Here is a 72,089-nt window from a genome sequence, read left to right on the forward strand (position 1 = left end):
AGTCCTTGTTAACTGAGAAACACAATTTGAAGTGTTTCAGTACCAAATTAAACTGTCTCTATCGATGGTGTTTGGTAAATAATGCACTGAACTCAATTATTCACTTAATCACCTAATATACCGGCCCTCGTTGCGTTTTAGGTAAATTAGGTTTTAGTGTCGTTAATATGTCACATTCGATAGGGTTTTAGGTTTGGTACGTTTTACCAAAGTCATTTCCTTGTTTAGTGCATTTTAATGCAAATTGCTGGATTCCGGGACACTGGTTTGACCTAGCCGGACGATCTAGTTCCCTCGGTTTTCGGGTCTCGGTCGAAACTACAAACTTGTAGATCTAGGTCTTATTGCACGCGGTGCAAAATTTCAGGTCAATCCGAGTTAAGTAGACCAAGTTATGGTCATTATACTATTGCTGGTCAAATGGTACCATTTTAGGTCAATTTTAGGTCAAATTGGTCAATTCTGGTTCGGCCAGTTTCTGGACCCGAACTTGTGCAAGTTGTTTGACTTGGTTATGGTCATTTTTGGGCTTTGGTGTCTTCATAAGACTTGTAGGTATGGGTCTTAACTATTCTTGGTCAAAATTTCAGGTCAATTGGACCTGGTTTGAGTGAGTTATGGCCTAAATACTCACTGCTGCCCAAATGGTCAGTTTTTAGGTCTCAAGTGTACCTAATCCGAATTGGTCATTTTTCACATCACCTTGCAAGCAGAATTTTGGTATGGTTTCTCAATGAAAGTTGGCACATTTTGTGCCTAGTTTCACCTCAAATTGGTCTCATACCAATTGAGGTTACACATTCAAGGTTATAGGCTAAAATGTACACTGCCCTCAATATGCATTTCACACCCCACTTCAAACACACATATACCTTGCAATTTGGTTCACTTCCCTACCAATCTGTTTTGGTACATTAACCACAGTATAATCTACTTTACATTAACATTATTTTGGGCAGATTACCATTACCCTCAACACACCAAATATAATTCACATTTACAATATCTCAATACCATTACATACACACCTAAACACCACTAATTCTCACATACACTTTACACAATAATTTCATACACATATCCTTCATTCCTTAATGCCACAATTCTGCCAACACTCCCATGAATATACACATTTATTCAAGTGTCCCCAAGGCTGCCAAAATTTGTCCTTCAACATCAAAGTGCCCTACAATTTACCAATTCCCATCCAAGTGCATAAATCACCACATAAACATGAAATAATTCACTAGGTTACTAATTCATCATGATCAACACCATTTCTCATCAATTATATGCACAAATATCTCATCAAAAACGTGACTCATGGCTGTCCAAAATGAAAACAACAATAACCCTTCAAACTCAAAATTTTCTTTCACCAAACTAACACCCATAACATGAACATAAACTTTAACAAAGAAATTCTCAAAAATGCAAACTTACCTTTAATTGTAACTTGCTAAACCTTCATCAAACTTCTCAAAATTAGTATCAATATCTTCCTTGTGATGTGTAGACAAAGTTTAATGAAGAACACTAAGAGGTTGGAGTTGAAAATGGAGAGTTAAGAAAGCTTGCATGAAAAATGGCTATGGAGTTTCCTTCACTCTTCAATTCGGCAATTTGAATGCAAATGAGGAAGATGACTTATTCAGCTGCATTTTAAGTGTACACATGTCCCACTATGTATTTAATTAATCCCTTAGTGGTCCACTTAGTCACTTAATCATATAATAAAGTAATTATTTATTTATTCCACATTTAACCCATAATTTCCACTATTTATTTTAGGTACCACCAATTTAATTTTTCATTTTATTTTCTAAGTGTAATACTATTTATTTTTAATGGACATTTAGGTCAAAAGACACTTCGGGATGTCAAATGACCATAATGCCCTGTTCGGGTGGAATTCCTGATTTTTCGGTATTCTGGGTTTTGTCTGTTTTCGATTTCTCACTTTTCTTTGTACTAATTATTTAATTTTTCTTTGATATTTCTAATGATATTTATTCTTCAACAAGGATCTATTTATGTCCCAAAAATGTTTTCGGGGTTCCCAGTAGTCGAGGGCAGTCAACGGTCCCAGTGACTTCCAGTCTGATCACCATCGTTAGGTTTCACTCGTTTAACTTGATCACATTTCTTTGCAATCATTTTTCCTTTGTTTTTCTTGTACTTTCTTTTCTTTTATTTCATTATTTTATGTCTCCTCACTCTCATTGAAGTGTGGTTCTAGGCATCCTAATTTGTCAGGACAACACCGGTCACTGGAGCGGCGAGCACTCTAGAACTTAGGGTGTTCTGAATACGGTTCATAAGGTCCATGAATGCTGCTAGTGCATTCGTTAGGCCAAAGGGCATCACTAGGAACTCATAATGCCCATATCGGGTCCTGAATGCAGTCTTTGGCACATCTGCATCCTTCACCCTCAACTGATGATACCCTGATCTGAGATCAATTTTAGAAAATACTCCTGCTCCCTTCAACTGATCAAACAGATCATCAATTCTAGGTAACGGATATTTATTCTTCACAGTCACTTTATTCAACTGCCGGTAATCAATGCAAAGCCAGAAAGTCCCATCCTTCTTCTTTACAAACAGCACTGGAGCTCCCCATGGTGACACACTGGGGCATATGAATCCCTTATCAAGCAACTCTTGCAACTGAGTTTTCAACTCCCTCAATTCAGTGGGTGCCATCCTATAAGGAGCAATGGAAATGGGTCTTTGTGCGGCGTGTCTCAATAGCAAATTCAACTTCCCTTTCTGGTGGCAAACCAGGCAACTCTTCAGGAAATACGTCTGGGAAGTCTCTTACTATGGGTATATCACTCAGGTTTGGCTTAGCCTGCCTAGTATCCACCACATGTGCTAGGTAGGCTTCACAGCCTTTTCTCATCATTCTTCTTGCAGCTGTGGCTGAGATAACATTGGATAGAAAATCTGTCCTTTCACCCACAACAGTGATTTCATTACCCTCAGAAGTTTTTAGAGAAATTCTCTTTAATTTGCAATCAACTATTGCCTGATGACGTGACAACCAATCCATTTCCAAAATCACGTCAAACTCGTGGAAGGGCAACTCAATTAGATCTGCCGAGAATTCATACCCCTGAATCCTTAATGGGCAACCCTTGTACACTTTATTCACTACCACACTGTGGCCCAATGGATTAGTGACCAGAATGTCTTGGTCACTCTCCCCTACTAGTATCCCCCTTTCTATGGGTAGGTTGATGCAGATGTATGAATGAGTGGATCCTGGATCCACTAATGCATGCACAGATGTAGTGTAGAGGGAGAACGTAACCCTGATGACGTCCGGGGCATCTTGCTCCTCCTGAGCTCTAATGGCATAAGCTCTTGCAGGTGGTCTACTCTGAGGCCTCTCTGCTAGCTCAGATGCAGGCCTCTGTGATGGTCCCACTGCCTCCGATTTGCCAAATTTCCTTCCCTTTTGTGGTGCAAGAGCAGGTCTATTTGTTTATGTTGGAGCAGCTGTAGTAGTTCTGCGTGGACAGTTCCTCAGCTGATGCTCTGTCGACCCACACCTTAAGCAGGCACCAGTCACTCTCCAACACTCCCCCTTATGCCACTTCAGGCAATGTAGACATGCAGAAGATGCTGGGGCTGGTCCCCTGAACCCCATCCCTGGAGAGCTGCCCACTTATGGTGTGGACTGACCTCTCCTAGGGGTAGCGTGGCTGGGCCCCTGGCCCGACCACGACCTTGTGATTGACCTGAACTCTGTGCAGGTGGACCTTTAAACTTCTTCCCAGGTGCAGGAGATGAACTAGACTGACCCGGGCCCCTCTTCTGTTGTCTCTCTCTTCTAGTCTGCTCGATTATTCTAACCTTTTCAACCTTTATTGCAGCTTCTACTAACTTGGTGAAGTCGGTGATTCCCAAGGCAGTGATCATGATCTTTATGTTGTCATTTAATCCCTCTTCAAATCTTTTGCACCTTTCGGCCTCATTAGGGACTATCTCCCTTCCATAGCGGCTTAATCTGATAAATTCCTTTTCATACTTGGCCACTGTCAGCTGTCTCTGCCTCAGGTTAATGAACTCTCTTCTTCTCTCTTCCAGGTATACACTACCCACATATTTCTTCTTGAATTCGGAGAGGAAGAAGTCCCAAGTTATTACTTCTGGCTGTACTTTACTAGACAACGTATCCCACTATTCATATGCATCATCTTGCAACAGAGATACAACAGCTTCTAGATTTTGCTCTGGAGTGCAGTGGAGTTGTTTTAAAACTCTGCCCGTTCTGTTCAATCAATTTTCGGCTGCAACAGAATCATCTTCTCTCTTGCCAAAGAAGTCCACTGCTCCAAATTTTCTCAATCTTTCCAGGTGTGATTTCGATTGTGGAGGTGGTAGTGGTGGCATTACCCCAGCCATTTGTTTGAAGAATTCGGCCATTTGTTGGAATATGGCCTGTGGAGGCTGAGCAGGCTCTGCTTGAGCTGGCGGAGTAGGTTCTCCCCTACCCCCAGTCTCAGCTGCTGCAGGTGGAGCATGACTCTCCACTTCTTCCTCAACTACTCTCTGAGATGTAGGGTCCATATCCTATTCAAAATAACAAAGATAAACAGATCTGCATTAGTGTCACCTCGACTCTTACAAATGCAATGCATGGTATGGACTCAATCTAGGCCCAGAAATGCCTAAACCATGCTCTGATACTACTAAATGTGACACCCCTTACCCGTCTACAGTATATCCGAGTAAGATATGTCACACGGTGTACCGGAACACTATTTTATCTCAATCATTTTCATTTTTCCTTAATTTACTTTTATCATAGTTTTGAATATAATTTATGAAATATAATTCATTTAAGTCATTTATTGAAATTATAATTTATTTGAGGTTCCGAAAATTTTATAGAAAATCCGGCAGAGTACTGGCTAAAAATGGAGAAAACATTTCTTTGGAACCTGTGAAAAACACTTCCAATAATCATATTCAATCATTCTCAAACTCCAATATCAAAATCTCAATATGTTTTTCAACAACATTTCCATTTATCAATCATTCATCTCATGTAATAATCATGTAAAAGTCATAAATAAATATTCACTTTTCCATTCACAAACACAATTTCCATTATTTACATGAATGTCAAAATACATTACATAAGTTTCAATTACACAAAAGAAAATAAAAGTAGTTACAAAATACCAAAATGAAACCTAGTGTCCTACCAATGCACTGAAGATGGTGAGGTGACACGGACACTATGCAGAGCTGCAGGAGGTCTCACCCGATGCCGTGGTCTCTTGGGCTCTCGGTCGATATCTCGGAACCTCTGGCGTGGCAAAAGCAACGCGCTAAGCAATAATGCTTAGTGGTGCCAATAATAAAATAAAAAGAAATAACAGGAAGTAAATATGCAGTGAATGTATCGGTGTCTTATTGCAAATAAACTTTCGATGAGTATTTGTAGTCTTACTTATTTTGTACTTGTTATATTCATTATTTCATTAAATTTATCCACTTTCATTTTTAGTTGCCCAAGTAACCTATCTTGGATCGGATTTGGATAAGCGGGTAACCGCCTTTGGGCATCAAGTACCTCGGGCCGTCACACCATCGGTCACATATGTATCTCACGGTGTGCAACAGAACAGCTAACAAGCTGTAATAACATCAGGCACAAGGCCAAATCTCAACACAATGTCAGAATGGCTAAAGCCATGAAATCACAGAATGGTATAATGCCATGTGCAGTGCTGCTAACTGAACCCTATTGGCATGCCAAACTATCCAAACCAATCTTGTTAGGTATACTAAGGCATTTGACACTTTTGAATCTTTCAATTTTTGAATTTCTAGTTTTGGTGTTACTATTCCCTTCATTAGTTAACAAAAATGTTGACTTTTGCATAGAAAATAGGTACATTGGTTTTAACACTCCCAACATACCACATTTTGCATTCAAAATTTGTTGGTATTGGTTAACAATATCATTTCTAAGCTTAAAATTTATGGAGCAGAATTTTCAGTTTTTATACCCAAAATTTACTGTTCCATTAGTTGCTGTTGCAGTGGGAATTTGGGAAAATGATAAACATGAAAGTTGTTCCTTATTTTTTCTAGTTGAATTTCTTTTTTTGAATCACTCCATTTGGGGTTTTGTAGCTCAAGTTACAGTCCAAAAACCACAACTAGCCGGATTGAAAAATTTCAGAACTGACCATATCTACGGTCACGATGTGATAACTTCCACTCTCTTGTTGAATAGGTTCTGGTCATAATTTGGGGTAGGTTCCTTCACAAAAGTTGTTGGTCTATATCTCAGCTTGTTGCTGGTAAAATTTCAGGTCAATCAGGCATTCTACACTGAGTTATGGCCAAATGAACATTGGTCATTCTGCAGAAACTGGTTCCAGGGCATCCGGATTGAGGCAAGTTTTTGGTCCACTTGGTTTGGTCTTATGGGCATGGTTTCTTCACCAAAGTTGTGCCATTATGTGTGTAGTTTCATGCCCAATTGGCCAAACACCAATTGAACCTACACAGCCAAAGTTATGGCTGTCCAAACAGGCTGGACTCATAGCCACACCTGCTGCTCTCACTAGACAGCATACCAAATCAGTTTGTCATGCTATAATTCACTCCAAATTATGGTCAACTTACCTCAAATGGTCACTAATTGACCATTAGAATATTAATTCACCATTACATAAGCAAAGTCCAAGTTTCTCTCCAAAACCCTGATTTCCCATTTCAAATTCACACAACATACCTTAGTTAAACACACTAATTCATTATCCATATATATATACTTTAAACATCATCTCTAGTCCATTCTAAGCCCATCAAAATAGTCAACCTTATCCCTTCCTTAGGGCTGCCGAATTCCATGGTGTACATACACATAAGTTTTATTTCATTTAATTTACACTTTCATACTCATTTTAAGTCCCTAACATGGAATAAGAGAGATATATGCATAAATAAGCACTAACCTTTTTGAACAGAATTTTCCCAAGCTTGAACTTCACTTTCTTTCTTTTTCTAGGCTGCCAAACACTTTCCCAAGAGGTATAGACAAGTTTTAATGAAAGATATCTAGGGTTTAGTAGTGAGAATTCATGGGAAATGGAAGTGATGAAAGAAAATTTTTATGGAGGGAGATGGAAGAGAGGGTCACGGCTAGATGAAGAAGAAGAAACCAGAAATTGGTTTCTTAATTTGTCATTTTTTCCTTTTTAAAGAATTTTAGTTGTGTTGTTAAATGGTGATTAGTGGAGGGCATTTAAATGACATCATAGTGATGTCATAATTAGGGATTTAAGTCATTTTCTTTTTCTTTCTTTTCTATTCATTATTAATTTAATTTTTTAGCAATATTTATTCATATTTTATCTTATAATAATTATTTACTTAACTGGACAAGTCAGCCAAAAATCGTCTCTGAAGGCGAAATGACCAAAATGCCCTCTCTTTGGCTTAACGGGTCAAAATTGTCTGTACTGATTGAAAAATTTTTCTAAATATTTTCTTGGCATTCTAATGCCATAGGAACCTCAATGACCCTTCTCTGGAGTCCAAAAAATTATTTTATGAATTTTTTCCCAGGTCTAGGGCTCATTGTTGCGAGAACCGCAACTTCTCACTAGGTTACCCATCGCTAGGGCACCGGCTCATTTAACTTGGTTGTATTTTATTTCTAAAATTTTTCCTAAATTTTTCTTATTAATATTTGAGTTAATTATGGTTCCTCACTTTAGTTTAAATATTTTTCCAGACGTTCTAGCTGTCCGGATCGACATTGGTCACCGGGACAGTAGAATGTACGGAGTTAATACAGGGAGGGTGTTACAAGTCCCTTCCTTAAAAGTGATCCTCACACCATGGGTAGTAGATAGGTAGCAAGAAAGTTAAGTTTTGGTGAGCTTTTGAAGAACTTCAAAAGTGGTAAGTAAGTTTTTTCAATTCTTGTTTCATTAAAAGTGTAACCAAGGTTGTGGGTAATTGATTTACGGAAGAATTTTTGAAGTTTGATGAATTAATGGAGATGTACATTTTGGTAGCCATGGAACTTCACTATGAACAGCTTGTTCTTGCATGTAAATAGTGGTTTTAATGATGATTTAAATGTTTGATTGTATTGTAGTTGAATTCCATGTGTAAGGTTTGATTTGGAAGCTTGAAAAGTGGAAATGGAAATTGATGAGTATGTGTAAACTTGTGGAAGCCTCATGAAGAAGATTGAAGTGTTTGAGTTCATGAAATATTGTTGAATTATGTTTTCATTGATGGCAGCATGTGTATATAAATAGTTGTTTTAATTTGGTCACGTAAATGAGGTATGTCATGTGGTTAAATTGTTGTAAATAGACTTTGGAAAATTTTGTGTTATAGTGTGCATATTGAGAGTGGTTACAAGCTGCCAAAATGACCAAAAATATGAAGTAAAGTGTGTTAATATTAAGGTACAAACCAGAATTGGCATGAATGAAGTAGTTTGGTAAGTATAAAATGTGTAATTGGTATGTGATGAAGAAGTGTATAGTAAGGCAGTGTGTGTTTTGCCTTAGAACCTTAAGTATGTGACTCCAATTGGTATGAGACCAATTGAAGGTGAAACTAGGCATAAAATGTGCCAACTTTTATGAAGGAAGCTTACCTAAATTCTGCCTAGAAGGAAACTTAAAAAATGACCAAATACAAATTAGTGACTTGAAAGCCTGAAAATTGACCATTTGTGCAGTAGTTAGTGTTTTGACCATAACTTACTCAAAACAGGTCCAATTGACCTGAAATTTTTTTCATGAATAGTTTAGATATAGATCTACAATTCTTATGAAGACATCAAAGCCCAGAAATGACCAAAACCAAGCCAAATAGCTTGCACAAGTTTAGGTGCCAAAACTGGCCGAACCAAAAGTGACCTAAAAATGACCTAAAGTTACCATTTTGATGCATTCTGCCTAGCATTGGTAAATTGACCATGACTTGGTCTACACGACTCAGAATGACCTGAAAATTTTCTCCACGTGTAATAAGACATAAACCTACAAGTTTGTAGTTTGGACCGAAACCCGAAAACTGAGGGAACTAGGTCATCTGGCTAGGTCAAATTAGTATACCGAAATTTGGCAAATTGCAATAAAATGCAATATACTTGAAAATAAAATTGGTAACATATACCAACACTTAAGGGCTATAAAATATGACATATTGGTAACATTAAACCTAATTCACCTAGAATGCGTCGAGGGTCAACATCTTAGGTTGACTAAGGAAATAATAGAATTCAATAAATTAATTATTAAGCCTTATTGTTAGAGACGATTTAAATGAGTACTGAAACACTTCAAATTGTGTGTTTTAGTTAGCAAAGACTCAGGGAAGGGGAAGGAAACACTAAATCAGAGCCAAGAGGCATTTATCAGAGGTTTGTGCACAACTAGTTTTTAACTGATTTTGTTTTGAATATTTCATATGATTAAATGACATATTTTTCTTATGTATTATGTTTAACAAGTATTAGATTTAATTCAATAATTATTGAAATTATTATAATACGTATGAATTTAGCTTTGTGAAATGGTATTTCAACAAGTGTTAAGCATTATTACGAATTGAATAAATTATATTTTGAAAAATTGTGATGGAACATGTTTTGAATTGTGATGGGCAATTTGCATGGAAAAATGAAAATTTATGATTTGAATTGTGATTAGCATAAAAATTATTGGATATTGGATATTGGAATTGACTTTGAATCGAATTGTATTGTGATTTATGCTCACTAAAAGGATTGTGATATTGTTTTATATCTTACTATAGATGCTTGACTAGGTTATTACCTGTCTCTCTCATTTGTTGAGAAGACAATGGAGTTAGTTGTGTTTTGATTACCATGGTACGTGCACAGGCTTAGATTCTCCTCTTATTAGAGGTTAGATCTAAGTTTTTTATGTTATGGCCCTTTCGGAAGATTCATTATTGTGATGTGTACTGTGCATGATGATTCGACCTCCCCGACAATAGGGAGTTAGAATCTGATTCGACCTCCCCGACCATAGGGAGTTAGAATCACCCCGAAGATGGCCCTTTCGGATTAGTCTTGCATAGTTAGTGAGATAAAGAATGGTTTTCGAGATAAAGAATGGTTTTTTAATAGTAAAGAACTGTGATTTCAATTATGATTTATGTATAATTGATTTTATTGGAATTACCTTAAATGGTTAGTTATGATTTGATAAATTGAATTTCGTGATCAAAGTAATTCTATACAAATGATTTATATTATTGGCAATGAATATTTTGAGTTTTGTAATTTGATGAGTATCCAGATTTCCAAATTAATTGCTGTAATTTTTGTTAAGGTATATTTTACTATGTTTTAAATTATAGTTGTGCACCACTGAGTTCACCACTCAGCGATAGCTTTGCATGATACCATAGGTGAAAAGAGCATAGAGTAATTGAGTAAGCTTCTTTGAAGAGACATTCAGATCAGCTCTAGGTATACCCATGTACACAGGTTTTGATGTATGCAGGTAATAATATGTATGTCAATTATTTGAGCAGTTGTATAAAAACTCTTGTAAAATATTTTGGTATGTAATTAAATGTAAATTATTGTAAATGTAAATTTGAGGTTTCATTTATCTGAATAGTTTTGTAATATTAATTTTTGAGTCTTGTAATCAATGAAATGTTTCTTTTATGATGAGGTTGGTTTGAAAATGAAATGATGATTATTGAGATTGAATTGTGAGATGAAATGGAGTTGTATTTGAGAAAACATATTAGGAGTGTTTTTCCTTTTTAGGTTTGAAGAACTATTTTCTCAAAACATAGCCGGCACTTTGCTGAAATTTTGAAAAAATATTTATAACACCAGATTTTAATCGATGATTTAAATTTCATGAAAATTGTTTTAAAATCCCTTGTAGTATATCTAATGGGTTATCGGTAGGCGAAGTACGGTAATTCATTAGGTGTACTACGGGATCATGTTACATCTTACGGGGGAGTAGGGTATGACATGTTTTGTGGTATCAGAGCAATGATTTTAGAGTAAATTTCGAACTGTGAATTTAGAATCTTTTTATCGATAACTATAACTGCTGAAATGTTTGATACATAAAGTACATTTACATCATAAATATGAACTAATGGAGAGGAATCTCCTTGTGTTGGTTATGCAGGAATAGAAAATCCTGTGAAAAGATATGGAAGAGAAGAATGAGACAATAGAACAGTCTGTAATGGCTGAAGTACAAGTTGAGGCCCCAGCTCTACAAAGTGTCAAAGGCCCAACTGTACCAGTTTTATCGGTACAAATTACTGCACAAATGGCCCAGCAAATGGCCACTTTCTTTCAATAAATGGCTGATGCTCTGTCAGCTCAAGCTCAAGCACAAATCCAACCCCCACAAAGGCAGTGTGAAATGGAGAAAAGGGATAAACATATGGGTCAGAGCTCGAGCAGTAATTTAGGGAAGAGAAAAGAATTTGAGGAATCCCGAGCTCAAGGATATGACAAAAATGGATCATCAAGGCAGAGAACACCAAAATCTAGTCGCCGAACAACCAGAAGTTCCTATTCTGCTTGTTTCTGCCATGTTTGTGGTAAGCTACATGGAGGTATTTGTCGTAAGGCCTTTGGAGCCTGCTACAATTGTGGAAAGCTTGGACACTTTGTTAGAGATTGTACTAGAGCACCTTGATCTGCTCTCCGAAATTCACAGACAGTCAGTCAGAGTTGAGATAGAAATAGAGTTGGTATTCCTCACCACCATAACACAGTGAATCAACCCAAATATAGTAGCGCACCAGTTAGAGCGTTCACTGTGCGCCATGGGGAAAGAATAGAAACTTCGGATGTAGCTATTGGTAAGTTCTTAATTTTTGAAAGAAACAATTAGTTATTATTTTATCCCAGCACTACTTAGTTGTGTGCTAGTGTTAGAACTATATGTTCTGTTGCTATTCTTTTACATGGGAATGAATTTTGATGTATTAGTGACTAGTCCTTTAGGATAAAAACTATAATAACAAGTATGATTGACATTCATTTTGGAAGAATTGTTAGCTAAAAGTATTTTCAAACACACCATAAATTATAAAGCTAATTGGCGAGCCTACTTAATGTAAGGCAAGAGGACCTAAAAGTAAGTTACAGTAATAGAATTGCTCTAGATGAGGGCAAAAATGTTACTGTTAGTAATTATCAAGGGATATTGTAATCAGAATCGGTTTAGGATACTAGTGGATTCTAGAAAGATAAGATGTTAGAAAACCTAGTCCATGAGTTTATAACGTAGTGACTATGTAATGTTCTCGATGTTTGTATTATAAGCTGAAGATTATAGTACCGACACAGGATTATTGTGTAAAGCTACATGCTTCCTCGTGGTACAATAAAATAAGAATATTTGTAAGTAATCTATAAATTAATATAGTTACGCTCGAATAGAATGCTATTACTGGAAATAAATGTGAAAATTTTAGTAAGAAATTTAAAAATTCAGAACTAGCATGTCGAAAGACTACACTTGTAAGGTAGCAACCATCAGTAACTCGGTTACAATAATGTGAACTACCTGTACCACAATAATTGCTATAAGTTTAGAGATATCAGTACAACTTATGATCCTCAGACGGATAGACAGTCGAAACAAGTAATTCAGGTAAATTCTGAAAACTCATTGAGTTTCTGTAAATAATGAAATGAAATGATAAAAATAACCTGTAAAATGTAATAAGCCCTCGAGAATGTACTGAGAACTTGTGTCCTTGAATCCGAGGGGAGATGGGACAAATACCTCCCATTAACAAAATTTGTATACAATAATAAGTGTCAAGCAAGCATACAAATGACACCCTATGAAACATTGTAAGGGAACAGATAACTATGGATTTTGTGATGAGACTTTCGATGACACAAAATAGTCATGATGCAGTATGGGTCATAGTTGATAGACTAACCAAGTCTACTCACTTTTTGCCAGTTTGGATGGACTATAGTTGGAAAGATTGGCCAGATTGTACATAAATGAGATTGTAAAACTGCATGGAGTGCCAGTATCGATTGTATCAGACAGAGATCCTAGGTTCACTTCTAGATTCTGGAGTAGTCTTTAGAGAGCCCTAGGAACTAGATTGAACTTCAGCAAGGCATTCCACCCACAGACAGATGGCCAGTCTGAGAGGGTAATTCAGATATTGGAGTATATGCTATGGGCTTGTGCGATTGAGTTTGAAGGTAGTTGGGATATACACTTGCCTTTGATTGAGTTTGCTTATAACAACAGGTACCAATCAAGCATTGGGATGTCTCCATATGAAGCTTTTTATGGCAGAAAGTGTAGAATTCTCTTATGTTGGGATGAAGTAGGTGAAAGGAAGATGATTGGGCTAGAAATTGCTCAACAGATAGAGGAAAAGATCATATTGATCAGAGATAGACTCAAGGTTGCATCGGATCGTCAGAAGTCCTATGTTGATCTGAAGAGAAGAGATATGGAATATGCAGTGGGTAATAAGGTATTCCTTAAAGTTTCTCCTTAGAAGATGACATGAGGAGACAGCACCCACAGCCATTCAGAGACTGATGCAAAGTAAAATTTTGAGACCAAATTTATTTTAAGGGGGGAGGGGGGGGGGGAGAATTATAACACTCCTATGTTCGGTAGTGCGTTCTGCTGTTCCGGTGACCAGTGTCAGTCCGGACAGCTAGGATGCCTAGAACTACACTTAGATATGGGTGAGGAGACATAAAATAATGAAATACAAGAAAAGAAAATACAAGAAAAACAAAGAAAAAATAATAGCAATGAAATGTAACCAAGTTAAACGAGCCGAGAACCATAGCGATGGGTGACCGCACCGGGAAGTTACAGCGTGGACCGTTGACTAGCCCTGGACCATGGAGAGCCCTGAAAAATATTTTTAAGACTTAAATGAACATCTATTGAAGTATAAATGTCATTAGAAATATAAAAAAAAATTAACTAAATAGTACAAAGAAAAACGAGAAATCGAGAAAACGATAAAACTCAGTATTACCGAAAAATCGGGAATGCAACCCGAACAGGGGCATTCTGGTCATTTGACACCTCGAGTTGCCTTTTGACCTAAATATCCATTAAAAATAAGTAGTATTAAATTTTGAAAACCCCATGAAAAAGGAAATTAAATATGTAATGAAATTAAGAGAAATTAAGGGGTATGAGTTAGAATAATTAAAAGTTGATTAATTAAATAATTAACTTTGAGTTAGTGGAGATTAGTAAGACATATAAATAGCTGTAAGTGGACTGAATTTTCCACTAACCACTTTATCTCCTTCACTCATCCATTGATGGCCGAAATGAAGCTCCCAAAAACACCATAGCCAAATTGCATGCAAGCTCCCATTTCACCACCTTCAAGCCATAAATTCTTGTAAGTCCCTTCCTTAAAAGTGATCCTCACACCATGGGCAGTAGATAGGCAGCAAGAAAGTTAAGTTTTGGTGAGCTTTTGAAGAACTTCAAAAGTGGTAAGTGAGTGTTTTCAATTCTTGTTTCATTAAAAGTGTAACCAAGGTTGTGGGTAATTGATTTACGGAAAAATTTTTGAAGTTTGATGAATTAATGGAGATGTACATTTTGGAAGCCATGGAACTTCACTATGAATAGCTTGTTCTTGCATGTAAATAGTGGTTCGAATGATGATTTAAATGCTTGATTGTATTGTAGTTGAATTCCATGTGTAAGGTTTGATTTGGAAGCTTGAAAAGTGGAAATGAAAATTGATGAGTATGTGTAAACTTGTGGCAGCCTCATGAAGAAGATTGAAGTGTTTGAGTTTATGAAATATTGTTTAATTATGTTTTCATTGATGGCAGCATGTGTATATAAATAATTATTTGAATTTGGACATGTAAATGAGGTATGTCATGTGGTTAAATTGTTATAAATGGACTTTGGAAAATTCTATGTTATAGTGTGCATATTGAGAGCGGTTACAAGCTACCAAAATGACCAAAAATGTGAAGTAAAGTGTGTTAATATTAAGGTGCAAACCAGAATTGGCATGAAGGAAGTAGTTTGGTAAGTATAAAATGTGTAATTGGTATGTGATGAAGAAGTGTGTAGTAGGGCAGTGTGTGTTTTGGCTTAGAAACTTAAGTGTGTGACTCCAATTGGTATGAGACCAATTAGAGGTGAAACTAGGCACAAAATGTGCCAACTTTCATGAAGGAAGCTTACTTAAATTCTGCCTAGAAGGTGACTTGAAAAATGACCAAATCCGGATTAGTGACTTGAAAGCCTGAAAATTGACCATTTGGGCAATAGTTAGTATTTTGACCATAAATTACTCAAAACAGGTCCAATTGACCTGAAATTTTTACCATGAATATTTTAGACATAGATCTACAATTCTCATGAGGACACCAAAGCCCAGAAATGACCAGAACCAAGCCAAATAGCTTGCACAAGTTTAGGTACCAAAACTGACCGAACCAAAAGTGACCTAAAAATAACCTAAAGTTACCATTTTGATGCATTCTGTCCAGCATTGGTAAATTGACCATAACTTGGTCTACACAACTCAGAATGAACTGAAAATTTTCCCCACATGCAATAAGACATAGATCTACAAGTTTGTAGTTTGGACCAAAACCCGAAAACCAAGGGAACTAGGTCATCAGGCTAGGTCAAATTAGTATACCGAAATTCGGCAAATTACAATAAAATGCAATATACTTGAAAATGAAATTGGTAACATATACCAATACTAAAGGGCTATAAAATGTGACATATTGGTAACATTAAACCTAATTCACCTAGAATGCATCGAGGGTCAACATCTTAGGTTGATTAAGGAAATAATAGAATTCAATAAATTAATTATTAAGCCTACTTGTTAGAGACGGTTTAAATGAGTACTGAAACACTTCAAATTATGTGTTTCAGTTAGCAAAGACTCAGGGAAGGGGAAGGAAACACTGAGTCAAAGCCAAGAGGCATTTATCAGAGATTTGTGCACAGCTAGTTTTTAACTGATTTTGTTCTGAATATTTCATATAATTAAATGACATATTTTTCTTATGTATTTTATTTAACAAGCATTGGATTTAATTCAGTGATTATTGAAATTGTTATAGTATATATGAATTTAGCTTTGTGAAATAGCATTTCAACAAGTGTTAAGCATTGTTGCGAATTAAATAAATTATGTTTTGGAAAATTGTGATAGAACATGTTTTGAATTGTGATGGGCAATTTGCATGGAAAAATGAAAATTTATGATTTGAATTGTGATGAGCATAAAAATTATTGGATATTGGAATTGACTTTGAATCGAATTTTATTGTGATTTATGCTCACTAAAAGGATTGTGTTATTGTTTTATATCTCACTATAGATGCTTGACTAGGTTATTACCCGTCTCTCTCATTTGTTGAGAAGACAATGGAGTTAGTTGTATTTTGATTACCATGGTACGTGCACAGGCTTAAATTCTCCTCTTATTAGAGGTTAGTTTTAAGTTTTTTATGTTATGGCCCTTTCGAAATATTCATTATTGTGATGTGTACTGTGCACGATGATTTGACCTCCTCGACCATAGGAAGTTAGAATCACCCCGAAGATAGCCCTTTCGAATTAGTCTTGCATAGTTAGTAAGATAAATAATGACTTTTGAGATAAAGAATGGTTTTCGAGATAAAGAATGGTTTTTGAATAGTAAAGAATTATGATTTCAATTATGATTTATGTATAATTGATTTTGTTAGAATTACCTTAAATGGTTAGTTATGATTTGATAAATTGAATTTCGTGATCAAAGTCATTCTATACAAATGATTTATATTATTGGTAATAAATATTTTGAGTTTTGGAATTTGATGAGTATCCAGATTTCTAAATTAATTGCTGTAATTTTTGTTAAGGTATATTATACCATATTTTAAATTATAGTTGTGCTCCACTGAGTTCACTACTCAACGATAGCTTTGTATGCTGTCGCAGGTGAAAAGAGTATAGAGTAATTTAGTAAGCTTATTTGAAGAGACATTCAAATCAGCTCCAGGTATACCCATATACACAGGTTTTGATGTATGCATGTAATAATATGTATGTTAATTATTTGAGCATTTGTATAAAAACTCTTGTAAAATATTTTGGTATGTAATTAAATGTAAATTATTGTAAATGTAAATTTGAGTTTTCATTTACCTGAATAGTTTTGTAATATTAATTTTTGAATCTTGTAATCAATGAAATGTTTCTTTTATGATGAGGTTGGTTTGAAAATGAAATGATGATTATTGAGATTGAATTGTGAGATGAAATGGAGTTGTATTTGAGAAAACATATTGGGAGTGTTTTTCCTTTTCAGGTTTAAAGAGCTATTTTCTCAAAACACAGCCGGCACTTTGCTAAAATTTTGAAAAAAATTTTGTAACACCAGATTTTAATCGATGATTTAAATTTCGCGAAAATTGTTTCAAAATCCCTTGTAGTATATCTAATGGGTTATCAGTAGGCGAAGTACAGTAATTCATTAGGTGTACTACGGGATCATGTAACACCCCTATTTGTATAGCCTGGTATATTTCACTGTTCCGGTGACCGGTGTCGGTCCGGACAATTAAGGGGATTAGAACCATACTTAAGACAACTAGATAAGCTATGAACACAAATAATTAGTAATGTCCAATTAGTTAAGTATAAACAAGAAAAACAAAACATAAGAAGTTAAACGAGCCGAGAGTCACAGCGATGGGTGACCTTCTCGGGAAGGACTGCGAAGTCATTTTGAACTCAAATTTCGAACCGTAAAATGTGACGCTGCGGTCCTTAGGACCATTATGAACATAGTGGAAAAGAGAACATAACGAAAAAGAACTGTTAAGCCAGTCAAATAATTAGGTCAAAGAGCCGGAATAAAAATATTGGATTATTTGTAAACCGGGTCGAACCGGCGAGGGGCAATTTGGTCAATTGACCCCGAGAGCTGACTCCTGACCTAACTGTCAAATAAAATTGCAGAAAAGAAAATTTTGGAATCGAGAATTAAATTAAAGAACAAATAGAAAAAAAAAAAAGAAAGAAACTGAAAAAGGTGTAGGGAGATGACATCATGCATGACATCGTGCATGATGCCATAAATCCTATAATTAATAAATTTAATTAAATAGATTTTTGGGTCTTCCATAAGACAAATTACATAAAAGAAGTAAAAGGAAAAAGAAAATCATTTGGTCATCTTCCTTATCCTTGTGCCGCCCCGTCTCTCTCTTCATTCTCACTCACTTGTTCCACCATTTTTAAGGATTAGAAAGCTTGAAATTTCCATAGTTACTTCCATAAATTCACAAAGTCCCAACATTTAAAATTCTCATTACATGTTGAGGAAACATTAGAGAGCAAAAAGAAGAAGAAAGACTTGAAGAAAGTAAAGCCTAGAAACCCTCTAAGCAAGGTTAGTGTTTATCCCTTAAACTTTTCTTTATATTAATGATTAAATACTTGTATTAAGTTAGAATTTGATGAAAGTTGAAACAAAATGTTAAGATAAGGGACCATAAAGATTTCAGCCAGCTAGGGTTACTGTATATATGTTTGTGTTTTGCTAGAATTTGAGAGGTTAGGCAAGTTTGTATGAATGAGGTAGTGAGGTTGAGATACTTAGATTAGTTAAATGCAACAATTAATGTGAATTAGGGTTTTGGACATTAGGGTTTAGAGACCAAAAATGTGAGAAACTTATAAATGATGTCTTAAACCTAATTTGAAGTGAGAAATGGTCAATGGTGACCAAATGAAGTGTGTTGGAATGGTTGGAGTTTAGGCCAAATTCGGATTGAGTATGGTCATGCTGTGGGCAGTATGATCAAGTTACCTTTGAAGGATCAAAAATAAAATTTTACAAGTCCAATTGGTATGAGACCAATTGGGAATGAAAATAGACACTAAATGACACAATTTTCATTTAGGAAGCATGCCCAAAAAGTGACCAAAACCTAGTGAACAAATTAACCAAACTTGAAAAATCACAGTTTGCCCTGTACAAACTGACCAAATGAATAGTATTTGTTCATTTAGTCATAACTTTAGCTAGGCAGGTAAAAATGACCTGAAATTTTACCAGTGGATAGTCTAGATATAGACCTAAAACTTTCATGAAGAACATAAACCCAAATTATGCCATTAACCAAGTCATTTGGCCACCCCAAGTTGGTGACCTAAAACTGCCAGAACCAAAAATTGCCCAGAATTCTGGGTTGAGTCTAATCCGGCAGCCATGGTTCAAATGGCTATAACTTGAGCTACAAAACTCTAATTGCAGTGATTCAAAAAGGAGAATAAACTTAAGACAATAGGGAACATTTTCTATGAACAAAGTTTTGCCAAATTCCAACAGTAAGATGACTAATGGAATAGTGCAACCTTAGACACCAAAACTGAAAAATATCAAATTTGCTTAAAAGACTTAGAATTTGAACAAACAACCAAAACCAATAAATTTAGTGACCAAAATATGGTATGTGGGTGAAGTTGGAATTCCCATACCTATTAAGCCTTAGAAAGTCAACAATTTGATTTGAATAGTGTAGTGAATAGTAACTCCGAAACACAAAATTTCAAGAACATCGAGTTTAGCACGTTAGAGCTAGGTAAAAGTGAAGTTAAAATTATTTTTGAATTTATGCTAAGTTATGGTACTGAAACACTGTAAAATTGTGTGTTTCAGTTGAAAAGAATACCGGGAAAGAACCCGAGGAACCGAGTCAAGGCCAAGAGGTGACTCACTTGAGGTTTGTGCACAACATCACTATGCTTTAAAATTCATGGATAAAGTGAATGAAATATGTATTTTACTTTTGCTTTGAATTGTTGAAAGTTTAATTGTGACATTATTTATGATGTTTTGATTTAAATTGTGAAATTTATTGTGTATATTTGAAATAAAAATGTTTAGCAAATTGTTAAGATAAGTTTTGAAACCACAGTGTTATGACCATATATTTGAACACCTCACTAGCATGACTAGTGGAGGTAATTAGTTTCGAATTTTGATTCCTTCTCTGGAGAAGTGTTGAGGTGTGCTCGTAGAAGAGGATGTAAAAGGATATCCATATATTTGAGCTAGCTAGCCTTGTGATGTGATTCTCCTTAGCCTCTGGCTATTGAGATTATATTTGTTTCGAATGGCATGATCTAACTATGGGTTTTATGAAATGTGTTTTGGCACTTTAAAATGAAATTGTTTAGATCAAAATCTCATAATTCATGTTTTATATTTAATTTTCATGTTTAGTTAAATTTTTTATTAAATGTGATTTAAATTCTGCATAAAGACTATTTTAGTATATTGTGCACCATTGAGTTCCAGTACTCAGCGATGGCTGTTATTGCTATCGCAGATTTAGAGACTAGAGGAGCAGCAGACTGAGCTGCTGAGGATTGAGGATCTATCAGCTTGAAGTTATCGGGTATAATTTATACCCTAACTGTAAATATTTCTTTTGATGTAGGTAATGCGCATAAATGTATGGACATGTAAATTCGGTCTTGAGCAACTTGTATAAAGCTTGTGTAAAGTTTGTAATAAATTTATTTGAATTTTCTCTTAATGTAAATTTTGTAAGGATGTTTATAAATTGTTTTGTCCTTAATGAATTATGAATGGAACTATTTCATTTAATTTGAATGAACTGGATTGCTGGTATTTTAATGATCATTGGATAGCGGATTTGAAATTTGAAAGTTGATAAATGTGGTGAGAAATTGGTTGAGATTGAGTATGAATTTGAAGCAATGGTTGAAAAATTATTGGAAGTGCTTTTTTTTTCAGGTATTTGAAGAACTGTTTTCTCAAAATACAGACGGAACTCTGGTAAAATTTTTATAAAATTTGTGAAAAAATAAAATGGACTAAAAATATTAACTAGTTTTAATTTTAATTAAATGTTTTAAATACCTATTAGAAAATGCTCACCACTTATCAAAAATAAGAAAATTGTTTTAAAATCCCTTGTAGGGTACTTAATGAGTTATCGGTAGATGAAGTGCGGTAGTTCATTAGGTATTCTACGGGATCATGTTATGCCTTACAGAGGGATAAGGTGTGACAGATCATGTTTCATCTTACAAGGGAGTAGGGTGTGACATTATTACATATTTATTAGAATATTTATATCACTTTATAGTGGGAAAATAGGTCTCACATACCTCTTTCATGTGGTTTAGTGTTTAATGACTTGTTAGGGTTAAATTCCCTACCATAAGATAATTTATCTCATGGACCTTTCTTTGGTTTAGTTTTTGTGTCTTACTTTTGCCTATCCATATATCTGAACAAGTGTTAAAAGGGCACTTAGGCTTCGGGAATGCATAACTTTTTGATCGGGACTCGAATTTTCGATCCGTTTGAATCTTTGGAAAGCTAATTTGATAAAATTTTCAATGAAAACACTTTCAAAAACAAATTTGCATTTCTCAAATGTGAAAAATTCATTTTAGTCCCTCTTGATTAAGAAAAAGTTATAAGTAAAGACACTAAGAAATTAAGAGTTTAAAAAACTCATAACTTTTTTATCCGAACTCAGATTTTTGATCCGTTTGAACCATTGGAAAGCTAATTCAATGTATTTTGCAACTAAAATACTTTTCAAAATTGCATTTTTGGAAAATTTGTTTAATTTTTTCTTGATAAAGAATTAGGTGAAAACTAAGTTGAACAAGATATTCTTAGTACCAACTAGACTTGAGCCAACACAATTAATTAAATGAGATTTGCAAGATATAAAATAAATAAAAGTTACATTGTAGGGTCCCATAAATGTTTACTTTCTTATCTTGCTCTTCCTTAACCTTGATTTGAAGCAATTTAGCAATTTTGAATCTAGGGCCTATAAACTCAGAACAAACACTTTCAAAGTATATTAGTAGCACACTAATTGTTTATTATCATCAAAACATGGGTTAAGACACCTAGGTCCAACAATCTCCCCCTTTTTGATGATGACAAATAATTAGTGGATGAGGAAAATTAAGTACAAGTGAAGTGTGAATTTTTTACAAATTCTCCCCCTTAATGTGCTCCCCCTTTCAAAAACAGTTTGTGCCTTACTAAATAGAATTTGGAGAGCACATAAGAGAGGTTTTGACTCAATGAATGCAATGCCATGAATCCTAGGTGAATGATGATGCAAAGTTATTTTTTTATCAAAAACAATTCAAAATATGTATCAAAGGATTACCAAGAAGCATCACATAAGTATACCCAAAACATGTATCCCACTAAATCATCATTTATATATCATGTTTAAAGCTTAAAATCTGGAATTATTCATCCACTTAGCTAATTCATCCACTAGCTATATATTTCCCCCTTTTGGCATCATCAAAATGCACTCTAGAAGGGAAAACATATAAAAATTATGATATCATTCAAAGGAGTACCACCGTGCCAAAAGCTTAAGCTTTTAGCATCGTTGTCAATTCAGTAACCATTTCGAGGATAACTTCAAGTTAGAAGGTTTACATTTGAGCACAGAAAGTGATACCATTAAGGTTGTTATATGGTAGCTGAGCAAATGTGCATAATTAACTTGATTTGGAACTGAACATGAGTATAATTATGTCATTGAGACACTTAGAACACATGTATAGTATATGCTCAATATAGAGGCAACATACCAATTATTCTAAAGAATAGCCTATAAAGAGCCAAGAAGATTACAATACAAATTTACTAATTTCATTTGCATAGGACTTGTAAAACCATCAAGGAGTCTATTCAAAGCATCAACAGAATCTTGGAAAATAACCTTTAGAGAACAATCAAGGAGAATAATCCAAATTAATGAGGAATGGTATTGTGTTCACATAGCAGCCAAAAATAGGAAACCAATATTTTATTCATGTGAACAGTAAATCACAATCTCAAGCATTAAGGTTGTCGAGCATTCCTAATTCTCTCTTAATGAAATTAAACCTATCTTCACACAAAGGTTTTGTAAAGATATCAGCTAATTACTGATTTGTATCAACAAACTCAAGAACAACATCACCGTTCAATACATGATCACGTATAAACTGATGTATAATGTCTATATGCTTGGTTCTAGAATGTTGTATAGGGTTTTTGGTCAAATTGATTGCACTTGTGTTATCAAATTTAATAGGAATGTGAGTAAAAGAGACTTTGAAGTCTCTCAATTATTGCTTGATCCAAAGTATTTGGCTACAACAAAGACTCGCAGCCACATATTCGGCTTCGACCGTGGAAATTGCAATCGAGTTTTATTTTTTGCTACACCAAGAAACTAAAGAGTGTCCTAAGAGTTGACAAGTACCTAAGGTACTCTTCCTATCAAGGATGCTTCTAGCAAAGTTGGCATTCGAGTAGGAACATAAATCAAAGGATGCATTTCTAGGATACCATAAACTTAAGTGCAATGTACCATTCAAGTATTTGAAAATACGTTTAACAGCATGCAAATGAGACTCTTTAGGACATGATTGAAAATGTGCACATAAACATACGAAAAATATAATGTTCGGTCTACTAGCTGTGAGATATAAAAGACTACCAATCATACCTCAATAGAGCTTTTCATCAATCGATTTTCCTTTTTCGTCCTTGCCAAGTTTGGTGTTTGTGCTCATTGGAGTTCTACTTGGCTTGCTATTCAGCATTCCAAACCTCTTGATTTATTCTTTGGTGTACTTGGCTTAGTTGATGAAGATGTCATCCTTAGCTTGTTTGATTTGAAGCCCAAGGAAGAACTTAAGTTCTCCCATCATGCTCATCTCAAACTCGCTCTTCATGGTATTAGTAAACTCTTCACACAAACACTCATTAGTAGCACCAAATATAATATTATTAACATATATTTATACTAAAAGGATGTCATTTACATGATTGTTAATAAAAAGAGTTATATCGACTTTTTCTTTTGAAAAACCATTTTATAAAAAAAGTTACTAAGCCTTTCATACCAAGCTCTAGGAGCTTGTTTCAAACCATACAAGACTTTAGTCAATTTAAAAACATGGTTTGGAAACTCATGATTTTCAAGACCAGAAGGTTGCTCAACATATATCTCCTCATCAATAAAATCATTTAGAAAAGCACTTTTAACAACCATTTGGAAAAGCTTAAAATTCATGTATGATGCATATGCAAGCAAGATTCTAATGGCTTCTAATCTGGCTACGAGGGTAAAGGTTTCATTATAGTCAATGCCTTTCTCTTGGTTATAGCCTTTGGCTACTAACCTAACTTTATTTCTAGTTATATTTACATCCTTATCTAATTTGTTTCTAAAAACCCATTTGGTGCCTATGGATGGATGGTCCTTTGGCCTAGGAACTAAGATCCAGACCTTATTCCTTTGAAACTGATTAAGCTCCTCTTGCATTACAAGTACCCAACTCTTATCATTAATGGTCTCATCTATGCTCTTCATTTCTATTTGAGAAATAAATGCAAGGTTATTACATATATTTCTCAGAGAGGATCTAGTTGTTACCCCCTTTGATGTATCACCAATGTTTAGGTCTTTAGGATGATCCTTTTTGAATGTCCAATTTTTGGGTAGATATTGTTAGACTTCTTGATATGGGACTGGTTGACTTTATTGCTCTTGAAGCTTAACTTGAACAACTCCTAAGTCCTTCAAGGGATCTTCCATGTGTTGATCTTGAATTCCACTAGATTGAGGATCTTCAAGAGTTAACTCATCAAGATTACCTACATCATCATCATCATAAGAAATATCCTTTTCAGGACCAAAGGGGTTAGCTTCATCAAATACAATATGCATTGACTCCTCAACAACTAAGTTTCTCTTATTGAAGACTCTATATGCTTTACTAGATGTAGAGTACCCCAAGAAGATACCTTCATCAGTTTTGGAGCTAAATTTATCTAAATTATCTTTGGTATTCAAAATAAAGCATTTACAACCAAAAACTCTAAAATAACCTATTTTAGGTTTCTTGTCATTCCATAGCTCATAAGGGGTTTTCTTTAAAATAGGTCTAATCAAAACTTTATTTGAAACATAAAAAGCTGTATTAATGGCTTCCGCCCAAAAATAAGTAGGCAAATTATATTCATTTAACATAGTCCTCCCCATATCTAAAAGAGTTTTATTTTTTCTTTCTATAATACCATTTTGTTGGGGAGTCTTAGGAGAAAAAATTACCTAAATGTGATAATAATGAGGCATATGAACAGTACAAGATAGCAAAGAAAGAGGCAAAAAAGACAGTTAGTCAAGCAAGAGCACAGGCCTTTGAAAAGTTATATGAGAAACTTGGAACTAAAGAAGGAGAGAAAGATATTTATAGATTAGCAAGGAGTAGAGAAAGGAAATGTCAAGATCTCAATCAATTTAGGTGCATTAAGGATAAAGAAGGAAAAGTGTTGGTGAAAGATGAGGACATTAAAGAAAGATGGAGAAATTATTTTAATGATCTCTTTAATAATAGTCAAAATGGAAATAGCGTGAATATAGATTTTAGAACAATAGAAAAAGAAGGATTAGATCTTTAGAAGTAAAGGAAGCACTTAAGAGAATGAAAGTGGGTAAAGCCTGTGGACCCGATGAAATACCAATTGAAGTGTGGAAGTATTTGGGAGATATGGGAGTGGCATGGTTAACTAAATTATTTAATAAGATTCTAAACTCAAAGAAAATGCCTGATGAATGGAGGAAGAGTATTTTAGTACCTTTTTTTAAAAATAAGGGAGACATACAGAGTTGCTCAAACTATAGGGGAATTAAACTCATGAGCCATACCATGAAGTTGTGGGAGAGAGTTGTGGAGCATCGACTACGTCATGATACTTCTATCTCTCTCAATCAATTTGGTTTCATGCCCAGTTGTTCAACTATGGAAGCAATCTTTCTCATTAGAAGCTTGATGGAGAAATATAGAGATGTGAAGAAAGATCTACACATGGTTTTTATTGATTTGGAGAAGGCTTATGATAGTGTTCCAAGAGAGGTCTTATGGAATGTGTTAGAACAAAAGAGGGTATCTATTAGGTACATATAAGTATTGAAAGATATGTATGAAGGAGTAACTAATATTGTGCGCACAGTGGGAGGGGACACAAGAGATTTTCCGATCTCAATTGGATTACACCAAGGATCAGCCATAAGCCCTTACCTTTTTACATTAGTTTTAGATGAACTGACGAAACATATACAAGAGAGTATTCCTTGGTGCATGATGTTTGCGGATGATATTGTTCTGATAGATGAGACACGAGAAGGAGTCAGTAGGAAGCTAGAATTTTGGAGAAGTACTCTAGAGTCAAAGGGTTTTAAGTTAAGTAGAACGAAGACAGAATACATGCATTGCAAGTTCAGTGAAGGCCAAACTGGTGATAGGGAAGGAGTTAGTTTGAATGGAGTGGTACTGTTCCAAAGTAATCACTTTAAATATCTAGGCTCAGTCCTTCAAGTAGATGGGGGATATGAGGAGGATGTTAGTCATAGGATTAAAGCCGGATGGTTGAAGTGGAGACGTGCCATGGGAGTTTTATGTGATCGTAAGATTCCTAATAAATTAAAAGGAAAATTTTACCGTACAGCCATATGACCGGCTATGTTATATGGTAGTGAGTGTTGGGCACTGAAAGAGTCATATGCATCTAAGTTAAGAGTTACAGAGATAAGAATGTTAAGGTGGATGAGTGGCCATACTAGACTAGATAAAGTCCGTAATGAAAGTATTAGAGAAAAGGTAGGAGTGGTGCTGATTGAAGATAAGTTGAGAGAAGGGAGATTAAGGTGGTTTGGTCATGTGAAGCGTAGACATACGGAGGCTCCAGTTAGAAAAGTAGAGCACATTAGGTTAGAGGATAGAAAGAAAAAAAGAGGTAGACCTAAATTGACTTGGAGGAGAGTAGTACAACATGACTTAGAAGTATTACACATTTCTGAGGATTTAACCCAAAATCGTTCAGAGTGAAAAAGGCGAATCCATATAACCGACCCCAAATTTTTGGGATAAAGGCTTAGTTGAGTTGAGTTGAGTTGAGTTGAGTTGAGTTGAGTCTTAGGAGAAGAAAAATTGTGAGTGATCCCTAGTGAGTTACAAAACTTATCAAATTTCTCATTTTCAAATTCTCTACCATGATCACTCCTAATAAAAGAGATTTGAAAAACCTTTTCATTTTAAACCCTTTTTGAAAATCTCTTAAAAATATCAAAACATTCATCCTTATTAGCAAGGAATGTAACCCAAGTATACCTAGAGTAGTCATCAATAATCACTAAGGCATAATATGCACCACCTAAGCTAGCCACTCTAGTAGGACCAAACAAATCCATATGCAACAATTGAAGACGTCTAGAAGTAGATACCTTATGAATAGATTTAAAGAGCTCTTGACTTGCTTACCCATTTGGCATGCATTACACACCTTATCCTTTTGAAACTTGATCTTTAGTAGCCCATCAACTAGCTCATCCTTGTTCAAGTTTGCAAAAAGGTCCATGCTAGCATGTGCAAGCCTTCTATGCCAAGTCCAAGAGTCATCACTAATAGAAACAAAACACTTGACATCTTTGTTAGACAAAGCATGCAAATCAATAACATAAATATTTTCAATTCTTTCACTAATAAACAACATTTTATTATCACTCATCCTAGACACAAAGCAAGATTTAGGCTCAAAAATAACTCTACAGCCCTTATCACATAATTGACTAACACTAAGCAAATTATGTTTTAAACCATCAACCAAAAGCACTTTGTTAAGAATAGGAGAGTTTTCCTTACCAACCTTACCTATTCCCATAATTTTACCTTTACCATTATCACCAAAAGTCACTTGCCCGCCTCCATCTTTCTTTTCAAGTGAAAGGAACATATTGGCATTTCCAGTAATGTGTCTTAAACATCCACTATCCAAGTATCACTTGCTTTCAAGCTTTGAAGATTTCAAGCACAACAACACATGATGATTAAATTTACTTTAGGTACCTAAATGTACTAGGGTCCTTGGGGGTTAGTAGTTCCATCATTAAAATAAAATATTCTACCATATCCAAGATGGATTTTCCTAATAGCACACCTATAACTAGTGTGACCAAACTTGCCACAATAGTGATAATGACCATTGAACCTTCTTATTCTTAGTCTATATGCATGAGAGTGTGAATATGGTCTCATGTCACCATTCTTTTTATGTCCATTATGTGAATGTGAGCATGAGGCATGGTGAGTGTGATGATAATTATGAGACCTAATAGCATGTCCCCTATGAAGGTTTGGCCTAGATGCAACTCTTTTAAATGTATATGTCCTACTTACATTTTATTTGGAAGCATATTGATGAATTGAGATCTTTCTAGTTTTATTTCCATTGGATGTCTTTGGTTCTTGTCCTCTAGGATTAGAAACCTTTAGACTAGACATTTGAGGACTAGGCTCATTAGAACTAGATGGTTTAACAAAAATGGTCTTAGAAGGAAGTGATTGGGCAAATTTACTATAGCTAAGTCCATACTTGATGCTAGGAGACCTTTGAGAGTCCAAAATTGAATCAAGTTTATCCTTTCCTTTTACAAATTTGGAAAGAGAAGTTTTTAGCTCAATAATTTCATTTTTCAATTTCTCATTTTCTAATAAGAGCTCATCTAAGGATTTTTGCATATCATCCCCTAAAGGTTTATCATCCTTAGTTAAGGTCTCATTTTCCTTCCTCATACTAACTAGTTCTTTTTTTAAGAGCTTGTTTTTCTTATGACTCAACTCAAGTTCATCATTCATAACTTTAAGTGCATTAACTAGTTCATCATAAGAAAATTTAATAACATCATTATTTAAAGTTACCTCATTGGAGCTTTCCTCCATTGCCATAAAGCACATTTGGGCAACTTGATCACCAATCTCCTCATCTTTAGAGTTACTTGATTCATCCCATGTTGCTTTAAGTGCCTCCTTCTTGAACTTATCGAAAGGCTTTTTTAATTTGGGACAATCCGTTCTAATGTGACCTAGCTTGTTGCATTCAAAACATATGGGAGGATCCCTCTTGCTACTTTACCCTTGTCTTTCTTGAAGATCCTTTTTGGGAAGAACTTATTGTTTTGGAAGAGCATCTTCCTTATTCTCCTTGTCACTAGAGCCAATTCTTCCTCATCAAACTCATTATCTTCATCACTTGAGTTTTCATAAGATATTTTAAAGGCAATGGTCTTTGTGGCTTTGTTAGGTTCCTCCACTTGCTCTCTTTTGAGGGTCATTTCATATTCAATGAGATTTCCTAAGAGCTCATCAAGTTGTACCTTACTCAAGTCCTCAGAATCCTTTATTGAAGTTACTTTAGGTAGCCACTCCTTAGGAAGACTTCTTAAAATCTCTTTTACTAGCTCCTAATTTGTGAATGTCTTTCCAAGGGATTTAATTCCTCCTATAATCTCCACAAATCTATCATACATCTCACTTATGGTTTCATTCGACTTCATCTTGAACAATTCATATTGATAGATGAGGGAATCCATCTTATTTTCCTTTACTTGACTAGTACCCTCATGAGTAACCAAGAAGGCATCCCAAATTTCTTTTACAATAGACTTCATACACACTTTATTATATTCACTTCTACTTAATGCACAAAATAGAACATGAATAGCCTTATCATTTAAAGCCACTCTTCTTTTCTCTTGCTCACTCCATTCACTCTTAGGCCTAGCTACATGCGCACCATCCATAATTTTGGTTTGGGTGAATGGCCCATTATCTACAACATCCCATAAGTCAACCCCTTCTGATGTGCCTAGTTTCACCTCCAATTGGTCTCATACCAATTGGAGTTACACATTTAGAGTTGTAGGCTAAAATGCACACTGCCCTTAATTACATTGCTTAAACATCATTTCATTACACATTTACCTTGCTACAAATTCACCTCTCAACCCCAATCTGTTTTGGTACATTACCAAAACCATATACCACTTCATTTTAATGTCATTTTGGGCAGATTACAAACATCCTCAATACACCAAATAAAACTCTAATTCACAAAGTCCAAATACAATCACATATACACATAAACATTTCTAGTTTTTACATACACTTTACACAACTAATTCATATACATATCCATCAATCCTCAATGTCATAATTCTGCCAATATCTTCATGAACTCATACATTTATCAAAGAAGCCTCAAGGCTTCCGAAAAGCTTCACCATGCCAAAGTGTCCATAATTCATCAATTTCCATTCCAAGTGCATAATCACCATTTACATGTGGAATTAACTACTAGGACATCAATTCACCCTATTCAACATGAATTCCCATCAAACATATGTAAAATAAATCATCAAATATACAACTCCATGGCTGCCCAAAATTGATATATCAAGAACTCCTCAAACTTGAAAATTTTCTTCACAATTCAAACACCCATAACAAGTATACAAACTTTAACAAAGCAAAGTTGAAAAATACAAACTTACCTATGGTTGGGGCTTGTTAAACCTTCACCAAACTTCTTGATTTTGGTATCAAGCTCTTCCTTGTGATGTGGGGACAATTTTTTATGAAGCAATCTAAGTGATTAGAGATGAAATGGAGGAGTGGATCAAGCTTGAAGAAAAACGGCCATGGAGGTTTTGGGAGCTTTTCATTCACGGCAATGGAGGTTTCTAATGTTGAAGATCATATTTTAGTGGAGCAATCTGCCCACTTAATACATTTTAAAATCCCTTAGTGGTCCACTCACATTAGTTAATTCATTTAATATGTTTAATGTGTTAATTACACACTTTCACTCCACTTTTGGTTATTTGCATTAGATACCACTAAACTAATTTTTCATTTTATTTTATAAGTGTAATATTATTTATTTTTTTATGGACATTTAGGTCAAAAGACAATTCGGGATGTCAAATGACCATAATGCCCCTGTTCGGGTTGCATTCCCGATTTTTCGGTAACACCGGGTTTTGTCCGTTTTTCGATTCTCACTTTTCTTTGTACTAGTTATTTAATTTTTCTTTGACATTTCTAATGATATTTATACTTCAATTGATGTCTCTTTAAGTCCTAAAAATATTTTCCAGGGTTCCCTGCAGTCCAGGGTTAGTTAACGGTCCACGCCGTGACTTCCCGGTGCGGTCCCCCATCTCTAGGGTTCTCGGCTCGCTTAACTTAGTTACATTTCTTTGCTATTTTTTTTCCTTTGTTTTTCTTGTATTTTCTTTTCTTGTATTTCATTATTTTATGTCTTCTCACTCATATCGAAGTGTAGTTCTAGGCATCCTAGCTGTCCGGACAACACTGATCACCGGAGCAGCAGAACGCACTACCGAACTTAGGGGTGTTACAATTCTCCCCCCCTTAAATAAATTTAGTCTCGAAATTTTACCTGGCATTAATCTCTGAACAGCTGTGGGTGCTGTCTCCTCATATCCTCTTCACGTTCCCAAGTAGCTTCCTGGCCTGAATGATGGTTCCACAACACTTTAACCAGGTGTATCTGTTTATTCCTCAACTGCTTTACCTCATAAGCCAGAATTTTTATGGGTTCTTCCTCATATGAGAGGTCTGGATTTACCTCAATCCCTTCAACTGATAGTACATGAGATGGGTCAGATCTGTACCTCCTTGACATGGGCACATGGAAGACACTGTGTATCCTTGCTAGCTCTGGAGGTAATGCCAAAGGACCCACTCTTTCCAGAACTTCATATGGTCCGATGAAACGAGGACTTAGTTTCCCCTTCTGCCAAATCTCACAATCCTCTTCCAAGGAGAAACTTTGAGGAATACCTTATCACCCACTGCATACTCAATATCTCTTCTCTTTAGATCAACATAGGACTTCTGATGGTCTGATGCAGCCTTGAGTCTATCTCTAATTAATCTGATCTTTTCCTCTGTCTGCTGAACAATTTCTGGCCCAATCATCTTCCTTTCACCTATTTCATCCCAACATAAGGGAGTTCTGCACTTCCTGCCATACAATGCTTCATATGGAGGCATTCCAATGCTTTATTGGTAGCTGTTGTTATAAGCAAACTCAATCAAAGGCAAGTGTGTATCCCAACTACCTTCAAATTCAATCACACAAACCCGTAGCATATCCTCCAATATCTGAATAACCCTTTCAGACTGGCCATCATGCATGGGTGGAATCTTGTCTTTGAAGTTCAATCTAGTTCCTAGGGCTCTCTGAAGACTACCCCAGAATCTAGAAGTGAACCTAGGATCTCTGTCAGATACAATTGATACTGGCACTCCATGCAGTTTTACAATCTCATATACGTACAATCTGGCCAATCTTTCTAGGCTATAGTCTATCCGGACTGGTAAAAAGTGAGCAGACTTGGTTAGTTTGTCAATTATGAGCTATACTACATCTTGACTATTCTGTGTCCTCGGAAGTTTCATCACAAAATCCATAGTTATTCGTTCCCTTACAATGTTTCATACGGTGCCGTTTGTATGCTAGCATGACACATATTATTGTATACAAATTCTGTTAATGGGATGTATCTGTCTCATATCTCTCGGATTCAAGGACAGAAGTTCTCAGTATATTCTCGAGGGTTTATTCCATTTTACAGGTTATTATTATCATTTCATTTTATTATGTATAGAAACTCAACGAGTTTCAAAATTTACCTGAATCACTTGTTTCGACTGTCCATCCGTTTGAGGATGATAAGTCGTACTGATATCTTTAAGCTTATAGCAACTACTGTGGTACAGGTAATTCACATTAATATAACTGAGTCGCTGACTCTAGCTACCTTACAAGTGTAGTCGTTTGATAGGCTAGTTTTGAAGTTTTACATTTCTGACTAAAATTTTCACATTTATTTCCAGTAATAGTACTCTATTCGGGTGCAACTGTATCAATTTATAGATTACTTACAAATATTCTTACTTTATTGTACCACGAGGAAGCACGTAGCTCTAACAATAATCCCGTGTCGGTACTGTAATCTGCAGCTTACAATACAAACATCGAGAACATTATATAGTCACTACGTTATAACCTCATGGGCTAGGTTTTCTAACATCTTATCCTTCTCGAATCCACTAATATCCTAAATCGATTCTGATTACAATATCCATTAATAATTACTAACAGTAACATCTTTGCCCTCATCTAGAGCAATTCTATTACTGTAACTTACTTTTAGGTCCTCTTACCTTACATTAAGTAGGCTCGCCATTTAGCTTTATAATTTATGGTATGTTAGAAAATACTTTTAGCTAACAATTCTTCCAAAAGTAATGTCAATCATACTTGTTATTATAGTTATTACCCTAAAGGACTAGTCACTAATACATCAAAATTCATTCCCATGTAAAGGAATAACAACAGAACATATAGTTCTGACACTAACACACAACTAAGTAGTGCTGGGATCAAATAATAACTAATTGTTTCTTTCAAAAATTAAGAACTTACCAGCAGCTACATCTGAAGTTTCTGCTCTTTCTCCTTGGCACATAGTGGACGCTCTGACTGGTGCGCTACTATATTCGGGTTGATTCACTGTGTTATAGTGGTGAGGAGTACCAACTCTATTTCTATCTTGACTTTGACTGACGGTCTGTGAACTCCGAAGAGCAGATCAAGGTGGTTTAGTACAGTCTTTAGCAAAGTGTCCAAGTTTTCCACATTTGTAGCAGGCTCCAGAGGCCTTATGACAAATACCTCCATGTAGCTTACCACAAACATGGCAGAAATGGGCAGAATAGGAACTTCTGGTTGTTCGACGACTAGATCTTAGTGGTCTCTGCCCTGATGATCCGCCTCTATCATATTTCTGAGCTCGGGGTTCCTCAAATTCTTTTCTCTTCCCCAAATTACTGTTCGAGCTCTGACCCATAGGTTTCTCCCTTTTCTCCATTTCATGTTGCCCTTGTGGGGGTTGGAGTGCATGCCAGGCTTGGGTTGTGATTATCAGCCAGTTGTTGAAAGAAAGTGGCCATTTGCTGGGCCATTTGTGCAGTAATTTATACCGGTAAAACTGGTACAGTCAGGCCTTCGACATTTTGTGGAGCTGAGGCCTCAACTTGTTCTTCTACCATCACAGACTGTTCTATTGTCTCATTCTTCTCTTCCATTCTTTTCACAGAATTTTCTATTCCTGTACAACCAACACAAGGAGATTCCTCTCCATTAGTTCACATTTATGATGTAAATGTACTATATGTATCAAACATTTGAGCAGTTGTAGTTACCGACAAAAAGATTTCAAATTCACAGTTCGAAATTCACTTTAAAACCATTGCTCTGATACCACTTAAACATGTCACACCCTACCCCTCTGTAAGGCATGACATAATCCCGTAGTATACCTAATGAATTATCAACTCCGTCTACTGATAATCTATTAAATACACTACAAGGGATTTTAAAAACTTTTCTTACTTCTTTCACAGTGGTGAGCACTATTTACAGGTGTTAAAAACTTTTGTGAACTGAAGTGATAGAACTAACACATTTGACTTATTTGGAATTTCTGTAAAAATTTTGGCAGAGTGCCATCTGTATTTTGGATAAAACAGTTCTTCAGAAAACCTGTAAAAAGCACTTCAATATTTTTCCCAATCTCAACTCCAACAAAATTCAACACAATATTTTTCTCAATTCAATCCACAACAACTTTTCAGTAATTTCAAAGGATGAGATAAAAGAAATATAATACAAATTTTACAAGTCAAAATAACTCATAATTCACTTTACAACTTCAATGTACAATTTTAATTTACAACTGCTCAAATAATTTACATACATATTATTACATGCATACATCAGACCTATGTACATAGGTATACCTATAATATACACATTTGGTGCGAAAGTGTCTTCAAAGAAACTTACTCACTGCTCTATGCTCTTCTTACCTGCGACAGCATACAAAGCTATCGCTGAACTCAGTGGTGCACAACTATAATTTAAAATAAAGTACAATATACATTGACAAAATTTACAGTAAATAATTTGGGAATCTGAATACTCATCAAATTCCAAAACTCAAAATATTCATTGCCAATAATGTAAATCATTTGTATAAATGACTTTGATCACAAAATTCAATTTATCAAATCATGACTAACCATTTAAGTAATTCCAACAAAATCAATTATACATAAACCATAATTGAAATCACAATTCTTTACCATTCAAAAGCCATTCTGTATCTCAAAAATCATTATGTATCTCAAAAATCAATCTTTATCTCAAAACCATGTTGTATCTCAAAAACCACGCTGTAGCTCAAAAACCATGCTGTATCTCACAAATCATTCTTTATCTCACTAACTATGCAAGACTAATCCGATAGGGCCATCTTCGATGTGATTCTAACTCCCTATGGTCGGGGAGGTCGAATCATCGTGCACAGTACCATCACAATAATGAATCTTCCGCAAGGGCCATAACAATAAAATAAACTTAGATCTAACCTCAAATCAGAGGAAAATCTAAGCCTGTGCACGTACCATGGTAATCAAAACACAACTAACTCCATTGTCTTCTCAACAAATGAGAGAGACGGGTAATAACCTAGTCAAACATCTATAGTGAGATATAAAACAATATCACAATCCTTTTAGTGAGCATAAATCACAATATAATTCAATTCAAAGTCAATTGCAATATCCATTAATTTTTATGCTCATCACAATTCAAATCATAAATTTGCATTTTTCCATGAAAATTACCATCACAATTCAAAACATGTTCTATCACAATTTTCCAAAACATAATTTATTCAATCCATAACAATGCTTAATACTTGTGGAAATACCATTTCACAAAGCTAAATTCATACATACTATAACAATTTCAATAATCATTGAATTAAATCCAATGCTTATTAAACATAATACATAAGAAAAGTATGTCATTTAATCATATGAAATATTAAAACAAAATCAGTCAAAAACTAGTTGTGCACAAACCTCTGATGACTGTCTCCTGGTCTGGACTCAGTGTTTCCTTCCCTTTCCCTGAGTCTTTACTAACTGAGAAACACAATTTGAAGTGTTTCAGTACTAAATTAAACTGTCTCTATCGATAATGTTTGACAAATAATTCACTGAAAGCTATTATTTGCTTAATCACCTAATATACCGACCCTCGATGTGTTCTAGGTAATTTAGGTTTTAGTGTCATTAATATGTCACATTCGATAGGGTTTTAGGGTTGGTACGTTTTACCAAACTCATTTCCTTGTTTAGTGCATTTTAATGCAACTTGCTGGATTTCGGTATACTAGTTTGACCTAGCCGGACGACCTAGTTCTCTCTGTTTTCGGGTTTCGGTCAAAACTACAAACTTGTAGATCTATGTCTTATGGAACGCGGGGCAAAATTTTAGGTCAATCCGAGTTATGTAGACCAAGTTATGGTTATTTTACTGTTACTGGTCAAATGGCATCAAATTTGGTCATTTTAGGTCAATTTGGTCAACTTTGGTTCGGCCAGTTTTTGGACCCGAACTTGTGCAAGCTGTTTGACTTGCTTATGGTCATTTCTGGGCTTTGGTGTCTTCATAAGACTTGCAGGTATGGGTCTTAGCTATTCATGGTTAACATTTCAGGTCAATTGGACCTGTTTTGAGAGAGTTATGGCCTATACACTAACTGCTGCCCAATTGGTCAGTTTTCAGGTTTCACTTGCACTTAATCCGAATTGGTCATTTTTCATGTCACCTTGCAAGCAGAATTTTGGTATGCTTTCTTAATGAAAGTTGGCACATTTTGTGCCTAGTTTCACCTCCAATTGGTCTCATACCAATTGGAGTTACACATTTAGAGTTATAGGCTAAAATGCACACTGCCTTTAATTACATTGCTTAAACATCATTTCATTACACATTTACCTTGATACAAATTCACCTCTCAACCCCATTCTGTTTTGGTACATTACCAAAACCATATACCACTTCATTTTAAAGTCATTTTGGGCAGATTACAAACATCCTCAACACACCAAATAAAACTCTAATTCACAAAGTCCAAATACAATCACATATACACATAAACATTTCTAGTTTTTACATACACTTTACACAACTAATTCACATACATATCCATCAATCCTCAATGTCATAATTCTGCCAATATCTTCATGAACTCATACATTTATCAAAGAAGCCTCAAGGCTGCCGAAAAGCTTCACCATGCCAAAGTGTCCATAATTCATCAATTTCCATTCCAAGTGCATAATCACCATTTACATGTGGAATTAACTACTAGGACATCAATTCATCCTATTCCACATGAATTCCCATCAAACATATGTAAAATAAATCATCAAATATACAACTCCATGGCTGCCCTAAATTGATATATCAAGAACTCCTCAAACTTGAAAATTTTCTTCACAATTCAAACACCCATAACAAGTATACAAACTTTAACAAAGCAAAGTTCAAAAATACAAACTTACCTATGGTTGGGGCTTGTTAAACCTTCACCAAACTTCTTGATTTTGGTATCAAGCTCTTCCTTGTGAAGTGGGGACAATTTTTTATGAAGCAATCTAAGTGATTAGAGGTAAAATGGAGGAGTGGATCAAGCTTGAAGAAAAACGGCCATGGAGGTTTTGGGAGCTTTTCATTCACGGCAATGGAGGTTTCTAATGTTGAAGATGATATTTTAGTGGAGCAATCTGCCCACTTAATACATTTTAAAATCCCTTAGTGGTCCACTCACATTAGTTAATTCATTTAATATGTTTAATGTGCTAATTACACACTTTCACTCCACTTTTTGTTATTTGCATTAGATGCCACTAAACTAATTTTTCATTTTATTTTATAAGTGTAATATTATTTATTTTTTTATGGACATTTAGGTCAAAAGACAATTCGGGATGTCAAATGACCATAATGCCCCTGTTCGGGATGCATTCCCGATTTTTCGGTAACACCAGGTTTTGTCCGTTTTTCTATTTCTCACTTTTCTTTATACTAATTGTTTAATTTTTCTTTGACATTTCTAATGATATTTATACTTCAATTGATGTCTCTTTAAGTCCTAAAAATATTTTCCAGGTTTCCCTGCAGTCCATGGTTAGTCAACGGTCCACGCCGTGACTTCCCGTTGCGGTCCCCCATCGCTAGGGTTCTCGGCTCGCTTAACTTGGTTACATTTCTTTGCTATTATTTTTCCTTTGTTTTTCTTGTATTTTCTTTTCTTGTATTTCATTATTTTATGTCTTCTCACTCATATCGAAGTGTAGTTCTAGGCATCCTAGCTATCCGGACAACACTGGTCACCGGAGCAGCATAACGCACTATCGAACTTAGGGGTGTTACACATCTGCATCCTTCACCCTCAACTGATGATACCCTGATCTGAGATCAATTTTAGAAAATACTCCTGCTCCCTTCAACTAATCAAAAAGATCATCAATTCTAGGCAACAAATACTTATTCTTCACTGTCACTTTATTCAACTGCCGGTAATCAATGCATAACCTCAAAGTCCCATCTTTCTTCTTTACAAACACCACTGGAGCTCCCCATGGTGACATACTGGGGCATATGAACCCCTTATTCAGTAACTCCTGTAACTGAATTTTCAATTCCTTCAATTCTGTGGGCGCCATCCTATGAGGAGCAATAGAGATTGGTGCTGTACCCAGCAGTGTCTCAATAGCAAATTCAACTTCCCTTTCTGGTGGCAAACCAGGCAATTCTTCAAGGAACACATCTGGGAAGTCTTTTACTGTGGGTATATCACACAGATCTGGCTTAGCCTGCCTAGTATCCACCATATGTGCTAGGTAGACTTCATAGCCTTTTCTCATTAGTTTTCTTGCAACTGTCGCTGAGATGACATTGGACAAGAAATTTGTCCTTTCCCCCACAACTCTAATCTCATTACCCCTAGGAGTTTTCAAAGAAATTCTCTTCAATTTACAATCAACCATTGCCTGATGACGTGACAACCAGTCCATTCCCAAAATCACGTCAAACTCATGGAAAGGCAACTCAATCAGGTCTGCCAATAATTCATACCCCTGAATCCTTAACGGGCAACCTTTGTACACTTTGTTCACCATTACACTGTGGCCCAATGGATTAGTGACCAGGATGTCTTAGTCACTCTCCCCTACTAGTATCCCCTTTTCTACAGGTAGGTTGATGCAGATGTATGAATGAGTGGATCCTGGATCCACCAATGCATGCACAGATGTATTGTAGAGGGAGAACATACCCCTGATAACGTCCGGGGCATCTTGCTCCTCCTGAGCTTTCATGGCATAGGTTCTAGCTGGTGGTCTGCCCTCAAGCCTCTTTGCTAGCTCAGATGCAGGCCTCTGTGATGGTCCCACTGTCTCAGATTTGCCAGATTTCCTACCCCTTTGTGGTGCAGGAGCAAGTCTGTCCGCTTGTGTTGGAGCAGCTATAGCAATTCTGCATGGACAGTTCCTCAACTGATGCTCTGTCGACCTACACCTTAAGCAGGCACCAGTCACTCTCCAACGCTCCCCCTTATGCCACTTCAAGCAATGTGGACATGCAGAAGATGTTGGGGCTGGTCCCCTGAACACCATCCCTGCAGAGCTACCCACTGATGGTGTGGACTGACCTCTCTTAGGGGTGAACTGTGGCCTGGGCCCCTGGGTCTGACCCTGACTTTGTGGTTGTCCTGAACTTTGTGTAAGTGGACCTTTGAACTTCTTCCCAGGTACAGGAGATGAACTAGACTGACCCGAGCCCCTCTTCTGCTGTCTCTCTCTTCTAGTCTGCTCACTTATTCTTACTTTTTCAACTTTTATTGCAGCTTCCACTAACTTGGTGAAGTTTGTGATTCCCAAGGCAGTGATCATGATCTTTATATTGTCATTTAATCCCTCTTCAAATCTCTTACACCTTTCGGCTTCATTAGGGACTATCTCCCTTCTGTAGCGGCTCAGTCTGACAAATTCCTTTTCATACTCGGCCACTGTTACCTGTCTCTGCCTCAGGTTAATGAACTCTCTTCTTCTCTCTTCTAGGTATACACTACCCACATATTTCTTTTTAAATTCTGAGAGGAAGAAGTCACAAGTTATTACTTCTGGTTGCACTTCACTAGACACCGTATCCCACCATTCATATGCATCATCTTGCAACAGAGATATGGCAGCTTCTAGGTTTTGCTCTGGAGTGCAGTGGAGTTGTTTTAAAACCCTTCCTATTCTGTTCAACCAATTTTCGGCTGCAACAGAATCATCTTCTCTCTTACCAATGAAATCCACTGCTCCAAATTTTCTTTGTCTTTTCAAGTGTGATTTCTACTGTGGAGGTGGTGGGGGTGGTGGCATTACCCCAGCCATTTGTTTGAAGAAGTCAGCCATTTGCTAAAACATAGCCTGTAGAGGATGAGCAGGCTCTGCTGGAGCTGGTGGAGCAGGTTCTCCCCTACCCTCAGTCTCAGCTACTGTAGGTGGAGCATGACTCTCCACTTCCTCCTCAGCTGCCCTCTGAGATGTAGTGTCCATATCCTATTCAAAATAACAAAGATAAATAGATCTGCATTAGTGTTACCTCGACTCTTACAAATACAATGCATGGTATGGACTTGATCTAGGCCCAGAAAACGCCTAAACCGTGCTCTGATACCACTAAATGTGACACCCCTTACCCGTCTACAGTATAGCCAAGTAAGATATGTTACACAGTATACCGAAACACTCTATTTTATCTCAATCATTTTTTATTCTTCTTTAATTTATTTTATCATAGTTATGAAGTACAATATATTTCATTTAAGTCATTTATTAAAATTATAATTTATTTGAGGTTCTGCAAATTTTTTATAAAATTCGGTAGAGTGACGGCTAAAAATGGAGAAAACAGTTCTTCGGAACCTGTGAAAAACACTTCCAAAATTTTCAACCAATCCCAAACTCCATTTCATCATCAAAATCTCAATATTTTTCAACAACCTTTCCATTTCTCAATCATTCATTTCTCATGGTATTCATATACAAGCAATAAATAAATACTCAATTTTCCATTCATAAACATAATTTTCACTATTTACATTAACATCAAAATACATTACATAAGTCTCAATTTCACATGAGAAAATAAAAGTTAGTTACAAAATACCAAAATGAAACCTAGTGTCCTACCAATGCACTGAAGATGGTGAGGTGACATGGACACTATGCAGAGCTGCAGGAGGTTTCACCCAATCTGTGGTCTACTGGGCTCTCGCCAAGATTCTCGGAACCTACGCGTGGCAAAAGCAACGCGCTAAGCAATAATGCTTAGTGGTGCCAATAATAAAATAAAAAGAAATAACAGGAAGTAAATATGCAGTGCATGTTTTGATGTTTTATGTAGACGGTTTTTTTTTTATCATTATTGGTAATCTTATTTACTATGTACTTGTTCTTTTCATTATTTCATTAAATTTGTTCACTTCCAGTTTTGGGTGCCCAAGTAACCTATACTGGATGACTGGACTGGATAAATCGGTAAACTGGCACTGGGTATCAAGTACCTCGGGCCATCACACCATCGGTCACATATGTATCTCCCGGTGTGCAACAGAATAGCTAATAAGCTGTAATAACATTAGGCTCAACGCCAAGTATCAACATAATGTTAGAATGGCTAAAAGCCATGAAATCACAGAATGACATAATGCCATGTGCAGTACTGCTAAATGAACCCTATTGGCATGCCAAGCTATCCAAACCAATCTTGTTAGGTATACTAGGGCATTTCACACTTTTAAGTTTCATAATTTTGGAATTTAAGTTTTAGTGTTACTATTCAATTCATTGGTCAACAAAAATTTGACTTTTGCATAGGCAATAGGTACATTGGTTTTAATATCACCAACATGCCACATTTTGCATTCAAAATTTGTTGGTATTGGTTGCCAATACCATTTCTAAGCTTAATGTTAGTTAGGCAGAATTTTCACTTTTTATGCCTTGTCTTTACTATTCCATTGGTCAATTTTGCAGTGGGAATTTGGCAAGCTGATCAACATAAAAGTTGTTCCTTATTTTGTCTAGTTTCATTTGCTTTTTTGAATCACTCCATTTGGAGTTTTGAAGCTCATGTTATGGTCCAAAAACCACAACTGGCAGGATTGAAATTTTTCTGGACTGACCATATCTACAGTGCAGTGAACAGTGACTGCAACTCACTTACTGGATAAGTTTTGGTCATAATTTGGGTTAGGTTTCTTCATGAAAGTTGTTGGTCTATATCTCAACTTATTGCTGGTAAAATTTCAGGTCAATTGGACCATTCTACACTGAGTTATGGCCAAATGACCAAACACCATTCATTTGGTCATTCTGCAGAAATAGACTGCAGGTCACTCGGATTAGGGCAAGCTTTTGGTCCACTTTGTTTGGTTTTATGGGCATGGTTTCTTCACCAAAGTTGTGAAATTATGCGTCTAGTTTGATTTCCAATTGGCCTTGCACCAATTGAACTTGTAAAATTCAAGTTATGGCTGCCCAAACTTGTTGGACTCATGTCCAATTCTGCAGGTCACCATGGGCAGCCACACCAACTGCAATTCCCACTAATCAAACCACCTCATTTCTTGTTTACACATAACCAAATGGTCACTAATTGACCATTAAAATTCACTTTCATCATTACATGATGAAAGTATCCATTTCATGCTCAAACCCTAACTCCAATTTCCAATTCATGGCATACACACACCAAACTCATACCAAATCACTTTATCCATCATCTATACTCATCAATAACATAATTAAGCCACTTAATTTCATCAAAAACCAACAATCCTTAAACTTTCTCATGGCTGCCAAATTTAGAGATTTCATTTACTCAAGTTTTTCTTTTAATTTCACACAATTTCTACTTGATTTAGCATGCTTACAAGATTAAAGAAAGAAAAGAAATTATTTAGTGCACTAACCTTTTTGAGCTTCACTTAACCTTGATTAAACCTCCATAATCTCTTCTTCTTTGGCTGCCAATAGCTTTTTCTAGGTGAAAGATCAAATTTTTGTGAAGGGACTTGGCAATTTTGGTGAACAAATGGAGAGGAAATTCAAGCTTTTAAGCTTGAAAATGGTGGAACCTCTTCTCTCTCTCTCTCTCAACGTTTTTGGCTGCCCAAAGGTTGAAGATGCAGATTTCTTTTTCAATTTTTGTTCTCTTTTATCTCTTTTAATGAGTTTAACAAATTGTGATTAGTGGAAGAAATTTAAATGACATCATATGATGTCATAATTAGCATTTTCTTTTATTTTCTTTTCTTCTCTTCTCTACTCATTTTCAATTTAATTTTTAGCAATATTTATTCATATTTTAGATCATAATAATTATTTGCTTAACTGGACAAGTCGGCCAAAAATCATCTCTGAAGACGAAATGACCAAAATACCCTCCGTTTGGCTTAACGGGCTAAAATTGTTTGTACCGATTGAAAAATTTTTCTAAGCATTTCCTTGGCATTCTAATGCCATAAGAACCTTAATAACCCTTCTCTGGACTCTCAAAATTTTTCCCCTGGGTCTAGGGCTCCTAGTTGCGAGAACCGCAACTTCTCACTAGGTTACCCATCGTTAGGGCACCGACTCATTTAAATTGGTTGTATTTTATTTCTAAAGTTTTTTCTAAAATTTTCTTATTAATATTTGAGTTAATTATGGTTCCTCACTTTAGTTTAAATATTTTTCCAGATGTTCTAGCTGTCTAGACCGACACTGGTCACCGGAACAGTAGAATGTACGGAGTTGTTACAGGGAGGGTGTTACACACTTATACATGATAAGTGGGTCGAACCAGTGACACTTATGACAAGTACATGGACTTTACTCTTGTCAATATATTGTCATAAATTATATCAATGCATATAATCTTTAGACCTGAGATAACACAGCTATCTTGTATATAGGTAGTTTGAGTTTGATACTGCTTTCATACTTGTACTGTGTATGGGTATATGGGCATGTGTTGGCTCCTACTAGTTATATATGGAGGTAGGTGTTGATCAAGATGGAATCTATTCCTTTAAGTAAATAGGGACAAAATCCTGTGTTCATTTAATTGTTATTGATGTTTCAAGTTCTTGGCTAAGACAGATAGATTTAATCAGAAAAGGGTTTCTGATGAGAAAATCTTTTAATCAAGAACTGGAATTAAAAGAGAACATTATATTCATAGCAAATGTGGTTTGACATAAACCATGTCTCAAGCTTAAGTTGGGATTTTGTAACAGAGAGATTCTAGTGCATGGTAACGTATGATTATAGGTTCATTTAAGGTAAACCTTATTACTGATTGGGTGGCCATGGCATGCTATGCTAGGTGTTAACCATGGTCTATGAGATGCATAAAATGGTTTAGAGAAATCATTTATGGTAAGAAAGAGTTCTGATGATATTAAGAGTTGATATCATATCTCATTGCCAATTAGTGATGAGCCTAGTAAGTCACACACATACACAAGTAATCACCAACTTAAATATGATTTAATTAATTAATTAAAGAGTTTAATTGTTTAATTAAATAGGTTTGGTTTGCAATTAGATTGCAAAGTCCCTAGCATGACTTGAAACCAAATCTAGATTATTGGGTGTATAGTATAAGTTAAATTTATATTTAAAGTGTTTAAATAAGAATTTAATTGATGAGAAATTAATTAATAAAGATTAATTAATTGATTTATATTTGATATAAATTGATTAGAAGAAAAGAAATAATTATTTTGGATTGAGAACTAAAAATTAAGACACAGGGGCATTTTGGTCATTTCACAGGGTGACATGTGGTACCATGAGATGGTGACACATGGCACTACACATAAGCCTGCCAAATGTCTTTTAATCATGTAAGTGATTAAAATTAAGATTAAATATAGGTTTGACACTTGGCACAATGCCTAGAGCCAATCAGAAGGTGACATGTGGCAAGGGTTTTAAGTGGTGACCTAACTATATAAGTGTTGTTATGAAAAGAAAAAAATATAATCAGTTGTTGCCTCCCTTTGTGCCATCACCCTTGAGGCTTCCATTCTCTCTTCTTCTTCATCTCTCATCAATTCCAAGAGATTAGCAAACAATCTCTTGAATTAAAAATACTATAAATTATTTCTAGTGTCCTGTTTACATCTTTAATCTCTTAAAAGGAAAAACTTGATTTTCTAATTAATAGAAAAAGCTTTAGAAGCTGTTCAAGGGCTGCCATAGGTGATCTTAGTGTGTACAAGCTAGAGAGATAATATCTGGTGTCCTAAATACGCATCCCAATGGTGCCAAACACACTGCAATGCATCAAGAGGTTAGTGCACTTGTTCTTGATTTAATCTAGGGTTCTAAAATAATCTGATTAATTCTAAAATCTTAAATGGAAAATATAGATCCAAAAACATATTAAAAGAGTTTTAATATGTTTTTTATCATTGAAATCAAATAGATAAAAATAAATGTTGCATGATGCATGTGACCCTAAGTGAAAATTTTTGAATTCAATGATATAAACTTGTGTTTTTCATGCTTCCGCTCCTTCATGTTCTTCTTGCAATCCAATCATATTGTAATCCTTGGCATACCAATGCGATTTTATAAGAATATAGACTTTAAAGTCCTCAAATAAATGAAATTATAACCTAAATCATTACAATATTTATAATACATGCCACTAAAATAAAATTAATTATTTTACATCCCAAAGAAAAATAAAAGAAATAAATCCAATTACATTGGTCTTTTATTGTCCATGATCATCCATCATGCATATTAAAATTTAACAATTAAATAAAATACACATACTAAAAATTAAATTGAATATCACATATTCAACCAAAATTAAATTTGAATCTCATTCAAATAATTTTAAATTTAGAAACCTTTTTCCAAATTTAATACCTTGAAAATAATTTTTAAAAAATTAATTGTGCGATTAAAATTCCTAATTAAACAATTTAATTAGGTATGGACTTAATTATGGGCCTTAAGATATACAACAATTGCATAATTGGCCCAAAAACCAAGCCCAAAGCCCAACATGCCCCTGGGGCGTGTATCTCACCCAAACCGCTCCTCTTGAGCACCCAAACCAGCTTCAAATCAATCCAAATTTGATCCAATCACACAATTAAGCCTCATAAACAATCTTAATAGCAAATATAGGGGCTCTAATACCAATTGAAGGAGTGGAAGCATGAATAAAGGGCTTGAGAACCTTGAATTTCAAAAATTATTTCTAAGGTTACATGCACCATACCAAGTGTCTTATGATCCTAATCAATTTCCAATGCGCAATTGCATGCCAAAACATATTTTAGGCATTAAAGATTATGAATTAACATTTAATTCAATTAAACCCTAAATAAAAGAGGGATTTTTAGGTACTAACCTCTTGATGCACAATTGAAGCCTCTTAGGATGTTCTTAGGACCCTAAATATTGTCCCTCTAGTTTGTCCACCACAAGCACATACCAAAGTTGCAATGGCAGCCCCTAGATTGGCTTCTCAAGCCTTGTCAACCAATTTTGAGATGGGGTTTTGCTTTGTGAAGGTTGTATGAATGCATTGGGAGTTAGAAACACTTTCTAATAATTTTAATTCAAGAGGAAATCAAAGTTTTTTCCCTTGAATCAATTGAGAAATTGAAGATGAGAGGGAAAGAAATGTTTCCATCCAAATTAAGAGAAAAGAGAGAGAGTGATTTTTTCTTTATAACTTTTCTTTATATACCTTGGTCAAACCCTCACTTACTCCCTTGCCATATGTCATCACAAGATCCCATCTTGTTATTATTTGATTTAATCCTATAAAGCCAAGTGTCCAGCTCTATTTAAATAATGATATATGGTCTTCCATCATAGGAAAACAAGTGGCAAGATCATATAGTACGATGTATCACCATCTCATAGTGCCACATGTCACCATGTGAAAAGACCAATTTGCCCTTACTTTTTAATTTGAGTTCTCAACCCAAAATTATAATTTCTCCTTTTAAAATCAATTTATATCAAATATAAATTAATTAATGAATTAATCTCTATTAATTAATTTCTCATAATTAAATTCATATTTAATCAAATTAAATATAAATTAAATTTATACTATACGTCCAATAACCTAGATTTGGTTTCAAGTCATGCTAGGGACTTTGCAATCTTATTGCAAATCAAACCTCTTTAATTAATCAATTAAATCACATTTTAAATGGTGATTAGCTTGTGTAGATGTGTGACTTACTAGGCTTATTACTTATTGGTAACGAGACTTGATATTAACTCTTAATATCATTAGAGCTCTTTCTTACCGTAAATAATTTCTCTAAATCATTTCAGACATCTCATAGACCATAGTTGATACCTAGCATAGTATGCCATGGCCACCCAATTAATAATAAGGAATACCTTAAATGAACCTTTAATCATATGTTACCATGTACTAGAATCTCTCCATTACAAAATCCCAATTCGAGCTAGAGTCATGGTTAATGTCAAACCCCATTTGCTATGAATATTATATTCTCTTTTAATTCTAGTTCTTGATCAATTAGATATTCTTGTCAGAAACTCTTTTTTGATTAAATCTGTTTATGCTGGCCAGGAACTTGAAACATCAAGAATAATTAAATGACTATAGGATTTTATCCATATTTACTTAGGGTAACAGATTTCATCTTGATCGACACCTATCTCCATATATAACTAGTAGGAGCCAACACATGCCCATATACCCATACACAATACAAGTATGAAAGCAGTATCAAACTCAAACCACCTATATACAAGATAACTATGTTATCTCAGGTCTAAAGATTATATGCACTAATATGATATATGACAATGCATTGACAAGAGTAAACTCCATGTGCTTGTCATAAGCATCACTAGTTCGACCTACTTGTCATGTATAAGTGCCTATCATATTTGTTATGTGGCATAAGACTCACCACTCCATCTTATTTATATCTCATATAAATACCTTGGGAACAAATATGATTATAATCTTTCTGGATAAGTTATGTCCTTTTTGAAGTATCCTTAATTGTGAACCAATTTATGATACTTTGTGCTAGAAATACTTTTACTCATATTCTTAACAACTTAATAATAGAATTTCTAACAAAATATCAATAGATTTTTTCTATTACACAAAAATATATTATGTAAACGGAAAAGTGAAATTACCTTTTATTAATAAAATATATACAAGATACATACAAAATGATATGCTCTAGGGAATACTATTAACACTTCTTATGACCCCTCTTTCATTTGACCATTCAAAATTGTGATAAGTAACCCTCTGTAGCACTTCAAAAGCTTTGGTAGTGTAACACTTTCACTTTAGATAGCTTTGTACATTCGACTGTTTCGATGACTAACGTCTAATCAGACAGCTGAGATATTTGGAACTATACCAAAAGTAGAGTGAGGAGTCATGAGATGGTTAAATAAAGATCAAGAAAAATTAAAGAAAAACAAAAGAAGAGAAGTGCCAATAAGTTAAAGGAGCCGAGGTCCCGGTGATGGGTAACCCTAACGGGAAATGGCTATGAAGACAATTGCTAACCTCATACTCGTGGGAAAACCCTATAAGATAAATATTGGGACTTAATTGAAAGATTTATGAGGTTTAGATGACAATAAAAATGCTAAGAAAATACAAGAAAATTTATGCTGATCGGTAAAGATAATTATAACTCAATGAATATAACGAATGGCATTTTGGTCATTTCACCCTCAATGTTAAATCTTGACCTAAATGTCAATCAAAAGGAGAGAGAATAAAACCTTAAAAATAAATTAAAATCATGAATTGTATTATGGAAAAGAAAAAAGAAAGAAAAAGGAAATAAAATTGAATTATGACATAAGCATTACCACATGATGACCTAAGCATGATTTGAGCATGATGATAAAATGACGTCATTAAAATTTACTTTAATTATATTAGGATAAATATAAATACGTGAGACAAATTACATTAATTAAAAAGTGATCATCTTCTTCCTTGAAGACTCCTTGGTCGAACCACCATAAGCAAACTCCTTCCGCCATTTTCAAGCTTCAAAGCTTTATTTCCCATGTTGTTCTACCCCAAAACTGACACACCCTACCGCTCTGTAAGACATAACAAATCCCGTAGTATACCTAATGAATTATCAAACTTCGTCTATTGATAACCCATTAAATACACTACAAGGGATTTTAAACATTTTCTTATTTCTTTTTACAGTGGTGAGCACTTTTGACAGGTGTTAGTTTTTTTTTTTTCAAATGAAGGGAACCCAAATAATAAATATGAAGTATCAGTAATTTCTATAAAAATTTTGGCAGAGTGTTGTCTGTATTTTGAATAAAATAGTTCTTCAAAAACCTATAAAAAGCACTTCCAATCTATTTGTTCAATCCCAAACTCCAGTATGGCTCAACACAAATCAATTTTCTCAATATTTGTCAAACTCAATTCAACATCAATTTTCAAGATTTCCAAAGATAGAATACAAATTGATTGAGTAGTTCAAAAGCTGAGATAAGAAATAAATATATTACAACTTTAGTTTACAACTGCTCAAGACCAAGTACAATATATACATACAGTTCACATACATTAAAACAAAAATTACAAAAATATGGTATACTCAACGTACCCGGCAGAATCCCAAAATGTAGCACAATCAGCCTACTCCGCTGCTCTATCTGTCTGTCTACCTGCAATAGCAATGAAAAAGCTATCGTTGAGCCAATGTCTTAGTGATGCACAACATTAAGAAAATGCAATTAAAACCATAAACCATAAATCATATAAACTGTGGATACTTAAAATCATAGTTAAATTCAAAAGACAGAAAATGTCATAAAGAATTTAAACTCCATTTCACAATGTCTCAATGAATATCAATAAATCATACACATAGCTTAATCATGATTCCATAGTCCAATTCGTCCCAAAAATCAATGGCTAATGAGAAATAACATAGCTAGCTAGCATGTCACACCTTACCCCTCTGTAAAGCATAACATGATCCCGTAGAATACCTAATGAACTACCGAACTTCACCTACCGATAACTCATTAAGTACCCTACAAGGGATTTTAAAATAGTTTCCTTACTTTTGTTAAGTGGTGAGCATTTTCTAATAGGTGTTTAAAACATTTAATTGAAATTAAAAACTAGTTAAAACTTTTGGCCCATTTTATTTTTTCGCAAATTTTATAAAAATTTTGACAGAGTTCCATTTATATTTTGAGAAAACAGTTCTTCAAATACCTGTAAAAAACACTTCTAAAAATTTTTCTCAACTTCTCAATCAATCTCAAATCTTAAGATTTCATAATCAACATTTCACAATTTCCAAAATTCAATAATCCTCAAAATACTAGCAATTCATCTCATTCAAATTAAATAAAATAGTTCTACTCATATTTCATTAGAGACAAAATAATTTATATAAGCATCATTACAAAATTTACATCAAAGGAAATTCAAACTAAATTTTTATTACAAACTTCATACAAACTTTGTACAAGTTGCTCAAGACTCATTTTACATGTCCATACATTTATGTGTAATACATACATCAAAAGAAATATTTACAGTTAGGGTATAAATTATACCCGATGACTTCAAGCTGATAGCTCCTCACACCTCAGCAGCTCAGTTTGTTGCTCCTCTAGTCTCTAAATTTGCGACAGCAATAAAAGCTATCGCTGAGTACTAGGACTCAGTGGTGCACAACATACTAAAATAATATTTATACAGAAATAAAATCACATTTATTCAAAATTTGCATTGAGCATGCAAGTTAAACACAAAACATAATTTATGAGATTTTTAATCCAAAACAATTTCATTTTGATGTATCAAATCACATTTCATAAAACCCACAGTTAGATCATGCCATTCGAAACAAATAGAATCTCAATAGCCAGAGGCTAAAGAAAAATCATATCACAAGGCTAGCTAGCTCAAATATATGGATATCCATTAATATCCTCTTCTACTGGCACACCTCAACACTTCTCCAGAGAAGGAATCAAAATTTGAAACTAATTACCCCCACTAGTCGTGCTAGTGAGGTGTTCAAATATATGGTCATGACACTGTGGTTTCAAAACTTATCTTAACAATTTGCTAAACATTGTCGTTTCAAATATACACAGTAACTTTCACAATTTAAATCAAAACATCATAAATAAGGTCACAATACTTTCAATAATTCAAAGCAAAAGTAAAATGCATATTTCATTCACTTAATCAATGAATTTTAAAGCATAGTGATGTTGTGCGCAAACCTCAAGCGAGTCGCCTCTTGGCCTTAACTCGGTTCCTCGAGTTTTTTCCCGGTAATCTTTTCAATTGAAACACACAATTTTACAGTGTTTCAGTAGCATAACTTAGCATAAATCCAAAAATAAATTTAACTTCACTTTTACCTAACTCTAACGTGTTAAACTCGACGTTCTTGAAATTTTATGTTTTTTGTTACTATTCACTATACTATTCAAGTCAAATTGTTGACTTTCTAAGGCTTAATAGGTATGAAAATTCCAACTTCACCCACATATCACATTTTGGTCACTAAACTTGTTGGTTTTGGTCATTTTCTCAAAACTTAGGTCTTTTAGGCAAAATTGCCAAATTTTCAGTTTTGATGTCCCAAGTTGCACTGTTCCACTGGTCATCTTTCTGTTGGAATTTGTCAAAACTTTCTTCATATAAAATGTTCCCTATTGTCTTAAGTTTATTTTCCTTTTTGAATCACTCCATTTGCAGTTTTTTAGCTCAAGTTATGTCCAACATACAGTTACTGTTCATGCTGCAGATTTTAGTTCTGGCAGATTTATTGATCCAACTTCATTCAGTAATTTGATCAAGTTAAGTCCATAATTTGGTCTAATTTTCTTCATATGAAATGTTCTACTATGTCTTAGGTTTCCATCGGTTCAAGAATCGCTTAAATTGGAGTTTTCTAGAGAGAGTTATAGCCGTTGAAACTTTACTATTCATATGGTAAATCTACAATCCTGCAGATTCAGTGATTCAATTTTGCTCAGTGATTTGATTAGGTTAATGGCATAATTTAGGTTGGAGTTCTTCATGAAAGTTTTAGGTCTATATCTTATATAACCACTGGTAAAATTTCAGGTCATTTTGATCTGCCTAGCTCAAGTTATGACCAAATGAACAAACACTATTCATTTGGTCAATTTGTACAGAGCAGCCTACAATTTTCTAACTTTGGTCAATTTGTTCACTAGGTTTTAGTCACTTTTTGGGCATGTTTCCTAAATGAAAATTGTGTCATTTAGTGTCTGTTTTCATTCCAAATTGGTCCCATACCAATTGAACTTATAAAATTTCATTTTTGGTCCTTCAAAGGAAATTTGGTCATGCTGCACACTCCTTCTAAATTTGTCTTTAATTCCAACACTTCTAACACACTTAATTAGGTCACAAATGACCATTTTTCACATCACATTAGGTCAAAGACACTATTTACCACTTCCTCACATTTTTTGTCTCTAAACCCTAATGTTCAAAACCCTAATTTACCAACCTCATGCATTTAACTACCTTCAGAGCTTTTAATCCTAACCATTCAACTAACTAAAGTTCCTAAACCCATTCAAATCATGCATATCACCTTTCCCTTTATGCTGGCTGAATTTCAGTTTGGTCCCTCAATAAATTTTCTTTCCATTTTAAGTTTATTCACAAGCTCAATAAGTTAGAAATGTAAGAATTAAACTCAAATTATCAAATTTGATTACTAACCTTTCATTTAGAATTTCTTTTTCTTCAAAACTTCTTCCTTTCTTTTTTTTTTTTTTTTATTGTCAAGCTCCTTATCTAGGTCTAACTACAAGATTTAATGTTGAAGAGTAAGGTTTCCAGGATGGAATTGAAGGTTTATGAAGCTTAGTTTTGGAGCTTCAATGGAGATTTGAGAGAGAGAACTAAAAGAGAGAGGTGGGGCGGCTGGTTTGGGATAAGGAAGACAATGATTCTTTTTTCTTTTCCTTTTTGTTTTTGTCTTTAAGAAGACCAAAAATCTAATTAATTAAATTCACAATTTCTTATTTTTATGGCATCATGCATGATATCATGAATGATGTCATCACTTTTTTAACATTTTCATTTTCTTTCTTTTTTTTCTATTAATTCTCTAATTTAATTCTCGATTCTAAAATTTTCTTTTCTCTAATTTTATTTGACAGTTAGGTCAAGAGTCAGTTCTCGGGGTCAATTGACCAAATTGCCCTTCGCCAGTTCGACCCGATTTGCAAATAATCTAATATTTCTTCTGGCTCCCTGACCTAATTATTTGACTGACTTAACAATTCTTTTTTCATGATTTTCTCTTTTCCACTGTGTTCGTAATGGTTCTAAGGACCGCGGCATCATATTTTATGCTTCTAAAATTTGAGTTTAAAACGACTTTGCAATCCTTCCCGAGAAGGTCACCCATCGCTGTGACTCTCGGCTCGTTTAACTTCTTATGTTCTGTTTTTCTTATTTATACTTAACTTATTGAACATTATTAATTATTTGTGTTTATGGCTTCTCTAGTTGTCTTAGATGTGGTTCTAATCCCCTTAATTGTCCTGAACGACACCGGTCACTGGAACAGTGAAATATACCAGGCTATACAAATAGGGGTGTTACAATTCTCACCGCTTAAATAAATTTCGTCTCGAAATTTTACCTGGTATTAATCTCTGAATAGCTGTGGATGCTGTCTTCTCATGTCCTCCTCTCGTTCCCAAGTACCCTCCTTGCCCGAATGATGGTTCCACAGCACTTTTACCAATGGTATCTGCTTGTTCCGTAGCTGCTTCACCTCATAAGCCAGAATCTCTATGGGTTCTTCTTTATAGGTGAGGTCTGGATTCACTTCAATTTCCTCTACTGGTAGTACATGAGATGGGTCTGATCGATACCTCGTCAACATAGACACATGGAAGACATTATATATCTTCTCCAACTCTGGAGGTAGTGCCAAACGATATGCCAAAGGACCCACTCTTTCCAGGACCTCATATGGCCCAATGAAATGAGGACTCAGTTTCCCCTTTCTGTCGAATCTCATAATTCTCTTCTAAGGAGAAACCTTGAGGAATACTTTCTCACCCACTGCATACTCAATATCCCTTCTCTGAAGATCAATGTAGGACTTATGAAGGTCTGATGCAGTCTTAAGTCGATCTCTGATCACTCTGATCTTTTCCTCAGTTTGTTGAACAATTTCGGGTCCAATCATCTTTCTTTCACCCACATCATCCCAACACAACGGGGTTCTACATTTTCTGCCATACAAAGCTTCATATGGAGGCATCCCAATGCTTAATTGATAGTTGTTGTTATAAGCAAACTCAATCAAAGGCAAGTGTGTGTCCCAACTGCCCTCAAATTCAATCACACAAGCCCGTAGCATGTCCTCCAAGATCTGAATTACCCTCTCAGACTGGCCATCTGTCTGTGGGTGGAATGCAGTACTAAAGTTCAATCTAGATTCTAGGGCTCTCTGAAGACTACCCCAGAATCTAGAAGTGAACCTAGGATCTCTGTCTGATACGATGGACACTGGCACTCCATGTAGTCTCACAATCTCATCAATGTACAACTTGGCCAATCTTTCTAAACTGTAATCCATCCGGACTGGCAGAAAATGAGCAGACTTGGTTAGTCTGTCAATAATGACCCATACTGCATCATGACTCTTCTGTGTCCTCGAAAGTCCCATCACAAAATCCATTGTTAATCTTTCCCATTTCCACTCTGGTACTGGTAGTGGATGTAACAACCCAGCGGGTACTTGATGCTCTGCCTTCACTTGTTGACAAGTTAGGCATTTAGAAATAAATTCTGCCACATCTCTTTTCATACCCATCCACCAGTAATACTCCTTTAGTCCTTTATACATTTTTGTGCTACCAGGGTGCATGGCAAAAGGAGACTCATGTGCTTCCTTCAAAATGATCTGCCTCAAATCAACATCATTAGGAACACACATTCTGCCCTGGTGTAGCAGTAGACCATCATCTCTGATTGAGAATTTTGGTTTCTTGCCCTGTCAGACTTCTTCCATCAGCTTCTGATACTTCTGATCATTCTGAGCAGCCATTCTAATATGATCAATCAACACTGGTTGTACATGCCATGCAACTGCTGTTTGCCCATCATCATTAATCTCTAAGCTAGCATGTAATGATCTCAACTCATGCACCATGGACAAAGGAGTAACCCATAGACTCGCCATAGTCTTACGACTTATGGCGTTAGCCACAACATTAGCTTTCCCTGGCTGATAGTCTATTAGACAATCATAGTCTTTTATCAACTCTAACCATCTCCTCTGTCTTAAATTTAGCTCTTTCTGTGTGCCCAAATACTTCAAACTTTTATGATCTGTGTAAATGTAACACTTTTCCCCACACAAATAATGTCTCCAGATCTTAAGAGCAAACACAATAGCTGCAAGCTCCAAATCATGTGTTAGATAATTCCTCTCATGTGGTTTTAGTTGGTGTGATGCATAGGCAATGGCATTTTGATCTTGCATTAATACACAACCATTAAAACTTTACTGTTCATATGGTAAATCTGCAGTCCTGCAGATTCAGTGATTCAACTTTGCTCAGTGATTTGATTGGGTTAATGGTGTAATTTGGGTTGGTGTTCTTCATGAAAGTTTTAAGATCTATATCTCATCTAACCACTGGCAAAATTTCAGGTCATTTTGACCTGCCTAGCTCAAGTTATGACCAAATGAACAGATGGTCAGTTTGTACAGGGCAGCCTACAATTTTCTAACTTTGCTCAATTTGTTCACTAGGTTTTAGTCACTTTTTGGGCATGCTTCCTAAATGAAAATTGTGTCATTTAGTGTCTATTTTCATTCCCAATTGGTCCCATGCCAATTGAACTTGTAAAATTTCATTTTTGATCCTTCAAAGGAAAGCATGACCACACTCCCTCCGAATTTGTCTTTAATTCCAACACTTCTAACACACTTTATTAGGTCACAAATGACCATTTTTCACTTCACATTAGGTCAAAGACACCATTTACCACTTCCTCACATTTTTTGTCTCTAAACCCTAATGTTCAAAACCCTAATTCACCAACCTCATGCATTTAACTACCTTCAAAGCTTTTAATCCTAACCATTCAACTAACTAAAGTTCCTAAACCCATTCAAATCATGCAAATCACCTTTCCCTTTATGCTGGCTGAATTTCAATTTGGTCCCTCAATAAATTTTCTTTCCATTTTAAGTTTATTCACAAGCTCAATAAGTTAGAAATGTAAGAATTAAACTCAAATTGTCAAATTTGATTACTAACCTTTTAAGCAGAATTTCTTTTTCTTCAAAACTTCTTCCTTTCTTTTTTTTTTTTTTTTTTGTCAAGCTCCTTATCTAGGTCTAACTACAAGATTTAATGTTGCAGAGTAAGGTTTTTATGGTGGAATTGAAGGTGTATGAAGCTTAGTTTTGGAGCTTTAATGGAGATTTGAGAGAGAGAACTAAGAGAGAGAGGTGGGGCGGCTGGTTTGGGATAAGGAAGACAATGATTTTTTTTTCTTTTCCTTTTATTTTTATGTCTTTAGGAAGACCAAAAATGTAATTAATTAAATTCACAATTTCTTATTTTTATGGCATCATGCATGATATCATGCATGATGTCATCACCTTTTTAACATTTTCATTCTCTTTCTTTTTTTATATTAATTCTTTAATTTAATTCTCAATTCTGAAATTTTCTTTTCTCCGATTTTATTTGACAGTTAGGTCAAGAGTCAGCTCTCGGGGTCAATTGACCAAATTGCCCCTCGCCGGTTCGACCCGATTTGCAAATAATCCAATATTTCTTCTGGCTCCCTAACCTAATTATTTGACTGACTTAACAATTCTTTTTCGTAATTTTCTTTTTTCCACAGTGTTCGTAATGGTTCTAAGGATCGCGGCGTCACATTTTACGGTTCTAAATTTGAGTTTAAACTGACTTCGCAATCCTTCCCTAGAAGGTCACCCATCGCTGTGACTCTCAGCTCGTTTAACTTCTTATGTTCTGTTTTTCTTATTTATACTTAACTAATTGAACATTACTAATTATTTGTGTTTATGGCTTCTCTAATTGTCTTAGATGTGGTTCTAATCCCCTTAATTGTCCGAACCGAAACCGGTCATCGGAACAGTGAAATATACCAGGCTATACAAATAGGGGTGTTACATAGCAATTATATGAGTACTCATCCTATTTGTCCTCAACTGACACACACCTCAAAACTTCAGCCAGAGAGGGAATTCAAAGCCAATTCGTCCCACTAGACAAGCTAGTGAGGAATTCAATCAATATACATGATAGCTGTGGTTTCAAACCATTTGCAATATTTTTCAAGCAATAAGTATCCATCAAATTTCATTCAAACAAATTTTTGAAAATTTAAGCAATAACATATAAATTGTCATAATTTATTTCAATTGAAAATTCAAAAGAAATAACTGTTGTACACAAACCTCTGATGAGTAGCCTCTTGGCCTTGACTCAGTGTTTCTTTCCCCTTCCCTGAGTCTTTGCTAACTGAAACACACAATTTAAAGTGTTTCAGTGCTCAGTTAAATTGTTTCTAATAATAAGGTTCAATAATTAAATTTATTTAATACTATTGCTTTCATTAGTCAACTTATAATGTTAACCTTTGATGCACTCTAGGGGAATAAATTTTAATGTTACCAATATATCACATTTTATAGTCCTTTAGTGTTAGTATATGTTACCAATTTCATTTTCAAGTGTATTGCATTTTAATACAATTTATCAGATTTTGGTATGCTATTTTGACCTAGTTCCCTCTGTTTCTGGGTTCTGGTCCGAATTACAAACTTGTAGGTCTATGTCTTAGTGAACTTTTGCCACAAATTTTAGGTCATTTGGAGTTTACTAGACCAAGTTATGGTCATTTTACTAATGCTAGACAGATTGCACTAAAATGGCAAACTTAAGTCATTTTTAGGTCATTTCCGATTCTGGCAGTTTTTATACCCGAAATTGTGCAAGCATTTTGACTTGCTTATGATGATTTATGGGTTTTGGTGTCTTCATAAGAGTTGTAGCTCTATGTCTAAGCTTTCCATGGTATAAATTTCAGGTTATTTGGACCTGTTTTGAGTGAGTGATAACCAAAATACTGACCGCTGTTCAAATAGTCAATTTTCAGGTTTGCAAAGTCACTAATCCGAATTTGGTCAATTCTCATGTCACTTTTTGTACAGAATTTAGGTAGACTTTCAACATGAAAGTTGGCACATTTTGTGCCTAGTTTCACCTCCAATTGGCCTCATACCAATTGGAGTCACACAATTCCATTTATAGCCTAAAACACATACTGCCCTTAACACATTTTTAGAGCATCAACCAATCATACATTCAACTAACTATACTTCACTTTCGAAACCTAATTTGCATTTGTATCATACCACAACCATTCATCACTTTACATTATAGTCACTTTAGGCAGAATATAACCAATTTACAATGCACCAATTACACTTCCAATTGACAATATCAAATTCTAAACAACATATACACATAACACTCCTAACCATTACCTATAACTTCCATCATCAATTATACAAACTGCCCCTATATCATCACCACTAGAATTCATCAATAAGTTTCATGATATCATACATAATTTCATGAGTTTAAGGGCTGCCCAAAAATGGGAGTTTGCTTGGGTATTGAATTTCCCTTTCAAACACTTAATTTCAATTGCTCAAATACATAAACACATGGAATTAACTAACCAATACATCAAATTTCTTTAATCAAACTTAATTACCATTAAACATCATCAATTACATAAATCACAAGTGAGAATAATCTGCTCACCTTTCCTTTCCATGGCTGCCAAAAGTTACACCCAACAATTACTCACGTAATTCTTTCAATTTTTCAACCAAAATAGTACCCACAACCTCAACACAAGTTTTAATTAAGCAAGAGAAGAAAATGGACACTTACCTCTTGTGTGTTTTCTCAAAACTTCACCAAAATTCTCCTTTCTTGCTCCCAATATGCTGCCCAAGGTGTGTGTGCAAGCTTTAATGAAGAAACCAAATGGAAAAGAGGTGTAAATCATGGGTGTATGGAGGTTTCTTCAATTTGGCCATGGTGGTTCTTCAATGGAGGCTTTCGGCTGATTTTTTCTCAAGGTTGAAGATGACTATTCTGCTGTCTCAAAGGCTTATAAAGGTGTCCCAAATTATGAGTTAGTGGAGCACTAACTTGGATTAAATAATTAATTATCCAAAGTTTCCTAAATTGCAAATTTACCACCATTCTTTCACTATTAATATAATGTACCACAATTTAATTTTTTTATGAAATTTTTAAAGTTTAATATCATTTATTTTTAATGGACATTTAGGTCAAAAGGCAACTCGGGGTGTCAATTGACCAAAATACCCTCATTCGGGTTGTATTCTCGATTTTTCGGTAACACTGATTTTTATCGGTTTCTCGATTTCTCGTTTTTCTTTGTACTAATTAATTAATTAACATTTCCAATATCATTTATACTTCAATAGATGTTTATTTAAGTCTTAAAATATTTTTTAGGGTTCTCCTCGATCCAGGGCTAGTCAACGATCCACGCCGCAACTTCCTGGTGCGGTCACCCATCGCTACGGTTTTTGGCTCATTCAACTTAGTCACATTTCATTGCTTTTATGTATGTAACAAATAAGGACATTAAGCAGTTGTACTTAAAAAAGAAAAGACACAAATTCACAAGTGAAAACATACTTTAAAAATTGGCTCTGATACCACTAAAACATGTCATACCTTACTCCTCTGTAAGGCATAACATGATTCTGTAGAATACCTAATAAACTATCGAACTTCACCTACCGATAACTCATTAAGTACCCTATAAGAGATTTTATAACAATTTTCTTACTTTTATAAGTGAAGAGCATTTTCTAATAGGTATTAAAACATTTAATTAGAGTTTGAAAACTAGTTAAGATTTTTGTCTCATTTTATTTTTCTGCAAATTTTATAAAAATTTCGGCAAAGTGCCATCTGTATTTTGAGAAAATAGTTCTTCAAATACCTATAAAAAGCACTTCAAATGATTTATCTCATCAACTTCATCAATTCAACATCCATCCCAACCAATTTCAACATCGTTTCTCAAATTCCAATATTCAACATCATAAAAAATACTACTAAGTAATTTCATTCAAATTAAAACAAAATACTTCCATTCATATTTCATTAAAGATAAAACAATTTACATACATTATTCCAAAATTTACATTAGGAAAAATCCAAACTAAATTTTTTACAAGTTTTATACAACTGCTCATGACCATTTTCTAAATGTACATACATTTGCATACATCCAAAATAATTATTACAATGAGGGTATAAAATATACCTGATAAAACTTCAGGAAAGGTAGCTCCACAATCCTTAGCAGCTCACTCTGCTGCTCCTCTAGTCTCCATATCTGTGACAGCAATAACAGCCATCGCTGAGTACTATGACTCAGTGGTGCACAATATACTAAAATAACATTTATGCAGAATTTAAATCGTACTTATTCAAAAATTAACTGAATATGAGAAATAAATACAAAACATGATTTATATGCATTTAATCTAAACAATTTCATTTTGAAAGTCTCAAAACAAATTTCATAAAAACACACAGTTATATCATGCAATTCGAAACAAATATCATCTCAATAGCCAAAGGCTAAGGAGAAGTCACATCACAAGTCTAGCTAGCTCAAATATATGGGAACCCATTCTTTTTCTTCTTCTACTAGCACACACCTCAACACTTCAGCCAGAGAAGGAATCAAAATTCGAAACTGATTTCCCCCACTAGTCATGCTAGTAAGGTATTCAAATATATGGTCATGACACTGTGGTTTCAAAACTATCTTAACAATTTATTAAACATTTATTGCCATTTCAAACACAAATAATTAATCTTTCAATAATTTAAATCAAAAGCATAATAAATTATCAATTCAATTGTGTCACAATTTCATATCTCAATTCATTCAAAACAATGTACAGGAGAAAATTTACAAAAATTCTATGTTGTGCACAAACCTTATACGAGTCATCTCATGGCCTTGACTCGACGCCTCGAGTTTTTTTCTGGTATTCTTTTCTACTGAAACACACAGTTTTATAGTGTTTCAGTACCATAAATTATCATAAGTCCAAAAATAATTTCAAATCTGACTTTATTATGCTTAATTTGACGCTCTTTGAAATTTTTATTTCGGGGTTACTATTCATGATACTATTTAAGTCAATCTGTTGACTTTCTAATGCTTAATAGGCATGGGGATTCTAATTTCACCCACATACCACATTTTAGTTATCTAACTTGTTGGTTTTGATTGTTTTCTCAAATTTTAAGTCCGTTAGGCAAAATTGTAAATTTTCAGTTTTGGTGTCCTATTTTACACTGTTCCATTGGTCATGTTGTTGTTAGAATTTGGCTAAGTTTTCTTCATAGAAATTGTTCCTCATTGTCTTAACTTTATTCTCCTTTTTGAATCACTCCAATTGGAGTTTTTGTAGCTCAAGTTCTAGCCATTTGAATATGGCTGGCTGGATTGGCCTAACCCAGATTTTCTAGGCACCAACTTGGTTCTGGCAGTTTTAGGTCACCAAATTTGGGTGGCTAAATGACTTGGTTAAGGGCACAATTTGGACTTGTGTTCTTCATAGAAGTTGTAGGTCTATATCTCAGCTTTGTACTGAAAAAATTTCAGGTCATTTAGATTGCCTAACCCATGTTATGGCCAAATGAACAAACACTATTTATTTGGTCATTTTTGTATAGGGCAGAACACCCAATTCCGGATTTGGTCAATTTGTTCACTATGCTATGGTCACTTTTTGTGCATGATTAAATGAAAAATGTGCCATTTTGTGTTTAGTTTCATTCCCAATTGGCCTCACACCAATTGGGTTGGTAAATTTTTAGTTTTGGTCCTTGAAAAAGACCTTGGTCATACTGCCTGCAGAATGTCCATAACCAATCCGAATTTCCATTTGGTTCCAACACTTCCAACACACCATAATTGGTCATACATGACCATTTTTCAGTTCAAACAAGGTCAAACACACCATTTGACCAATTCTCAAAATTTTGTCTCCCAAACCCTAGGTCTAAAACCCTAACTTCCATGTTTAGCTCATTTGTTGAATTCTAAATGCGTATTTAGTATTTATACACTCATTCACACTTAACTAATTCATAATTTGTATCAAAATTATCCATCCTCAAAACCTAAACTTTAGCTGGCCAAATTTCTATTTAGTCCACCATGCTTGATTTTATTCACTTATTTGTTAATTCTAAGTGTAACTTAGCTACTTAAACATAAATTCAAAAAGAAAATGAAGGAAGAACACCAACCTTAAGTGAGCAGAATTTTTCACTCTTCAAAACTTCTTCCTTTCTTTTTCTTTTTGTTATCAAGCTCCTTATCAAGTTCTTAATACAAGATTTAATAATGGAAAGTAGAATTTCTATGCTAGGATTTAGGGTTTATGGCACTTTGGTTTATGCTCTAATGAAGCTTTATTTTTATGAGAGAGAGAGAGAGAAGGGTGAGGTTGACGGCAAGAAGAGGAAGAATGAGTTTATTATTTTTTTTCTTTTATGTGTTTTTAGTCTAATTTAATTCACAATTATCCAAAAATTTCAAATTTTTAATTATTAAATTTATTGCATCATGCATGATGTCATGCATGATTTAATAAACTTTTTCTCTTTTTTAACTTTTTCTTTTTCCTTTTTTTTCATTTATTTTTCTTTAGTTCTTTAATTCATTTCTTGATCCCAAAATTTTCTTTTCTCCGATTTTATTTGGCAGTTAGGTTAAGAGTCAGCTCTAGAGGTGAATTGACCAAATTGCCCCTCGTCGATTCGATCCGGTTTGTAAATAATTCAATATTTCTTCTGGATCCCTGACCTAATTATTTGACCTGCTTAACAATTCTTTTTTGTGATTTTCTCTTTTCCACTATGTTTGCAATAGTTCTAGGGACCGCGGTGTCACATTTTACGGTTCAAAATTCGAGTTTAAATTGACCTCGCAGTCCTCCCCGAGAAGGTCACCCATTGCTGTGACTTTTGGCTCATTTAACCTCATATGTTCTGTTTTTCTTATTTATACTTATCTAATTGACAATTACTAGTTATTTGTGTTTAGGGCTTATCTAGTTGTCTTATATGTGGTTCTAATCCCCTTAATTATTCGAACCGACACCGATCACCGGAATAGTGAAATATACAGGGCTATACAAATAGGGGTGTTATAATTCCCCCCCCCCCCTCTAAAATAAATTTCATCTCGAAATTTTACCTAGTATCAATTTCTGAATAGCTATGGGTGCTATCTCCTCATATCCTCCTCTCGTTCCCAAGTAACTTCTTGGCCCGTATGATGGTTCCACAACACTTTCACTAATGGTATCTGCTTGTTCCGTAGCTGCTTCACCTCATAAGCCAGAATCTCTATGGGTTATTCCTCATATGTGAGGTATGGATTCACCTCAATCTCTTCTACTAGTAGCACATTAGATGGGTCTGATCAATACCTCATCAACATGGACACATGGAAGACATTATGTATCTTTTCTAACTCTGGAGGTAGTACCAAACGATATGCCAAAAGACCCACTCTCTCTAGAACCTCATATGGCCCAATGAAACGAGGACTCAGTTTCCCCTTTCTGCCAAATCTCATATTCCTCTTCCAAGGGGAAACCTTAAGGAATACTTTTTCACCCACTGCATACTCAATATCCCTTCTATTCATATCAATATAGGACTTCTGATGATCTGATGCAGTCTTAAGTCGATCTCTGATCAATCTGATATTCTCTTCAGTTTGCTGAACAATTTTGGGCCCAATCATCTTCCTTTCACCTACTTCATCCCAACACAACGGGGTTCTACTTTTTCTGCCATCAAAGCTTCATATGGAGGCATTCCAATGCTTGATTGGTAGCTATTGTTGTAAGCGAACACAATCAAAGGCAAGTGTATGTCCCAACTGCCCTCAAATTCAATCACACAAGCCCGCAGCATGTCCTTCAAGATCTGAATTACCCTCTCAGACTGGCCATCTATCTGTGCGTGGAATGTCATACTGAAGTTCCATATAGTTCCTAGTGCTCTCTGAAGACTACCCCAGAATCTAGAAGTGAACCTAGGATCTCTGTCAGATACAATGAATACTGGCACTCCATGCAGTCTTACTATCTCATCAATGTACAATTTGGCCAATCTTTCTAAATTGTAGTCCATCCGAACTGGCAGAAAGTGAGCAGACTTGGTCAGTCTGTCAATAATGACCCAAACTGCATCATGACTTTTCTGTGTTCTCGGAAGTCCCATTATAAAATCCATTGTTATTCTCTCCCATTTCCATTCTGGTACTGGTAGTGGATGTAACAACCCAGCTGGTACTTGATGCTCTGCCTTCACTTGTTGACAAGTTAGGCATTTGGAAACAAATTTTGCTACATCTCTTTTCATACCCATCCACCAGTAATGTTCCTTTAGCCCTCTATACATTTTTGTGCCACCAGGGTGCATGGCAAAACGAGACTCATGTGCTTTCTTCAAAATGATCTTTCTCAAATCAACATCATTAGGAACACACATTCTGCCCTGGTGTAGCAGTAGACTGTCATCTCTTATTGATAATTCTAATTTCTTACCCTGTCTGACTTCTTCCATCAGCTTCTAATACTTCTGATCATTCTGAATAGCCATTCTGATCTGATCAATCAACACTAGCTGTACATGCCATGCAATTACTGTCTGCCCCTCATCATTAATCTCTAAGCTGGTATGTAATGATCTCAACTCATATACCATAGACAAAGGAGTAACCCGTAGACTTGCCATAGTCTGGCGACTTAAGGCATCAACCACAACATTAGCTTTCCCTGGCTGATAATCTATCAGACAATCATAGTCTTTTATCAAGTCTAACCATCTCCTCTGTCTCAAATTCAACTCCTTCTGAGTGCCCAGATATTTCAAACTCTTATGATCTGTGTAGATGTAACACTTTTCCCCATACAAATAGTGTCTCTAGATCTTAAAAGCAAACACACTAGCTGTAAGCTCCAAATCATGTGTTGGATAATTCCTCTCATGTCACACCCTACTCCCCTGTAAGATGTAACATGATCCCGTAGTACACCTAATGAATTACCGTACTTCGCCTACCGATAATCCATTAAATATACTATAAGGGATTTTAAAACAATTTTCATGAAATTTAAATCATCGATTAAAATCTGATGTTATAAAATTTTTTTCAAAATTCTGCAAAGTGCCAGTTGTATTTTGAGAAAAGAGTTCTTCAAAACCTGCAAAGAACACACTCCCAATATGTTTTCTCAAATACAACTTCAATAACTTCATTTGAACTCATAATTCAAATCTTAATAATCAAATCAATCTCCTCATAAAAGAAACATTTCATTGATTACAAGACTCAAAATTAATATTACAAAACTATTCAGATAAATGAAATCTCAAATTTACATTTACAATAATTTACATTTAATTACATACCAAAATATTTGACAAGAGTTTTTGTACAACTGCTCAAATAATTTACATACATATTATTACATGCATACATCAAAACTTATGTTCATGGGTATACCTATGATATACCTGGAGCTGATTTGAATGTGTTTTCAAAGAAACTTACTCACTGCTCTATGCTCTTCTTACCTGCGATAGCATACAAAGCTATCACTGAGTGGTGAACTTAGTGGTGCACAACTATAATTTAAAACATAGTATAATATACATTGACAAAATTTACAGCAAATAATTTGGAAATCTGAATACTCATCAAATTCCAAAACTCAAAATATTCATTGCCAATAATGTAAATCATTTGTATGAAATGACTTTGATCACGAAATTCAATTTATCAAATCATGACTAACCATTTAAGGTAGCTCCAACAAAATCAATTATACATAAATCATAACTGAAATCACAATTCTTTACTATTTAAAAAATTCGGTGTCTCAAAAACCATATTGTATCTCAAAAACCACGCTTCTTTACTATTCAAAAACATTCGGTGTCTCAAAAACCATGTTGTATCTCAAAAATCATGTTGTATCTCAAAAATCATTCTTTATCTCACTAACTATGCAAGACTAATCCGAAATGGCCATATTCAAAGTGATTCTAACTCCCTATAGTCGGGGAGGTCGAATCATATTCTAACTCCCTATGGTCGGGGAGGTTGAATCATCATGCACAGTACACATCACAATAATGAATCTTCCGCAAGGGCCATAACGATAAAAAAACTTAGATCTAACCTCAAATCAAAGGAAAATCTAAGCCTGTGCACGTACCATGGTAATCAAAACACAACTAACTCCATTGTCTTCTCAACAAATGAGAGAGACGGGTAATAACCTAGTCAAGCATCTATAGTGAGATATAAAACAATATGACAATCCTTTTAGTGAGCATAAATCACAATATAATTCAATTCAAATTCAATTCCAATATCCAATAATTTTTATGCTCATCACAATTCAAATCATAAATTTGCATTTTTCCATGAAAATTACCATCACAATTCAAAACATGTTCTATCACAATTTTCAAAAATATAATTTATTCAATCCATAACAATGCTTAATACTTGTGAAAATACCATTTCACAAAGCTAAATTCATACATACTATAACAATTTCAATAATCATTGAATTAAATCCAATGCTTGTTAAACATAATACATGAGAAAAATATGTCATTTAATCATATGAAATATTCAAAACAAAATCAGTTAAAAACTAGTTGTGCAAAAACCTCTGATAACTGTCTCTTGGCTCTGACTCAGTGTTTCCTTCCTCTCCCCTGAGTCTTTGCTAACTGAAACACACAACTTGAAGTGTTTCAGTACTCATTTAAATTGTTTCTAATGTTAATGTTTGATAATTAATTCACTGAATTCTATTCTTTGCTTAGTCAACCTAATATGTCGACCCTCGATGCATTCTAGGTAAATTAGGTTTTAATGTTACTAATATGTCACATTTGTAGCCTTTTAGGGTTGGTACATGTTACCCAATTCATTTCCATGTATTTTGCATTTTATTACAATTTGCTGGATTCCAGGATACTAGTTTGACCTAGCCGGACGACCTAGTTCCCTCGGTTTTCGGGTTTCGGTCAAAACTACAAACTTATAGATCTATGTCTTATTGCACGCGGGACAAAATTTCAGGTCATTTTGAGTTATGTAGACCAAGTTATGGTCATTTTACTATTGCTGGTCAAAATGCATCAAAATTGGTCACTTTAGGTCATTTTAGGTTCGGCCAGTTTTTGGACCCGAATTTGTGCAAGCTTTTTGACTTGCCTATGGTCATTTCTGGGCTTTGGTGTCTTCATAATACTTGTAGATATATGTCTCAAATATTCATGGTCAAAATTGCAAGTCAATTGGACCTGTTTTGAGTGAGTTATGGCCAAAACACTAACTACTGCCCAAATGATAAATTTTCAGGCCTTAATTGCACTAATCCGGATTTGGTCACTTTTCAAGTTACCTTACAAGCAGAATTTTGGTAAGCTTCCTTCATGAAAGTTGGCACATTTTGTGCCTAGTTTCACCTCCAATTAGTCTCATACCAATTGGAGCCACAAACTTAAGGTTCTAGGTCTAAAACATAAACTGCCTTATTGCATTTTGTTCATTACTCTTCAAAGGACACTTTTAACACTTACCAAACTACACATTCATACCAATTCTGGTTTGTACCATAACCTAAACACAATTCACAACATATTATTGGTCATTTTAGCAGCTTACACTCACTCTCAATATGCACCATTTAGTACAGAATTTTTCAAGCTCAAATTACAACAATTCAATCACCTAACCTAGCTCATTTACATGTCCAACCTCACACCATCATACATATACCCAAGCTGCCATAACAACTACCACAATTCAACATTAATATTCCATAAACCAAACATGAAATAACATCTTTATGGTTCACCAAACCAAGCTGCCGATTCATACATTACACTCCATTAATTTCCAAGCTTCCAAATTCAAATACACATTCACATATACTAAGTATACATCACCCAAATTAATTCCTACACACATAAACATTTAATCAACCCTTTAATCTACCATTTAAAAGCAAGAATAAACTGTCCTCAAGGAGTTTCCATTGCTGCCAAAAATACACATCTCCCTTTAAGCATCAAACCTCAAAAATCTCTCCATGTTTCAAGTACCCATAACATCCTTACAAACTTTAATGAAGTAATAATCAAAAACACAAACTTACCACTTTGGAAACTCTTCAAAATCTCTCCAAAACTTGGTCTTCTTGTTGCCTATCTACTACCCAAGTTGTATGGATAACTTTTAATGAAGGAAAGCGGAAGGAAAGAAGCTTGAATCTCACATGCATGGAGCATTCAAGGTGGAAGGCAATGGTGGACTTCTTTTCACCATTTTCGGCTGAGTTTGGGAGCTTGAAGATGAAGTTGAATCTAATGTCCAAATGGTGAGTTAGTGGTCCACTTTGATGGGTGAGTGGAGCACTAAGCTTAATCTAATATTAGTTTAATCTTAACTTTCATTTTCACACATTTAACTCTCCATTTTTGCTATTTACATTTTGTACCACTAATTTAATTTTTCATTATATTTTCCAAGTGTAATATCATGTATTTTTAATGAAAATTTAGGTCAAAAGACAACTCGGTGTGTCAAGTGACCACAATGCCCCTGTTCGGGTTGCATTCCCAATTTTTCGGTAACACCGGGTTTTGTCCGTTTTTCAATTTCTCACTTTTCTTTGTACTAATTAATTAATTTTTTTTTTATATTTCTAATGGCATTTATACTTCAATAGACATTTATTTAAGTCCTGAAAATATTTTTCAAGGTTCCCCACAGTCCAGGGCTAGTTAACGGTCCACGCCGTGACTTCCTGGTGCGGTCACCCATCGCTAGGGTTCTCGGCTCGCTCAACTTGGTTATTTCTTTGCTATTATTTTTCCTTTATTTTTCTTATATTTTCTTTTCTTGTATTTCATTATTTTGTGTCTCCTCACTCATACCGAAGTGTAGTTCAAGGCATCCTAGCTGTCCGGATAACACTGGTCACTGGAACAGTAGAACGCACTACCAAACTTAGGGGTGTTACAATTCTCCCCCCCTTAAAATAAATTTCGTGTTGAAATTTTACCTGGCATTAGTCTCTGAACAGCTGTGGGTGTTGTCTCCTCATATCCTCTTCACGTTCCCAAGTAGCTTCCTGGCATGAATGATGGTTCCACAGCACTTTAACCAGGTGTATCTGTTTGTTCCTCAGCTGCTTCACCTCATATGCCATAATTTCTATGGGTTCTTCATCATATGAGAGGTCTAGATTTACCTCAATCTCTTCAACTGATAGTACATGAGATGGGTCAGATCTGTACCTCCTTAACATGGACACATGAAAGACACTGTGTATCCTTGTTAACTCCGGAGTTAATGCCAACTGATATGCCAAAGGACCCACTCTTTCCAGAATCTCATATGGTCCGATGAAATGAGGACTCAGTTTCCCCTTTCTGCTAAATCTCATAATCCTCTTCCAAGGAGAAACTTTGAGGAATACCTTATCACCCACTGCATATTCAATATCTCTTCTCTTTAGACCAACGCAGGACTTCTGATTGTCTGATGCAGCCTTGAGTCTATCTCTGATCAATATGATCTTTTCCTCTGTCTGCTGAACAATTTTTGGCCCAATCATCTTCCTTTCACCTACTTCATCCCAACATAGGGGAGTTCTGTACTTCCTGCCATACAAAGCTTTATATGGAGGCATTCCAATGCTTTATTGGTAGCTATTGTTATAAGCAAACTCAATCAAAGGCAAGTGTGTATACCAACTACCTTCAAACTCAATCACACAAGCCTGTAGCATATTCTCCAATATCTGAATTATCCTCTCAGACTGGCTATCTGTCTGTGGGTGGAATGTTATGCTGAAGTTCAATCTAGTTCCTAGGGCTCTCTGAAGACTACCCCAGAATCTAGAAGTGAACCTAGGATCTCTACCTGATACAATCAATACTGGCACTCCATGCAATTTTATAATCTCATTTATGTACAATCTGGCCAATCTTCCCAGGCTATAGTCTATCCGGACTGGCAAAAAGTGAGCAGACTTGGTTAGTCTATCAAATATAACCCATACTGCATCATGACTATTCTGTTTCCTCGGAAGTCTCATCACAAAATCCATAGTTCTTTGTTCCCTTACAATGTTTCATAGGGTGCCACTTGTATGCTAGCTTGACACTTATTAATGTATACAAATTCTGTTAGTGGGATGTATCTGTCCCATCTCCCCTCGGATTCAATGACACAAGTTCTCAGTATATTCTTGGGGGCTTATCACATATTACAAGTTATTATTATCATTTCATTTCATTATTTATAGAAACTCAATGAGTTTCAAAATTTACCTGAATCACTTGTTTTGACTGTCCATCCGTCTGAGGATGACAAGTCATACTGATATCTCTAAGCTTATAGCAATTACTGTGGTGCAGGTAATTCACATTAATGTAATCGAGTCACTGACTCTAGCTACCTTATAAGTTTAGTCGTTTGATAGGCTAGTTCTAAATTTTTAAATTTCTTACTAGAATTTTCACATTTATTTCTTGTAATAGTACTCTATTCGGGTGCAACTGTATCAATTTATAGATTACTTACAAATATTCTTAATTTATTGTACCACGAGGAAGCACGTAGCTCTACATAATAATCTCGTGTCGGTACTGTAATCTATAGCTTACAATGCAAACATCGAAAACATTATATAGTCACTACGTTATAACCTCATAGGCTAGGTTTTCTAACATCTTTTCTTTCTCGAATCCGCTAATATCCTAAATCGATTCTGATTACAATTTCCTTTGACAATTACTAACAGTAACATCTTTGCCCTCATCTAGAGCAATTATATTACTGTAACTTACTTTTAGGTGCTCTTGCCTTACATTAAGTAGGCTCACCAATTAGCTTTATAATTTAAATACTTTTAGCTAACAATTCTTTCAAAAATAATGTCAATCATACTTGTTATTATAATCTTTATCCTAAAAAAAACTAGTCACTAACGCATCAAAATTTATTCCCCTGTAAAGGAATAGCAACAAAACATAGAATTCTAATACTAACATATAAATAAGTAGTGCTGGGATCAAATAATAACTCATTGTTTCTTTCAAAAATTAAGAACTTACCAGCAGCTACATCCAAAGTTTCTGCTCTTTCTCCTTGGCGCTTAGTGGACGCTCTGACTGGTGCGCTACTATTTCGGGTTGATTCACTGTGTGATAGTGGTGAGGAGTACCAACTCTATTTCTATCTCGACTCTAACTGACGGTCTGTGAACTCTGGAGAGCAGATCTAGGTGGTCTAGTACAATCTCTAACAAAGTGTCCAAGCTTTCCACAATTGTAGCAGGCTCCAGAGGCCCTTCGACAAATACCTCCATGTAGCTTACCACAAACATGGCGGAAACGGGCAGAATAGGAACTTCTGGTTGTTCGACAACTAGATCTTGGTGTTCTCTGCCCTAATGATCTGCCTCTGTCATATCTCTGAGCTCGGGGTTCCTCAAATTCTTTTCACTTCCCCAAATTACTACTCGAGTACTCACCTGTAGATTTCTCCCTCTTCTTTATTTCACACTGCCCTAGTGGGGGTTGGGTCTTTACTTGGGCTTGGGCTGACAGATTATCAGCCATTTGTTGGAAGAAAGTGGCCATTTGCTGGGCCATTTGTGCAGTAATTTGTATTGGTAAAATTGGTACAGCCGGGCCTTCGACACTTTGTGGAGTTGAGGCCTTAACTTGTACTTCTACCATCACGGACTGTTCTATTGTCTCATTCTTCTCTTCCATATCTTTTCACAAGATTTTTTATTCCTGTACAACCAACATAAGGAGATTCCTCTCCATTAGTTCATGTTTATGATGTAAATGTACTATATG

The sequence above is a fragment of the Hevea brasiliensis genome, chromosome 7 (genome assembly GCF_030052815.1).
Source record: "Hevea brasiliensis isolate MT/VB/25A 57/8 chromosome 7, ASM3005281v1, whole genome shotgun sequence".
In the NCBI taxonomy this organism is placed as follows: Eukaryota; Viridiplantae; Streptophyta; class Magnoliopsida; order Malpighiales; family Euphorbiaceae; genus Hevea; species Hevea brasiliensis.